This window comes from Camelus ferus, chromosome 8 (genome assembly GCF_009834535.1).
Source record: "Camelus ferus isolate YT-003-E chromosome 8, BCGSAC_Cfer_1.0, whole genome shotgun sequence".
Lineage (NCBI taxonomy): Eukaryota > Metazoa > Chordata > Mammalia > Artiodactyla > Camelidae > Camelus > Camelus ferus.
In genome coordinates this window covers 24,100,865-24,172,953 of record NC_045703.1, presented here as the reverse complement: position 1 = coordinate 24,172,953, position 72,089 = coordinate 24,100,865, and the positions used below count along the sequence as shown (strand labels likewise).

At 39.8% G+C, this 72,089-nt stretch overlaps 1 protein-coding gene across 2 annotated transcripts; it reads left to right on the top strand.

The window, feature by feature from the left end:
• The first annotated feature begins 20,086 nt into the window (after positions 1 to 20,086).
• CNR1 (cannabinoid receptor 1) lies at positions 20,087 to 47,199 on the top strand. 2 transcript variants are annotated; one of them, XM_032484574.1, is made up of 2 exons: positions 20,087 to 20,827; positions 41,673 to 47,199. In XM_032484574.1, the coding sequence occupies exon 2, from the start codon at positions 41,736 to 41,738 to the stop codon at positions 43,152 to 43,154; it is 1,419 nt and encodes a 472-aa protein (XP_032340465.1). In that variant the 5' UTR covers positions 20,087 to 20,827; positions 41,673 to 41,735; the 3' UTR covers positions 43,155 to 47,199. The 2 variants fall into 2 exon arrangements, with proteins under 2 accessions (XP_032340465.1, XP_014409549.1); XM_014554063.2 differs by having other exon boundaries at positions 20,089 to 20,803.
• The last annotated feature ends 24,890 nt before the right edge of the window (positions 47,200 to 72,089 follow it).

Below are 72,089 nucleotides of genomic sequence, written 5' to 3'. Positions count from 1 at the left end.
CAAAACCTGTGTTTATCCTTGACTATTTTTTCACTTCATTAAAACATGAACAACAAATTAATTGGAATTAGAATCTGTGTACTACAGTCTTTCTTCCCCCACAAAGCTAACTGGACATTTCTTGATTGCACTAGTATTTAATCCTTGTTAGATATACCAACATTCTCCTTCTCTGCATCCTCAGCTTATTCTCTTCATCTACTCTATTTTTCTACCCATTTCTGATCACTGTTTTCTGACAATTGTTTTCTGCCTCTGTTGGTATTCTTGTTGGCTGTTTCCCTGATGGAGTTTAGCCAATGAGAGGTAGCAGCAGGAGGTCAGAGGGTCAGAGGGGAGAGGTCAAAGTCAGCTTTTTCCCATTCCCCACTGCTCAGTGCAGCATCTCTGGTAGTAGCTGTATCCGATTGCAATTTTAGAACCCACATAGGGTCCCTCCTCCAGGGTTCCAGCTAACTGGATTCTGCTAACTTCACTTTCTCCCCTCACTCCTTCAGCCCAAGGTACTGACAACTTCCCATTGTTGTTAATCTCTGGGTGCTTCAACTTCCTTTTTCATACCATGAATCCTCCCTGTAAGTGGTGCCTTTATTAAACGTTCTTCACTGAACCATCAGAACTTGTTCCTGTTTCCTACAGGGATCACAACTGACACTGGATAACTTGACTTGTTGTTGTTGGTTTTAATTTCTGTATGTGTGTAGTGGGAGGACTGAAAATGTGTAGGATTTTTACATACCCTTATCGGGAATGAAAATTGTCAAATATTATTGAATATTGTTCCTATGGCATTTGACTGGGATTATTATTCATACTTTGATCTTTAGATGTCTAGACTGAATTCCTTTGAGTCAGCAAAGTTTTCTCCCATTAGCTCTTTGATCTTGGTTTCTGGTCCATCTATTTCATTCTCTCCTTTGGGAATTCTATATTCCTTGGTTGGATCTCCATGATATTTTCCCCATGTTTTTAAAATTATTTCCATCATCACTTTAATCTTTTATCCATTTCTTTTTGTGTTGTGGGAGAGTTTTGCAAATTCTTTCTCCTTCATTAATTGATTTTCTGCAATATTCTCCTCCCATTGGCCATTTCTGTCTCTTTTAGACTTGGCAGTCGTGTTTTTCAAATTCAAGCAATCCTTCATTACTTCAGATTTTCATAATTGTTTATTCAAGTTATATAAATGCATTCTCTCTAGAATCTTAATGAGAAGATAAATCAGATATTTTTCAAAGCAGTCTACTGAAAATGACAGTTCTCTGAATTATATTATCCTTACCTTTCTTTGATTTAAAAATAATATTTACAGTCAATATCATATTTCTCTATTACTCATCATTCAGAGGGTGCTGTATGCTTCCCAGTTATGGCTTACAATGAAGTAAAACTTGAGTTAAGTGCTATTAGAGATGCATGTGAATTTCTGTCCAAATCCTTCATTCAGAGGACCACCAGTGTCTGGACTGAAAAAATAAAGGGAAAAAGACATCAGAAGATACCAGCAGAATCCAGCAGGGAGCAAGTCAAAAGCGACCTGGAGCCTGAGTTGCTGCCAGAAACCATGTTTCATTCCTCTTTGTATTCCTAGCACAACATCTGGTTTAAAAAGTTTTGATGGATGGATGAATGAATGAATGAGTTCAAAGTTCAAGAATTTTTAAAGTAGTCTGTGAAAAAAATTTCCATATTTAAAAAAATAAAACTTTAAAATATTCATTATTTTAACACACTGTCAACACTACAAAGTTGTGGGTTTAAAGAAAAGATTAATGTTTTAAGTCCTAAAGTGTCATTTTTATTAAAATGCCATTGTTTTCTAAGTCCTGACTCAATATTCTTTCTCTCTGTACTTGGAGAGAACAAATGTGCAGATGAGTCATCTGACTTGCAAATAGGCCAAGGGCAGCACAATGGTGTCAAGAAAAGAGCAAATTGATTTGTGAGAGTAGACCAAAGTCCCTTTTCCACCATTCTAGCCATGTGACTTGAGTGTGTCATTTAAACAAAGTCTCAGCTTGTTTGTCTGAAAAATCTGCCTTGTTTACCCCCCCAAAAAGGAACGACAGTACATTTGAACTGTGAGTTTGCTATGCAAATTTTGGGTTGTGGTTATTATTATAATTTCATGTACTATATTGATTTTAAACAAAATGTTCTTTGAGTTAGAAGGTAAAGAACATGAAAGACTTCAAGTGAGAGAAAAAAAAAACCCAAATGATCTCTGGCTAGACTGAAGGCAGAACAAAAGGAAGTGAATTTAAACAAAAAGAAGTTGAAAAAGTAGCAAAGTCCTTGACTTTGAGTGGATAAATAAATGGAGACACACAGGAAAAGTGCTGTTATTTTCCATTTCTTTTGGAGTCAATCAATACTCTTATACGGACCTTTTTGATTTAAGTGATATTCTGTGGCATATGTTATCTACCACAGGGATAGAGAACCAGCCTTTCAAACATGTGCCTTTGATAAAGCAGAGCAAGCTGAGAACATTGTAAAGTCATCAGTCCACTGCTACTCACATTCTCCTTGCAGTACTCAAGCTACAAAAAGTACCAGTTATAGTACAGGCGGAAGGAAAGTTGCCTGACATACTTGAGGACACTCTTGAGCACAGGTGACAAAGCCGATGGACTAAACTCCACTAAACAGTGCAGCACCATCTTCTCAGTGTCAACAAACAGGAGGACTCAGTTTTTACATTGCTTTAGAAGAGAAACAAAAGTAAGACATTTGACTTGTAATAGAAAGACTGAAAAACAAAACAAAACAAATCAAAGCCAGTATCAAGAATGGAATGCCATAAGTGGGAATTTTATGATTCCTAGATTATACTCATTTAGGAAAACATGCATACCTCTTTGAAATATCCCTGTGTAACAGTCATTCAGCACCACACTGATTCTTCATGACCATTAGAATAGATGAGTAGGGTTAAACACAAGGTTATACAGGAAGGGTTTTGACCTTTGAAACGTAAGCATGGTTGCCTGGTGAAATGAGAGTAACACTGGTCTCATCTCCCTGTAATCCCAAAAGAAGGAAGGTGTTCTTTATAGAACCTATTAATTCAATAGGTATTATTGAGAACTTTTTAGGCACTGTTCCGAGAGCTGGGATTAAAATAATGAACAAAATGTACAGAACCCTGTGCATACGGAACTTGCATTCTGATAAATGGAGCTGACATTGTAGTGATGATTGTAGATTTCTTAATTCTTTCTTTAAAATTTTAGAGTCTGTGGCAATATTATAGGTAGTCAGCATTTTGAGGAAAGGACTTTCACATTATGTAAAAAGAAAGTCAGTTAAAAGTAATAAATCATCTTTGGAGAATAAGAGAGAGAGACAAAAATATTTCAAGTGCAATTGAATAATATTTTAGTTATGCAATTTAACACAATAATTGAGTTTATTCTGAAAATATGGGAGTCTGGGCTATGGACAGCACCTTGTATAGAAAACAATGTGTATCTGGCACTTGCATTCTTTTTTTGTAAAACTACAAAAAAGCACCAGTTACATAGCATATGTTGAAGAACAATTACCATTTCATACATATATATGTGTGTATGTGTGTGTGTGTGTGGAGAGAGAGAGAGATCTATCATATACATATGAAGATATTATATATGAGGATGTTAACTTTAAGATCTGAAGACTGAGCCTTAGACATCTCGAAGAGTGGGAAAGCAGAACTCAAAATTTTCATGCTAAGCCAGAACCTTAGAAGAGAACTATAGTAGATTTAAATCAGTCTCATCCCCTGGCTTCCTGTAAAAACAAAAGCTAAAGCAAATCTTCTCTGAAGGAAAGAATCTTCAATTTAGGGCCTCAAGATTTCGTCAGATTAAGTTCTACAGTATATGAGTTCTCAATTAAAAATAAACAAATCATAGGGAACAAAGCACAATGAGTGAAAGTGAGCAAAAACAACACATAAAAGATAACTGGCCATCCAAGACATCAGACATTAGAATTACTAGATAACAGACGTAAAATAATTATGATTAATATGGCTAAGTAATGGAGGTGGAATAAAAAAAATGAGCAAAGAAAAAGAGACCGTCCAAAAACTAGGTGTACTTGGAGAACTAAATACAATGTCTAGATAAAAATTATAAATAAAAACAAATATAAATGAGCTACACTTTTGATTAGATATAGCTAAAGAGAAAATGAGTTAACATAAATACAGATATGTGGAGATTACCCAGAATGCAGTACAGAGAAACAAGAAGCTGGAAAATATAAAAAGGAAGTTAACAGACTTGGAGGATAGAATAAGGTGGTCCAATTTGCACCTAATTAGAATCCCAGAGAGAGAGAGAGAGAACAAAGGTCATAGAAGGCAGGCAATATTTGAAGTTACAATGTTGGAGAAACTCCCAGATTTGCTGAAAGACATAAACTCACAAAAAGAGAAGCCATGATTTAAACAGAATAAATAAATAAGTCCATACATAAAAGTACTGTAGTGAAGGTGTAGAATAATGTGATGGTTAATTTTAACTTGTCTTGTCAACTTGACTGGGTTAAGGGATGCCCAGATAGGTGGTAAAACACGATGTTTGAATGTGTCTGTGAGGATGCTTCCAGAAGACATTAACATTTGAAATCATAAAATGAGAGAAGGAGATGGCCCTCCCCAGAGTGGCTGGTCATTATCCAATCCATTAAGGACCTAAATAGATCAAAAAAGTGGAGGAAGAGTGCCTCCCTCTCTCTGAACTGGGACATCCGTTTTCTCCTGGACATCGACGCTCGTGGTTCTTGGGCCTTCAAATTTGGGCCAGGACTTACATCATTGCCACCCGCACCTTCCGGTTCTCAGGTCTTTGGACTCAGACTGACTTTCCTGGTTTTCCAGCTTGCAGATGGCAGGTCATGGGACTTCTTGGCCTCCATAATCATGTGAGCTGATTCCTATAATTGTATCATTTCTGTTTATCTGGAAAATCCTGACTAATACAAATACCAAAGAAAAATGGAATCTTAAAAGTAACCTTAATCATTTAAAAGAGAATGGCAAATAGACAAAGCACATTTCTCAACAGCAATAATGGAAGCCAGTGACAGTGTAATTTACCTTTAAAGTGAATTAAGTACTCAACCAGATTATCTTTCATGAAAAGTGTCTTTCAAAAATGAAAGTGAAACAAATATATTTGCAGACAAACAAAAACTGAGGAAGTTATCACAAGCAGACTTTCAGTAAAGGAACATTTAATTTCTAAACTACACCTAACACTTATATAAAGCTCACTATGTACCAAGTTCCTTATATTTATTAACCAATTGATCCTCCAAATAATCCTATGTGGTAGCGACTATCATTATCCACATTTTACATAGATATTAAGGACCAAGATCACACAGCTAGGAAATAACAATTCTGGGGCTTGAAGCTGGGAAAAGTACAAGTCTAAATGAAGGTGTATTTCAAGACAAAGGAAAATATTATTTTATTAAAAGTAATAAATAAAGGACAAAGAAATAAGTAAACATTAGTAAATATAAACTAATATTGCCTATATAAAATGATAATGCCAGTATTGATGCTGCCTAATCTGAGGTTAAAAATCTGTAAAAATTGATTTTAAAAAAATTGCATGTAGATTCAGAGGGAGTAAAGTTAAACTGTTCTATAGTCTACATACTTGTCAAGATGATAGAAGGAATTAACTTTAGGTTTTGTTGATTTAAGAATAAATGTGAAAGAGCTATGTGTGATTTCTGAAAACAGCTGCTGCTTATGGCTGTGCAGTTTGTCTCCTACACACAAGTGACATCAAGGTGGCAACTGAGAGCTGATATCTGATGTTATATGCTGCCTTGTTGCAGGGCTATGCCAATTGGGAGGAGGGTAAGCATTTTTATTCACAAATCTCCTTACTTATCAAGCAATGGGGCAAAACACACAATAGGAGCCTTTTTTTTTCTTATTTGCCTGCCTACAGGGAGTGCCTTATGCCAAATGGCACAGGTATTATGTGGACAACTTTCTTTAGCTCTTCTACTGAAAGAAGAGATACAGAATATTTCTTTGAAACAGAAATAATAAATGCCCTTTGAAACAGAAGTAAATAGGGAAAGTAAAATTTTAAAAAACAATGAAAATTAAAGAGGGATCATAGAAAGAGACAAATAGATAACTCAAAATAATATGTTAGAAACAAGTCTAAATACATCAATTATTGTAATTACTGTAAATGGACAAAACTTACCAGTTAAAAGACAGAAATTTTCAGACTGGATGTAAAAAAAAAAAGTATGCTATTTATAAGAAACACAAGGTCATGTAAGAACAGAAACAGATAGCCCAGTTCTACCAAACACCAATCCTTCTCAAACTCTTCCAAAAAAGTGAAAAGGAAGGAATACTTTCAAACTAATTTTATGAAGCCAGCATTACCCTGATACCAGCCAAATATACCACAAGAAAAAAAAAAAAAAACTATAGGCCAATATACCTGAGGAATATAAATGCAAAAAACCTCAAAAAAAAAAAAAAAAACTAGCAAACCTAATTCAACAACACATTAAAAGTATCATACACCATGATCAAGCAGGATTTATCCCTGGAATGCAAGGGATCAATTAATGTGATACACCACATTAACAGATAAAGGCTAAAAATCACATGGCCATGTCAACAGACACAGAAAACCTGTTTGACAAAATTCAATACTCTTTCATGATACAACTCTCAACAAACTAGAAATAAAGGGAATTACCTCAACATAATAAACTCCATATATGAAAAGACCACAAGTTAAGACCCCAGTGGTGGAAAATCAAAAGCTTTCCTCTAATTTCAGGAACAAAGCAAGAATTCCCACTCTTGCAACTTCTATTCAATATAGTACTGAAAGTCTTAGCCACAGCAATTAGGCAAGAAAAAGAAATAAAACATATCCAAATCAGAAAAAAAGAGGTAAACTTGTCCATGTTTGTATATGACATAATTTTATATAAAGAAAACCCTACAGACTCCACATGCACACACACAGACTGTTAGAACTGATAAATGAATTCAGTAAAGTTTCAGGATACAAAGTCAACATACAAAAATCAGATGTGGTTCTATACATTAACAACAAATAATCTGAAAAGGAAATTAGAAGAACAATCCCACTTACAATAGCATCAAAAAGAGTAAAATACTTACAAATAAACTTAACCAAGGAGGTGAAGGACTCATACACTGAGAACAACAAACACTGATGAAAGGAATTAAAGACACAAACAAATGGAAGACATCCCATGTACATTGATTGGAAGACTTAGTATTTATAAAATATCCATACTACCCAAATGACCTATAGAGTCAATGTAATCGCTATCAAAATCCCAATGGCATTTTTACAGAAATAGAGAAAACAATTTCTAAAATTCAGGAACCACAAAAACCCCCAACAGCCAAAACAATTATGAGAAAGAAGAAAGAAGCTGAAGGCAACACGCTTCCTTATTTCAAAACTACAGTAATTAAAACAGTATTGTACTGGCATAAAGACAGATATAAAGATCAATAGAACTGAATAGAGAGCCCAGAATAAATCCAGACATATACTGTCAACCGATCTTCAACAAAAGTGTAAAAAACTACACAACGTGGAAAGGATAGTCTCTTCAACAAATGATGTTGGGAAAACTGGATAATCACATGCAAACAAAATAAAATTGGACCCTTATCTTATACCACACACAAAAATCAACTCGAAATGAATTATAAACTTAAATGCCAAACCTGAAACTGTAAAACTCTAGAAGAAAACATAGGGAAATGCTTCATGACATTGGTCTTGGCAATGTTTCATGAATATAACATCAAAAACATATGCAACAAAAGCAAAAATAGAGAAGTGGGACTACATTAAATGAAAAGCCTCTGCACAGCAAAGGAATCAATCCACAGGGTGAAAAGGCAACTTATGTAATGGGGGAAAATATTTATAAGAAAATATTTGTATCTGATAAGGGATTAATTTCCAAAATAGACAAAGGACTCCTACAGCTCAATAGCAACAAAAGACAACCTGATTATAAAATGAGTTAAGGACTTGACAAAACATTTTTCCAAAAGAGAACGTACAAACAGCCAACATGTACATGAAAAGGTGCTCAGTGTCACTAATTATCAAGCGAATGCAAATCAAAGCCACAATATCACCTCACACCTGTTAGTGGCTATTATTTGTTTTAAAAGACAAGTGTTAGTGATGATGGGAAACTCTTATACACAGTTGGGTGGGAATGCAAAATGGTGCAGCCACTATGAAAAACTGTGTTGGGGGGGGGGTGTCCTTCAAAATTATCCATCTATTTCTGGGTGTTTATCCAAAAGAATTGAAACTAGGATCTCAAAGAGGTGATAGGACTCCTACGTTCATTGTAGTATTATTTCCAGTAGCCAAGAAGTGAAAGCAACCTAAATGTCCATTGATAGATGAATAGATAGAGAAATGTGATATACACATAAAATGCAACAGTATTCAGCCTTAAAAAGGAAGAAAATCCTGCCATATGTGATGACATAGATGAAACTTGAGGACATTATGTTAACTGAAATAATCTAGTCCTAGAGGGACAAAAAGTACATGATTCCACTTACACGAGGTGTCTAAAATAGTCAAACTCATGGAAGCAGAGAGTAGAATGGTGGTTGCCAAGACCTAAGGGGAAGGGGAAATAGGGAATTCCTAATCAAGAGGTATAAAGTTTCAGCTATGTAAGATGATTTAGTTCCAGAGATCTGCTGTACGACATCGTGCCTAAGTTAATAATACCATATTGTGCACTGAAAACATCTGTTGAGAGGGTTGATCTTATGTTAAGTATTCTTAGCACAATAAAATAATTTTTTTTAATTGAGTAAACTTTTGGGAGAAATTGATGTATCTATTATCACAGTGGAAAATTTCAACACATTTCTCTCAATTATTAACAAAACAAGCTAACAGAAATGAGTAAAGCAATGGAAATCTTGGACACCAAAATTAACAAGCTTTGCCTTTTGGACTTGTATAGTAAAACGTACCCACCATTTACTACATTTACAAATGATGACTATGTTCTCAGCCGTTCAACAAGTCTCAATAAATTTCAAAAGATTTGTATCATATAATCATGGACTCTGACCACAAACAGTGCAACTAAGTTAGACATTCATAACAAAAACAATTTTTAAAAGTCTGCATACATGTATTTGGTGAGTAAACAATGTTCTAAAAACTTATAGTTCAAAAAAGCAATAAAAATGTAAATTTATTTTAAAATACATAGAAATAATAGAAAATGAAAAAAAAATATCAATACCTAATGGATACATTGAACAGATATTTTTAAAGGAACTATATGGCTTTAAATTATTTATTAGGAAAAAAAAGACTGAAAATTAAGAAGTTAAGTATCCACTATAGAAGTTAAAAAATGTAAATTCAACGAAAGTAGATAGGAATAGCTAATACAGATAAGAGTAGAAATTATTAAAATTGTATAAGTAGACATAAAAATAAAATAAAGCTACAATTACTAATAAGGAAAATCTCTATATTCTATTATTAAATAAAAACCATGGTGAAGAATCATGTAAATAATATGATCAAGATAGTGTAGGAAGTAGATTATATTTATACATCTATATGTATAAAATGTCTTTGAAGATAGACTCGGAGACAGTAAATGATGATTGTTTCTGGAGACTGGAACTGGGTATGGGGCAAGAAGGAAGACTTCATTTCCATTGAACAGTGAACTGGAAATCCTAGATGGCATGGCAACCGGAAAAAGAAATAAAAGTAGAACTACTGAAAATGAAAGAAAACAAAAATCCACCCTTATTTGCTCATTAGCAAATGATTTCTATGATTGCCTACGTAGAAAATCCAACAGGAACTACAGACAAATTACTAGATTAAAAAAGAAAATTTAGCCAAGTGACTGGCTATACAGTCAATATGTAAAATTCACTGCATTTCTACAAATACACAGAAAAAGTAATTTTTGGAAAAAAGAGACATTTATAGGAGCAACAAACTGTGTAAAACACCCAGGAAGAATTTTGCCAAAAAATGTACAAGAGCTTTTTGGTGACCTTTATAAAATACTGACATACATTAAAGACTTAAGTGAATAGAACTATACACCATGTTTTATAGAGAGGAAGCCTCAATATAATAAAGATGTTAATTCTCTCTGAACTAATGGTTCTACATAATTCCTTCAAGATCTCAACAAGGTTTATAGAGAAAATTGACTAGCTAATTTTAAAATTTATATTGAAAAGCGAAGAATGAAGTCTAGCCAAGACATTCCTGTAGAAGGATGAAATTAGAATTTCTGTTTATAGACTATATAGCAAGTGAAGACCCAAGGCACAAAATGGGAGAAGATAGTGGCAACACATGTACATTATTATCCAGAATCAATTTCTCTTTCTTGCTCATTATCTCTCTCCCACAGATCAATAAGAAGAAAACAAACTATAATGCTATATATACAATAAAAATGAGCAAAAGATGCGGGCAGGAATTTCACAAAAGTGGGAACAGAAATATGAATAAACATATGAAAGATGTTCAACCTCAATGGTAATCAAGAAAAGTTGCATTAATATCAAAATGAGATACAACTTTATACCCAGTAAATTAGAAAAAAATGAAAAATCTAACACCACCAAGTTTTGATGGTGATGTGAAGCAAGCAGAAGTATTCTACACTGAATATAGGAGAGTGAAATGTACAGGCATTTGGGGAAGCTAATTTGGCATTACAAACATGAGTCAAATATGCCCATACACTATAATCCAGCATTTCCATTCTTAGGTATATCTATCCACGAGAAACTCTTATCTGGAGACATGCACAAGAATATTTATGGCAACAAGCATCCTTCAAAGGAGAACCTACCTAGCCAGCTCTATTCTGGGCTTTGAGGTTATAAGGTCCCTACTCTCGTATGAGAGTTTATGTTCTAATGTAGTCTAACAAATAGAAAGAAATTTTCTCTGCACTAAAAATGAGCTTTTAGGGAAATTAGAAGAAAAACATGTAAAAAATATGTTTAGAAGTATGATAAGCGTGAGATGGACTTAAAGCAACCACAAAGGAAAAAGGTAACACAGCCACACAGTAGGTTTGTAGCATTAACATATATAATTACATGAATTTCTAGGATGTATTTTTTTCGGTGATATATGCCCTTTAAAGTGAAATCAGATTGTAAGATACTATCCATACTTATAAAATACATATAATTATGTACGGGGTAGAGTAACCAGTTTAGACAAATATGCTCCAAATATTAATGATCATTTCTGTGTAATGGAATTATAAATTACTTTAAATTTTTAAAATTCATACTTTTCTATACTCTACATTTTTACAATAAGCATTTATATCTTTTATAATGAGAAAAAAATCTAGGGTGGTATTCCCTATTGAAAATAACAATAGTAGCAACAACAATTCTCTGCTTGTCTCTGAAGACTTTACTACCCATCTACGTCTAGTAGTGATGAGAATTTTCACTCATCTGCAGCTTCTTGTCCCCTGGGTGACCAGCGACACAAGTTCTCTAGATGCCCAGCAGACCTCGAGCAGTGAGTGAGTCTCTTCATGTTTTACTCCTCATCAGTATGTTCATGGTCACTAGGTTAACTGATTTGCTTTCTCCTAGAAACAGAGAGATGCTCTTGCACTCACAAATTGCCTGTCCTTCTGCAAAGCACTGGGCAGAGCTGTCCTGGCTGGGCTGGTTCTCTGGAGCTGCTGTGTTGGACTGGAGTAACTCTCTACCTGTGGGTTCTGGGGCCTGGAGGGTGAAAAAAGCATCCCAGAGCCTGAGCAAGTCTGGAAACCAAATGGGCCATCATGTCGCACCCAAACCGGGGAACATGACTGCTCCGTGACACAGCGGGTTTCATCCCTGCAAGACGCAGTGCTTCTTTTTCTAATATCTTATAGTATAACGTTAGGTAAAGTGAAATAAAATTCACAGATGATATAATTTACTACATACATACTTTTAAAAAAATGAACATCACACCCTAAATAAAATATAAAAAAACAAAAAGAAAGCAATTTATATAATAAACATACATATCATTATGTATAAGCTTGGGCATAGTGGAGGCATAGTCAGATTACACATAGAATCACTGTGAACACACTAGTTTATAAATAGACACCAATAAAAAGATGTTGGTTTAGGACTTAAAATGCCACAGTGACGCAATTTTCCAAAATGTTTAACTCCCTATTTACATTGTGGTTGTATTCTTGGAAAATTCAATGTATTTTAAATACATGACAAATTAAAAAAAATAAAAAAAGGAGACTCTGGAAGAATTTGTATGTAAAATGTAGTTAGGCTCTGGGCCAGGATAATAAAGATTCTTCACTAACATGAATGCCCACCAAAACATTTATATATTGTATAGGACCCAGGACAATTGTTCATTGGGTGAGACCGTATTATGCATTGCAGCATGTCTAATGTTCCAGCCCCTTATTCCACCCACCCAAGCACGGTGACAACAGAATGTCTTTTTTCCTACAAATTCCCAAAGCCCTTGGTAGGGAGCACTGGTCTACCATCTTTGAGCTAGCCCAGAGAGAGACAGAGCCAGACTGGGTTCTCACTTCCCTCCAGCTGTGTATTTATATGGGTTGATTGTGGCCATTTAAAAGGCTCGGTATGCAGTTGGCATTTTCTTTCAACATCTGAAACACACAAAGCTTTCATTCCTAACTTTCATTTCTAGTACTCTGTCCTTTAATTCACTCAACCAATTACATATACAAACAATGTATAAAAGGATATATGTCACCTTTAACAGCAAATGTTGGGAGACTGGGGTATGGGGTGGGGACTTTGACTTTTTACACTTCATCTCAGTTTTTTCATTATAATGAGCATGTTTCACTTTTATTAAAACAGTAGTTTTTTTTAAATGTCATTTTTACTCAAAAATAGTAATAAAGGCTGAGAATGAAATGATCAACTTAAGTAGTGATCCAATCAATCGAGCACATTAGCTCCAGCATATTATTGTGATGTCACTGAAAGATGTTGTCTTGACCTTGAATTATCCTTGGATCATTTTCTTAATGAAATTTCCACACTTTCTCTCAGTGTCCACTCACTTTCAGGGTTATTCCTCAACCATTTCATTTCTCTGAGATCTCAGAGCAGAAACAAAGCAGTCAAGAGCTGCCCTCACAAAAATATACCAGGAATTCTCAAAAGGCAGACCCTTGGGGCCTCATGTGAACAATGAGTACTGTTACCACTTCATGTTGGGCAAAGCATCAGATCACAAATTTCACATATCATCTCCAATTTCTCACTTTCAGCATTTAAGAGACTCTAAGAGACACTAATATTCTTGAGAAATCTTTCTTATTGTCAACTTTCTTCCTGATTCTTTTTTCCTTCTGTTTCTTTTTCCTTTTCTATATCTCCCACCTGCCCCCTCCCCAAACAGGCTCCTTATTAACAAAAGCATCAATTAAAGGAAGAAAGAACTAGAGATAGAGGGGAAAAGCCTCCTTCTAGAAAGAGACAGAAGAGCGAATCTTTCAGAGTACCGTAGGTGTGGTCTTGACATTGGGAATCTCCTCATAACAGATCATGATAGAAAACTTCAGAACTGAAGGCTTTTAAAAAAGATATTTACTGATGATTCATTTTATCCTTTTATATTCTTTAATAACCTTGACACTATAAAATTGTCACAATTTCTTTTTCTAGACTATTGTGCTGAGTTGATACATGAGCTCATATCTGGCAAACTATTAACAGCTTCTAAATTCCCTTCTCATATGAGATTTCTACCCTTACGGTTGTTCTTCTGATGCCTGAAAACCACACACTACACACAGGTGAAGCACCCCTTATTTTACTCAATCCCTACTAGAAGGGGAATGTGAGTTATGCAGCCCTAACACTCAGTAACCAGTTTTGAGGAAAATTATATTTTTAAAGGAGTAAGAAATCACACATTTTCCAGATCTTCATGTATAAGGAAACTATAGTCCCTTGAGTGGAAGAAATAACTCTCAGTGGGCAACAATTTGCAGCATGCATTAGCAATACTCCAGGTGGATCAGTCAATTTACCAGCTTAGAGAGATACCAGCACAGCATGGACTGAAATGCCTTTCAATGTACATAAGCATCCATTACACATGCCCAGGATTCTTGCCTAAGAGTCTTCAACTTGGTTATTATCACACCACGTCCTCTTCTCTGAGCCTTAGATACAAAATCAATGCCTTCAAAGCTCTAAGATTCACAATGTATTTATTATTTTCTCTTGAAATGAGCAAAATAATTAAAATATTCCATGTCATTTTATACACCTGACAAACCAGGGGACCATTACATCATATACATTATTAATGATAATAAAATCTTGCATTGAAATTTTCTTGAAGCTTTTCCCAATGTGTTTCTACCTTTGTCATCTTACTAGCCACTTTCAAAGGCTGTGTAAAAGAATTTAGATAGATTAGTGGTGCTCCCATCTCACAGAACGAAAAGTGAGGTCTAGGAATGGCAAGTGATAGCTTGGGTCATCAGCGCCACAGCTGTGGGTTCAATTCTATATCCCTAGATGTTCAGCTCCCAAAGCTCACCTACATCCTGTCTAAATCAATAGTTCTTTAAACAAAAATTAGAAAGCAATACAATGCTTTGAATTCTTCAGTGCCGTTGAAAGAATAAACTGAGCTGTACTTGTTTCTTTAACATGTTTTAGATACAACAGACAGGGCAATGAACCCACAGACTAATCACACACCCCATTGGCTTTTGCCAATTCTCATTTTTACCAGCAGCTGCATTTCAAGGAAAAGCTAGTGAGCTGCAGGGAATGGCTATTGGGGACTCGCCTAGGTATTGGTACATCCAGACCACCGTGTAAAGCCAATAATCTGCAGCATCTGTTTAGAATGGGAGGGCCAGCAAAGAAGTCACAGCTGAGCCCCAAGAAACCCTCAAAACGTGAGCACTTTGTTTATGAGTCAGCTGCCTGCCCTCTGGTTTGAGAAGTAAAATGCCTCCGGCCATCCTGCGGTCCTCTCCAGATATTTAACATAGATGCAGTTACAATGTAACAGCAGTGGTGGGAGAAATAAAAACAACCATCATTTATTGACAGCCTAAGATCCAGGCACCAGGCTGAGAATTTTATGTCTATTATTTCTTTTAATCTTTCTAACTTTAGAAAGAAGTTTCTTTCTTTTTCTTAAGTTCCCACCTGAAGTTGGAAGAAACAGGAACACTGGGAAGAGTTTACTCAGAAGGCAGGTCAAGTGACTATTTAAGGTGTACAAGTCTCTGAGCACTATTTTTCCACTATTCATCATATATTGACATGATGATAATACTGTTGCTTGCCCTATTTTTTAATGAAATATTTAGACATATAATATTTGCAGCCTTTTTAATTATAGAGTCTAGATGTCTGTTTTGTAAGAGTTTAATCAAGGGGGAACAAAAGCTTTACTAACCTGTTTTCTCACTCCCCTGATTGGTACTGTGTGCGTGTTTATTATCTGTTAGAACGGACTCCTCATATGGTTTGAAATGAAAGGATGATCCATCTCCTCATTACTGATCCTTTGCTTGGTGATGAAAAACAGCACAAAACATATGAACAAAGGAAAAATGCCTTCCTGTCATTTCTCAGCCTTTCTTGCTGCTGCTCAGCTGGGATGTTAAAGAGTGGAGTTTAATAAAAGAAGGTGAGAAGGTGGGAAAAAAAGCCCTAATGAGCATGTGGTTAGTTATTTGGAAAGATCACGGAGAAGCGGCAGTGATTTTCTTTGTGCCTCACAGAACGCTATGTCCCCCAAGGTCAAAGAAGCCCAATGCCCTTCTTTTCTCACCCCTTCATTCCCTACCCTAACAACCAGCTTCTCCACCTACAACAGATTTCAAGAAGTTTAATTTCTGGTGATGGAGCAAAAAAGAATGTCATTCCTCATCACCAGCTTGTAGCTCTTGAGAAACATGCAGAAGTGGTGCGGGAGTGTTTTTCGGTTGCTTGCATCATTGGTCGAGCATCTTGTGAGCAAACATTTCAGATCTCAAGCTCAGGATGACAGAGCCCCAGCCCAGCCTGAAGGCTTTCTGACACTTACCCTTTAGATTGGGAATGAAGAACAAATTCCTATTTAACAAGGTGGAACCACTGAAAAACAAAATCCTTTAATGCTTCAAAGGAGAGCCAATAATAGCTGTCGAACTCTAAAGCAATGCTCCGAATTAGAATGAAGTCATGTCGTCATAACATCATTCTGAAAATGTTTTTAATCAGCGAGCGTTCCAGTCCTGTGGAGTGAGCATCACACAGAAATATTAAAAAAAAAAAAAAACCCAAAAATAATACTGGAGGGCCAAACTCAGAACTCCCAAAACTCTAAGAAAGAGTGATGTTTTTGCTTCCAGTTCCCAAACCAGGAAACCATTACTCATCATTCCCAAGATCACTCCTTTGGGAAGTGGGAGAGAGATATGACCAACCACAACAAGTTAAAAGAAAAAAAAAAAAAGAAACCATAAAGTACAGTTACTTTCGGATCAACATCTATCTCAGGGAGGCAGGACATGCTTCTCTAATGGTCTAACTCCAGTATGACTATTAACACTTTGGCAGAAAAAAAAATTGAGATCTTTCTTTGAAGTTGAAATATGCAGCCTTAACTGTGCTCTCATCCTCTACATTTCACTGAGTGAATAACCTAAATTACACAGAACGGCAGTAAATTGGCTCATCATAGCCCTGTTCTAATTTTAAAAAGATAAAGAACTAAAAAACCCAGACAGCCTTGCATGGAGCAATGCCGGGACTAGTGAAGTCCACTAAGAGGCTCTCAGCATCTTTCCCCAGAAGGTCATGGGTTCAAATTCAACCCAGGTTTGTGGTGACCAAGGACTATTCAACATCTTAGGTTAAATGTATGTGTGCCTTCAATATAATATTTCTAATAGGGATGCTGACAGCCTGCATTTGTCATTCTTGCACTCTCTCTCATGCATACAGTGGCTGGCCAGCCACATGCGGAAACTAAATCATATCCTCCCCTTAGAAAGGTGATCCTCACAAAATGTGAACTCTGAGGCACTAAGGAGCATCTTGCTTTCACGCTGTCTGCTGTCTGCCCATCTTCCAGCTCCGATGGGAAAGTACAGCAGCTCTTTGATTGGCAGTCTAACACCCTGATGAGCCTAGGAAAGACTTTAAATTTTAAAGACGTACAAGCATGCCCACAAGAACAGCATTTTCCAAACATAATAACTCTCAGTTTCAACAAAGCATTTACTTGTGGTGATAAAATGCCAGGTCACAAGTCAAATTTTGACTCCATTACTGAGCATTATCCTTGAGCTCTAAATAGAAAGTCAGTACAATTCACCAGCTGTCAGGTTCCAGCTTTCCCCCACCCCAAACAACAACAGAATAACAGGCTAAACTGTTATAGCTGCTGGACTCACTGCTTGATTAGATTCTTAATGAGTGGCTCTGTCCACAGGTCACTTCGGCCAGTCACTCAACAAATAAGCTTCAAGCTATTTTAGAGCCTGGGTTTCTGCTTGAAATTTCATAGAATTCAGTGAAGAGATCCACCATCGATCAAAAAAGATCTGGGCTGACTTAGAGACACTGAAGGTAATTCAATTACTCCTCTTCATGAAAACACAAAAGTCAGTGCAACTGAGTTGAGATATGAGATTTCCATGGAGTTCCTTCCATAGGTCCTAGTAAATAGTTCCCTTAGATTTGATGTTGACCATCAAGGAGTAAATGGGTAAGTGGGAGAATGCTCTATAAGGGGCACCCCGAGGATGTGTCAGTGTTGTATATCTAAGGGATGCTGAACGCCTCGGCCACCCCAAGAGCACAAATCACCTGGCTACAGGGCAAGGTGGCAGCGGCCATGTGAAATCCTGTTGTCTAAAAGCTCTCCAGGGGTTTAGCTACCCAGCTTTTCCCATCGCCTGAAAGATGACCCCATCACAGCCAGAAGAAGAGCTGCCTCCATCCTTTCTTTTAATTTTCTTTTAATTACTAGCAATCATCAGAACCTATGTTACCAGGAAGTGGCAGTATTTTGAAGCATTTCTTGTTAAGTCACCGGGTCACTTGGGAAATTAGGGTCTGTAAGGTCACAAGGATGGCACAACTTGGCGAATGTTTCCTCCTGCCAAGGATGTGAGGTGAAGGTAAAATGAACAACCATGACCCTTAAAAAAAAAAAAAAAAAAAAGAGCAACAGATGCAGAAGCGTCCCCCACCCCCTCTTAAATCTCTAGGTGGAGCTGTCTCTGCAGTGCAAGTGGGTTGAAGACAGCTTCTTCTGACGGGTGCAGAGTCCGCCCAAGGCATCAGGCTTAACGCCCAACGCTAATCCCACATCTACCCGCCCTTTATCTATACATGGGTCCATCAGATTTTTATTTGTAACTTATTCCGGCTACCTACCTAATAGAAATTGATCATTTCAGCTGTGGACTCTATCGTAAATGGCCATTTCTCTACTGGGAAATGGGAAATACTTTCTCTAATCTAAAGCGGTTGGGGGTGGGGGGAGGTAGGTTCAAAGGCATTAATGGCGCTCTGCGCCTTTCTTTGATTTGGCCAGATGTTTCCAAATCGCGCTTAACAGCCTTCGCTCCTCCAGGGCCCTGGACCCACCAACCTCGGGCTTCCTCCGCACCAATTTTCCTCCCTTCCTTGAGAGGCTCTTTTCCGGATTTTCACCACGTAGTCCAAATATGGGACCCAGATCTGTTACGACTGATGTTGGGCTCTGAGCTTGAGCAAAAGAAGAGTGGAGGTCGATAACAGAGCGGGTGCAGGATGAGGACTGGGGCAGAATTTGCCAGATCCCCAGCGGGGTGTCGTTAATATGAGAGCCGAGGCGGCCACGAAGAGGAGAGCTGGGGGACGGAACCGACTGTCTTCGGCGGGGCTCTTGGGGCCGGGGTGACATGGCTCCATCAGGTGGAAACCATGCAATCTTCCCTCGACCCAACTCAAAAGAGATAAAGATGTCTAAATAACGACGATCGCAGCCGCCACAACCCTGCCGGGGCCCCAGGGGGAGAGGGAGCGCCTTTTCTGCTGAAGCAGCGGCTGGGGCTTGTTTGTAGGTTCGCCATTCACCATGATAAATGTAAAGACCAATTAAGGTTTGATCCGTGCACACGGGAGGCAGACGGCGGCAGATAGTGGAACCAATTAACGAGCATGTCCCCTAATTCCTGCCGCGGCCGCCGGGCGCACCGCGGTTCCCCAGGCGCCTGCGGCGGCTGCCCCCGAGCCCCTCGCGCCACCCGCCCGGCCCTGGAGGGGGACTTCCTCCTCCAGCGAGTAGGTGCGAGGAGCAGGGCCCCCCAGGCGGCTGGGGAGGGGGCGCGCCCGGCAGGGAGGCGCAGAGCCAGCCGCCCACGGAGCCCAACTGTTTGCAGCCGGGGCCGGGCGGGTGGGGCGCGCCCAAGTGGTCTGCGCCGGGCGGGGCGGCGGGGGCCGGAGGAGGCGCCCGGTGCGAAGCCAGGCGGGCCCGAGGCAGAGGACAGGTGGCCGCGGGGCCGCCGCCAGGTAGCAAACGGCCTGGGGACTGCGCGGCACGGTCCCCAGACTTCGTCTGCCGCGGGCTCGGCTCCTGGCTGCCGGCTGCGGGGGCGGCCCGAGGTGGGGTGGGGCTCAAGGACGCACCCCCGGGCCTGGCGCGCCAACCTCGCCCCTCCCGCTCCCCCTTCCCTTCCGGCTCAGCCTGCTGGCCCAGACGTGACCCCCGCGCAAGGTGTTGGGCTGAGCGCAGCCAGGGCGCGCGTGATTAATGGCCCCGAGGTCCGGGGCAGCTCAGGAACGAGCCCCTTCTTGGCTCGGCCAGTGTGTAAAGGTATCCGGGAGGAGAGCCAGGCCATGGCAGTGGGGGCCCCGGGGACCGCGGCGGCGGCGGCGGAGGAGGTGAAGGAGGAAGAGAAGTAGGTGACGCGGACCGGACCGGACCGGAGAGGCTTATCTCCTCTGGCCCCGGGGTTGGCACCTCCGCCGGTCCCCCGCGCCAGCAAAGTTTGAAGCCACAGGCGCCGCGCTGCGCCGCGCGCCGGTCCCTCCCCGTGCAGTTCCCTCGGCGGGGTCTGTGCTGCCGCCGCTGCCAGGGCAGGACAAAGGCTCATTAACACGTGATGGGACCGCGCTTCATAAATGGGACCGGAGCGAGAGGGAGCCAGAGACAGAGCGCGAGCGGAGGGAGAGGCAGGGACCGCGCGAGCTGGGCTAGGCGACCGGCGCCCGGGCTGGCGGAAACGGGCGGCCCCACGCCGGGCCAGGCGGGGCGAGCGGGAGGACCCAGTGAGGAGCCCCGGGAAGGGGCGAGGCTCGCGGGCAGAGGGGGCGCCAGTCCGGATCGCTGTCGAGGGCGGGCGCTGGAGGCAGGGGACGCCGGCGCGCGCGCTGCGCGGACCGACTGACTTACTGACCGACAGACGGAGGCACACCCCGCTCCACCCCACCCTGCCTCGCCCGCATCCCCGCGCCGGCGCCGCCTCCCTCTCGCTACTCTCTCGGCCACCCCTTCCTTCTCCACTTCTTTTCCGCCTCCGCCTCTTCTGGGCTCCCGCGGCGCCAGTGCCTTTCCCTGGCCCGGGCGGGGCGCCTCGGCTCCCTGCAGAGCTCTCCGTACAGTCAGGGGGCACGTTTCGTTCTAGCAGAGAAGCAGCCCCTGCGCCGGGTGAGAGGTGCCAAGGGAGCTTCTCCCCCGAGGACCGGGGAATGCGAAGGGTAAGATCCTGCAGAGTTGCGTTTGTAAGTACCTCTTCCGCCTCCCGCCCCCTCGGATGCTGACCAGTGTGGTCCCTAAGTGTCCTTCGTGGAGTTCTTATTCCGTGTGAGCGAATTGTGCATCGGTGTTTACTAAGCTGTATAGCTCCAGCCTGTTAACTGTGGTCTGTGCTACTTCTGGAGGTTTCTGCCATTTACTAGTTATTGACTATGTGTGCACCTGGCTCTCTGGATGCGATGATGTCTGTTTGTGGAAAATGTGTAATTGTGCATGTTTGAAAAACGAGAGCTTGAGTTGATGCTTAATGCCTATAAACCATATCAGCAACTAAGTCTTCCCGGAGAAATACCTCGATCTCTGCATTAAACCTAGAAACTGTCTAAAGTCTAATATTAAATGCCAGATAAAGAAAGGTATGTCAAATAGTAAACTTTTGGATATAGAAAAATATAGCTACAAGATGCACTCCTCATTGAGGAAAATTAAATGAGCATTTAACTAACATCTAAATTTGAATGATGATGGAACCATTTTAACTAAGAACTAGCCATTAGATTAAAAAAAAGTTAGGGTTGTGTTTTTAAAAGATCTTTCTTGCTAAGGCTCACAATCACAAATGGATCAGCTCCTGAATGAAAATGTGTTTGCTGTGACAAACGTGAGAAACTGTCATTTGGTCATTTGAAAGTTTAAAAGCCACATGCCTGTTTCTAACATTAGTTTTCAGTTGAACAGATTTAATTAACAGAAAAAATTTAGTCACCTATTAATCATGTTGTCTCTCATCTTTTTAATTTTCCTTCAAATAAGTGCTATTCTTGCTTTTGTTGTTGCTTTCTTGGTGTGTTAAGCATCCTCCAGTAAGAGATTAGAACAGTAAGATTCTAAAGGTGTTGAAATATATCTCAGTGGGTCCCGTAACTTCTCATTTTTATTACCAAGTTAATATGTTTTGAACAATGGGAGTAATACAGTTTCTTAGGGGAAACTCAGTGGACATTGAGTATCAGTGGGTGACCACTGCCATCAATCTGTTTTGCAGAATATTGAGAAGCCCAGAGCAGCCAACCTTTAAGATTCCCACAGGACTTTATCTGATTTAAAGTGTTGCTTTTCTAATCCCACCCTACTGACAGTTTGCAAGGGAAGATATACTGATTGATTTTTCTCTGTCCCCCCTTTTTTTTCCTTCCTGGTACTCCTCCCCCCTCCCCCGCTCTCTAACTCAGTTAAGAGCAATTTTATCCAAATAAAAGGCTACGTATAGCTTCTTAAGTGAGACAGATTATTTTCTGATTATCCATACATGAGCAGAATCCCCACACCTCCAGAATTTTAAACATTGCCTACAGCAGGCAGTTATTGTAGACACAAGAGCAGTTACCACAGTTGGGCAGGAAGCTTGGACATGGTTTTTAAAAACTAATCCATTTTAGGATATCAAGAGAACTTATTGTAAACAGACTCTTTTTGTTCCAAAGATGTCTCCCACTCCAGGCAAGGAGCAGTCATGGCTGAGGTATGTATCAGGTATCTGATGGGGAGAGGTCTCATTGTGTTCCTAAGTCTCCACGGGGGTACAGTGCTGCCACAGGGGGGTATGCTCAGTTCTGACCTTTCAAAAATAAAATTACTATGCTCGCATACTCACTGTCAGGAAGGCAAATTATATTCATGACCCTCCCCCACTTTCAATAGGTAGCATCAGTATATGTGCATATAAAAGGAATGTTATACCCTGTCCCTTAAATAAGCCATAAGCCATAGGTGATATTATTTAATTTGACACATGAAGTTTCACATTCTGGTGAAAATCCGATCTCACGTTGGAGTAGTGCTTGGCTTTGTTTGTTATCCACTGTTTTCTGTCTTTTTCTGTTACCCTTTTCCCAGTGGACTGCATGCCTCCCTGTCTCGCCTGTGAGATTGTTCTCTAATAAGCCTAGCTGCAGGATCAGTGTGTTCTTTCTGGCATTTCAAAATGTTAAAATAGTGAAATTGTTAAATGTTACCAAGACGAAATTGCTGGGAATGAGATCCTCCAGAAGAATCACTATATTTGTGGCATATTACAGTCTCTTCCAAAAGAAAACTCCTCGGGTCGGTTTACCTATTTTCTCAAGGCAGAAGCAGCCCCGTTGATTGTGTTGATAAGTGTTTAGTATGCAGTGTCAGCTTATTAATTACTAACGCAAAGCCGGAAAAACTCTTTCAAAACAATGGCACGACATTTTTCTTTGCTTTGACTCCAAGTTAAGATTAACCGCCAGGAAATTTACACAGACTCCTTGATTGCCTTGCATATTAGTCTGTGGAATTAGAATCGGAATACTTGGCTGTATAAGAATAAACTATTATGAAATGGAACTTACAATAGCAGTTTATAGTGCACCACGCTTACCAAATGTTTCTCCCCAGAAAAAAACAGTTGGCCTAATAAGAAGAGGGATTATTTCCCATAATTAGCTCTCCAGGAATGCTGCGAAAAAGAGTAATACATTGAATTTGGAAATACCTAACAACACGGTGAATAAAACGAGATTTGGTTATAGCGTCTTGAATTTGGTTAGAAGATGGAGCCTGTCTGTTACTTTGCTGCCTGGCCTTCTTGGGGTAATTACGTTAGCTCAGTTGCATAAAGCACAAAGATGAGAGCTTTCAGTCCTGCAAAAAGGGGATGCCGTGTCTCCACCAGTGTGAGTCTCTCTCTTAATTTTGTAGTCATCATTTTCTAATTGAACTAACAAATTAGAGTGAAACCAGCCTTTGGGTTTAAATTATTTATAATTCTGCCTTTGACTCTTGAAATGACCTGGGCCCAACATTGTTTGAAAAACTATGCCAGGGCCAGATCTGTATATTGCATATCTATATTTTGAGGGGCTGAAAGCTCTGCTGATTTTTCATATTTTGACTGAAGTTTGGTCGAGAAGTTCAATAAGAGGAAATCAAAACCAATGGATGTATTTCGTGTTGGCAAAATTTTAACTTCATATTTCTCCCCGCTGAATCTCCATCTCTTTCCTCATCCTGTTCTCATGATACTGTTAACTTTATATTATAACTGCCCAATTGCTGTTTTTGAGGGATTGGAGGATTCAACACTTTGTAACTGAACTGCTATTTAATGTTTTGATAAACATTTAATTCACTGAATTCACAGTAGATTGGGTTCACTTCATTACATATTACAGATCAAATCAGATTTCTCCCAAACATTTTCTGGACTAAAAGAAACAATAAATGTCACCCAGAATATATATATAACATTAAGTTATCTACTGCATGATCTGAGATGACTAGAATGTATAAATACGCTTTTATACAGATATATGAACAAACTTTTCCATAAATTATATCAAGACTGAAATAAAAATTGAGACATGTTGCCTTTATATGTTTGAACATATGATTGAGATTTTAAATAAATACTACAGTTGAGGGGAAGTGTCCAAATTCATGGCCACTATGCAGACACACATGGAATACTCAAGGCAAAAGGAAGTATCCACCTGGAATCAGAACAAGACTATGCTTATTTTCCAGGATAGTGGAAATCTGTTCTAGTCTCGTGTGTTCTAAGAATCTTGCAAAGAGGCCAGGTTGGGCATAACCACCTTCGATGACAGTTTTTCTCATAAACACTGATTGATATGTTTAACGCAGTTTTTGCTGGTCTTGATAATTGTTTATTAACTCAGGAAAGAAACTTGAAAGTTGGGAGAAGATACGCAAGGCTATTACTGTATCACAAGATGCATATGAACATAGTTTCCTTTGTTGGATATACCACATTATAATACTGTCAGAAGTAAGTTAAAACTATAGGAAATTTGTGAGGAGGAAAAGGGAAGACTGTTTCAGTGGTTTTTCCAGTGCTTCTCTTGGTACTCTTCAAATGGTTTGAGGCTAGATGAACTTCTGTCTCCAACAGGTCTGCATGGATAATAGGTATGTTAATGACATATCAGTAATCGGAGGTCAAAGCCATTACAGAAAGTAATCAGTGTGATTACCTCTCATTCTTACCATAAAATATTTACTAAAAATCTTTCCTGGGTCATATTTCTTCACTGAACAGGATGCCTCTTGGAAAGTAAAGTCCATTTCGTTACAACCGTTGTCCTAGGGCAGCTGCAGTGACAAACATGTTCTTGGTCTAGTTTTCATTGATATTTTCGCGATTTTTGAAATACTTTCCATATAGGTATATAACTTTGGGCTAGCCTCTAATTTAAAAGTTTCATTTGGACAGGTTAATTTATAACTTAGTACGGAATTCTGAGATCCAGAGTTGTGTTCATACGGGTTTTTGAGGAACGAGTTGATTACTAACCAAATCTGAGCAAATGGGCCTGGCACAGTTATAGCAGTCGTTCCAAAATACCGTGAATTCTGTTTTAGCCCCAGCTGGAGAAGTGTTCACACCTGCACTGCAGGAAAGCTTTCAAGGTTTGGCTTTACTTGTTTGTTTGTTTGTATTTTTCTTCTCTTATTGAACGTGTGAGTTGAGATTGGTCAGATGGGAATCGATGTCTTTTAGCCAACTCTTTTTTTTAACCCCTTGTGCTATTGTTGCACTATAGTTTGTATTTTTGAATAAGCTTCTTAAAGTAAATTTGGCATTTGTGACTGCAATGAGGGTTTTAAGTTCCCTTTCTCCTCACACAGATGGCAAATCATTTTTCCCTAGAGTACAATATTTTATTATCTAATGTCTTGTTTTTCCACTTTGATTTGGATTCTTGATTGTTTAGAGTTTGGATTTGTTGAATAGAAATTCGTTATCTTTGACTTGATACCTTACCACCATGATCAACTCTGAATAGCATTTAAAAAATGTTTTTTTAACTTCAGGAGATAAAGTGCAGGAGAGTTTCCAAAATTCGACAGTGTAACATCTATTTTTTTAATCCCCACTGGCAAATTCCATGCTTTTGCTTTTTAAAGAAAAGCAGAAGCATTTTTCAAAGATGTGCCAGGCAATCTGTTGTGGTAGTTGAATATACTGGCAAGTGCTTTCACAAACTGTGTATGTCAGTAGTATATTTAAATATAATTAAAATAAAATATAATTAGGGAATAATGTTCAAAGTTTATGTTGAAATGAAAGGGTTCCCCTCATTCCTTTATCATTTCTTTACCTGTTTCTTAGACCATATATTTAAAGAAGAAAATTGGAGTCAATATGAGTTCTATAAATTAAGTTCTAAGGAGTTATACACTTAAATTGGTGATAAATTCCAGTATGCTGTCTTTAAAAACAAATTTCTACTTTCACACATGGACATTTGTACTAGGAAATTTTATAACATTGATTTCTGTTGGCCAAGCAGTTAAAAAAGATGTTTTTAATATAGCAAAGTGAACCAATATCATGGGGAGTATGCCTTTGTTATTCTTGTTTGCTTTTAATTCAGCTCTATTTAAAAATAAATCAACCTGACTTATTCTTTATAAGAGAGGCTTATTTTAATGCCACTGTGATCTGTGTGTTTTGGTTTATTCCAGCGTTGCTTCTTAAATGAACTGTATTTTCAACTCATTTTTAATGCATTATTACCAGAATTTGTAAATGTTTTCTCTAGCTTTTGTACAAGTTATGGTGAACAAGCAATATGCCTGTGGAGAAAAAGGGAAAAAACGTTAAAAGAAAAAGACTAAACGACTTAACACATAACCAAAGTAAGCAAAAGATTGTCCAAAGAAATCTGTATCTTTGCATCTGTGGAAATTTGACTTTTGAAAATGTACACCTGCCTTTGGAAATCGTATCTAAGTTCATACAAATAAAAAAGGGAAATCTTTGAATGATTTTAGTCCTCAGCTAAGGAAACTAATTATGAGTAATCTATGATCCATTTTTATTGATGAAATAATTAGAGAGGGAACAGTCTGCCCAGAGTCGTGTATTTAAGTGCTTTGGGATACATTTCAATATATTTATAACTTGTAGGTATTTTTGAAAGATACTTGCCAGCTATACGCAGTGTAAATTGCATAATTGCCAGGGTAACTCTGTAAGATAATTTGCAGTAGATTTGCATTACTTGGGCCTACTGCAACATTTCCAGTTTAGTTTGCCATTTCCTGGGTTCATCTCCTGTGATACATTATTTTATGGTTTTGAGAAAAGAAGAACAGAAACAGAAACATTTCCAGCTTAAAAAAATAATAGTCTGGGATGTTACTTTTACTTTTTTCTGTTCCTTTACACTCAGTAATCATGAGTTCCTTCACAATGGTATTGAAAGACTTGGTTAGCAATGCTGTAAAACTTTGCATAGACTTTGTACATAGAATTAAGAGAAAAGGGTGTGCAGTTTTAAATTTATGTCTGCATACTGGGTAAGTACATATTATGTCTTGAAGCCACTTTTCTTTGCTGATATAGACCAAAGGGAGAGCAAGTAAGTTTCCGGAAAAAGTGCAGAGAAGCCCGGGATTGTAGACTGGAAATCCTCGAGAGCTTCTCCACTCCTTATGCTCACTTTCAGGGCTAGACTACACTGTTCTATTCCAGCCAAATAAAAATTGCTTGATTTTAAAGATCTCCTGTGAGGGACCACTTCATCATGAGCAGTCTCCCTGGGCAATCCATTTCAGTGATCTAAAAACCTATACTCACGGAATAGTCTTTCTTCCTGTTTCATCTCATTTCTTCTTAAAGGTTAGTTCTCTTTTCCTCTCTCATCTAGTCTTTCTCACAGGTCTCTCTCATCTTTACCAGTGGTTCTAAAATTTTAGAGTATCTTAGAATCTCCTGGAGACCTTGTGAAAACACAGTTGTGCCCCAACCCGGAACAGAGTTTCTGATTCTGGAGGTCTGAGGTCAGGCCTGAGACTGCCTTTCTCCTAAGTTCCCGGGGTATGCTGATGCTGCCGGTTGGAGAGCACCTTTTGAGAGCCACCAACCTAGAAAATGACCAACTCTGTGTGCACTTCCAAACCACCACGGACTTTTCAGACTGTTCTTTAAGAGGTGCACTGGAACATCTAGCCTGTGCTCAGCTATCTTATTTCCTAATTCTTTATCTTCACGCCACGTTTTCTGAATAGTTTCGGTTCCTCCATCCTGTTCAGGATATCATAATTGTATCACACAAACCCTGATTCAAGATCCAACTCTTGAACGGCTACAATAGAACTACCTCGTGCCTTCAATGGCATAAAAATTCTGTACTTGCATCCAATTTGTCACTGCATTTCCAAAGCATATTTTAAATCTTTACCAAATCCAAGTTCCTCTAGTTTGGTTTTTTACATTACTATTTGCATATTGAAAGCATATTTTTCTGTTTATATCTTGCATTGTTAGTACACACTGAAAATTTTTCAGTAAGGGAGGTGACCTTCAACTATAGTAGGTGATAGGTAAGTACCTAGTTTTTAAAATCATGTATAAAGGGAACCCTGAACTTACACAACAATAAAAACACTGAAAATTGTTCCAGGGAGTAAATGGTAGGAAGGAAGTGGAATTACCTAGAAACCTGTATCCTTACCTTGTATGAGTATTTGAACAAATATTAACTTCTTTTGTGAAATATTCCATTTTAGCCTCTGTAATAATAGAAAATAATTTTCCATTCTTTCTCGTCACAGAGTTATGACCTGTGTTGGTGATTTTGTATTTGAAAATTGGAAAGCCAAATGTTTCATAAAACAGAAATGAGTTGAGTTTGTTATTAGAATTGATTTTGGGCTCCTGAGACATTCCCTTCTTACTTTTGGCATCTCTTAGCATAAACATGTAATTTGTTTTCAGTATAACTACTTTTCTTTACTCACTCTTAATGACTTTCTTGAGGCAGAATTCCAAATACTCACAATTAATTTTTACCAATATATTAAATTTTCTCAACACCCTTTTGCCTCAGAAAAGCAATTAGAAATTTCGTTTTTGTAGGCAATCGTAATAACCCATTTTAACCCTCCGTAGCATCTTTTCTTATTTATGTTTAAATTAATTCAGTTGTAAAATGCATAAAATGTTGCAGCAGGAGAAGAAGTCGCTCAACCAAAGCAAGAACTATGTCCATTAAATAGAGTAACAAATTGATTCCTGAGGGCTTATAAAAGCCACTCCATCTAGTGGTTGAACTTTCACGTAACTTCTCATGACAAGTTGTTTTGAAAACACTTGCCCACGGAGAAACCCATTTGGGAAAGGTCAGTGCGTAAGAGCGTGCATTTGAGGGAAGGAAAAAGTCCAATATAGTCATAATTTCATATATTGTCTTTAAAGATCTATCAGGATTCAGATTCATTCATGGTTTTGCATCTCAAAAAGATCTCTTTGTATACCGTTGTTATGTGGCAAAACATTGAGGTTCACAATACCCACCCAGGCTGCACAAGGATAGGAATAAAAAGTAAATACCTGTTCTTTGTCCGTAACTTCCACTTGCCATCAGTATAACTTCTGTGGGATACTGAGCTTGAAGATGCTGAGAGAAATAGTTGTTGATGCCTTTCATGTAAGTTTTATGTCTGGGCAGTTTTTTTCAGATGGATATTTGTATGAGACCAAGACTCAGGTTTACTTCCCTAATGATCAGCTGGCTTTATCCACAGTTAAAAGTCATTCTGTTAGGATAGCTCTGCCCTATTGCTGATGGACACCAGTGTTCATTTAGTAAACAAGTATTAAGTACCTACCCTGTGTGAGGCGCTGTGCCAGGCAGAGGACATACAAGACCATGTAAGATAGGTCCCTACTCTCTAGGTGTTCATGATCTGAAGGGTTTAGACACAAGAATGACAGCATTGCCCATCATCTCTCCAGGGAGAAAACCTGAAAGCCCACGTAGGAAGGGGATTTACCCAAGCCAATACAATTTGATGATGAATATCATGTGCCTATTACATGTATTCATTTCCTACTGGATTCTTCCTTCCACAGAAGGGGAAGGGCTGATGAGTGGGCTTTGTTTGATGGGTTGGTTGGGATGGAGAATCATTTCCTTTGCTTCCTTGACCCATATCCCTCACCCAGGTAGGAAACAAGGATATATAATGTCTGCAGCACTCAACGCAGAGCACGCGCCCAATAAAAACGTGTTACCCAAAGCACGTAAGGGGCCTGTGACTTAATCGCCATCTGCCATGTTGCTATAGTCACACAGCTCTGTGCTCTTCAGGCACCAAGAGCTGGTCATCAACACTCCCTTGTTGGAGCCCTACTAAGGTTTACTTGGTTTATTCTGCCTTGATCCCAGGCAGGATCTTGGGAACTAGCCACAGAGAAGTACCCTACCTCCAGGCCTAAGAAGACCACACTGCTCGTGGTGGGGAGTTGGGTGATTTCAGCTGAGTTCGAATTTCTCCGTATGGGGAATGGGTGTTTCAAGCTTTTGTCTAGTAATCACCATTATGCCTCATTCAGACCTAAAGAAAGCACCCCCTCCATTCCTCACTGGTGTGGCGACTGTCATGACCATCTGCAATCCTTACAATTGATGCTGGAAGAAAAAAAAAAAATCTGTGTAATTTTTTTAAATAGTGGCAAAGACAAGTTAGACTTTATTTATCATTTGCCGACAGACACTGCAAATAAGGTGCTAATCCAGGGCTAGGATTTATAGCTTACAGTTAATTGTCATACTTTGTCCCTGAAGACTATGGGACAAGGATGATTTGCAAGTACTCTAGGCAATCTTTTTACTGTCAACAGATTATTCCTTCAGATTTTAGTTGTTCATTGTGTAAAATTATTACATACTATTGATTACCTCCTCTTTCAAAATCAATTCTTTCCCCTTCCTTAGAAACGGTAAAAAGAGTGTCATTAAATGGTTCTTGGGCCTTGAAGTTAAGAGCAGGGAAGCTGAGTTATGCAGACCTGGGTTGAAGTTCCAACTCCATCCTCTTTTGGTGGAAACCTTGGGCAAAGCATTTTACCTCTCTAAGCCTCAGTTTTCTTGAATGTAGGATGGGGTTTGTAATGGCACCTAATTCATGTAAAGATGAAATAAAAATAATACATATCCTTAGCATGATGCCCAGCACAAAACATACAGATCTTTTTTATTGAAATTATTTGGGTGTTGGAATGTTCTCTGTTGCGCATTTAACCACCCAGATCACCCAGTCACTCTGAGATTTGAACCTGGGGAAACAAGACTTGGTTTTCAGTTGGGCTTCATTTGTCTGTTCATGGATTCAAAAAGAATATACTTTTTTGTTGCAAGATGAATGAAGAAACGTAGAAGTATGCTGCACCAGAGGCCAACATGCAGCACACTTTAAACCATCGCTGTCCTTGGCGATGAGCTGTAAAAATAAGCTACCTTCTGGGTTCCACGTATTGCTTTTGGCCTTTATTGATCACACCTCACATGCAAGATAAAGACAGCCTTAGGGAGTATTTTTACGTGGACCAGGGCTTCTGTGGAACTGAAAACTTTGCAAATTCAATTTTAAGGGAAAGCCGCTCCATTTATGCTCTTTACAGATTCTACAGAAACAGTATCTCCTCCACCCCATCCCACCCCCCAAAAAGCAAGGGCACCTGGTAGGAGGAAACATCAAAACAGCAGAGCAAAATTAAGTGGGTAATGAAATTGGTTATAAAAGTCAACAAGTCTAACAAATCACTTTATTTATCTCATTAATTTGCCTTTGTGATAGGCTTTCCTTGTAGTAGCATCACCTAATAGTGCTTAATCTGATGTAGTTCAAAGGCATCATTTCTTGAGCCTTAAAATTCTTTATGTTTTAACAAGCCTTTAAATGTTAAATAATTAGGCATACTTCAGGTTAAATTAGACCAGAAATATAGCCTTCTAAGTGTCCTAATGTCTGTTTAGTTCACATTAATTGGTATATTTTTATGAAAAATCTAACACTTTGTTAGTAAGAATAGACCAGAGAAAAGGGTGCATTTCATAACTTAAGCTGTACATTACAAAATAGAAGAATAATAGCAAAGGCTTTCAAAATCAACCAAGCATGACCAGCATAATGGAATTTTCTTTTATGTATGGGAAAGAGAGCAAGCATTATCAACAAGAAAGAAGGATTATGTGTGTTTGCCTGAATTATCAGGATTATTAAGTCAGTCTTTGATTTCATTATGGAAGATGATGCAGTAAGTGACCAGACTACTTGAATAATTCCAAACCTCGACTGGTTAGGTAAGAGTTCGAAAAGACTCGGTTGCCTGCTCAACTTTAGCAGAAGCATCCTTCATCGATGTTGGCAATGTTGGCCCGTGAGATCTGGCTTGTATATTAAGGACATGCCTTAGACATAATGCAGTTATGAGTCAACTACAGTTTTCCCTACTAACGTTAGAGAAATACATTAGCAAGTTATTTTTCTTGATCAATTTAACAGAAACCAGACTTGTTCCCAGAAATGAATGGAAAATAACAAACAAATATATCCACTGGCACCTTCTTTCTCTTGAACCATTCACAAGGCTCTTTTATAAGGTTAGCCAAGCAGAGCAATGCAGAACCAGCAAACGAAAACAACACGATTAATAAAAGGCCTGGGACTCCTGCATTTGATATCCTGGACGCCTATCAATCTAGACAAAATTAGCTCGGCACTGTCTCCTTAAAGCATTTGTAAATTTAGAACACTAGAGAAGGAGCCTGGTGGGCTGACACAGTCTGTGATTATATGGGGAACACCAGTGCTTCTGGCGCTTCTGGAAGGTTTTCTGCCTTCCGGGCCATGACATCCTGCAGGAAGCAAGTACTATCCCCTGCCTGTTCCCTGGGAGATGCTGCAAAGATTTTGATTCCAGAATCAAAAATGACAAATATCTAAATTATTGAAATGTCTCTCTCAAACAAAGAATGTCTTTGGTGGGGTAAGGAAGACTAAAATACCCTGCTATTGAAGTCACAAAGAGAAAGATAAATATATGATATCACCTATATGTGGAATCTAAAATATACAAAAGAACTTATTTACAAAACAGAAACAGACTCACAGGAGCAGAAAACAAACTTATGGTTACCAGAGGGATAGGGGGTGTGGGAGGGATAAGTCAGGAGTTTGGGATTAGCAGATACAAACTACTATTATATAAAATAAACAACAAAGTCCTACTGTATAGCGCAGGGAACTATATTCAATATTCTGTAATAAGCCATAATGGAAACGAATAAGAAAAAATTATATATATATATATATATATATATATATATATATATATATGAATCGCTTTGTGGTACACCAGAAACTAACACAACTAGACTTGAACAACAACAACAAAAGAATCCTGCTATTAAATTACACTGGTATAGCAATGACTCTATTTGAAGTCCTGTCTGAGAACGTACTCCATACTCACCCTAATCAGAACATGGACACTTTATACCCTTAATGGGTATAGAAACAAATATATGGACTCTGGGTGGACTTTAAAAGCAAAAACAAAAACAAAACTCCATGCTGCTACCAAACCATAAAAATTTCTTGATGATACTAAAACCTGGTAGTTGACATATATGTTTGGAGGGGTGTGTGCAGAAGCAGGTGTGCACAGAGAGAGATGGGTAAAAAGAACAAGTGATGTTAATCTAAAAAAACTGAAGTTTTAAAAAAATAATAGGTTCAACGTATTACAATATTTTTATTGTTATTACTATGAAGGTGCGATTTAGAGCCCAAATTGTTAGAGTTGTTTATATTTTTAAAAGCAGAATTCTAGGAAGATCCCCTTAAATGTCATTCAATCATTCTTTTACTATAATGCTAATAAAAAACCAACTGCTTCTTTAATAGGTGCATCTACGCTTCTCGCTGGAAGTTTCCAATTATGATTTTCCCAGTAGCAGACAAAAACAAAATTAAAGACAGCTGCATCCCCCAAAGCCTCAACTATATTACTAATGAACTCTCCAAGAAAACTCTCAATGCAAAAAAAATTATCAGGTGGAAATTGCTGTAATAATCCAAATGTAGAAATAAAGGAAAGAATTATTGAAATGCAGAGAACAGTCTTCCTGCCATGATCCCATTAATTGTTAAAGTAGCCTGTGCACAGTGGTATTTTGACATTACTAAGATCCTTGAACTGCACAAAATCTATGTACATTTTTTAACTGTATTTTTTAATTAAAGTTGGCTTGTATTGGGCAGAAATTACTGTGTATTTCATAACCACACCATGCCCTGGCTCAGGTTTTAACAAGTAGTTTGTTTTAATGAAACTGCTTGGTCACATTAAAATGGGAAATTGTGATCACATATGTGGTGATCTTAATATAGAGTCAATCACAGGCACACGTTTTGCATTACTGAAATAAGATCTGTGATCCTTTGTCTTTACTGAAGAAGCTTTATAGCTCTTCCAAATACTAAAATTTTCGCTCTTGAGGACATGCCAGTAGGCAGATTTACCTAGATGGGCTGGGATAGGAAAGAGGGATTTATTTGGTGGGAGGTAGTCTTAATTACTATTGGCAAAATGCCTTAATTCGCGCTGGTAAGAAGCTGGAAGACTTGAATAAACTATAAGATGCAAGATGGCTTTATACTACTGTTAATCCTTAAAACATGGCATAAAGTCCAAATGCAGAAACTCTGGAGTCTGAGAGACAAGGGTTCAGCTACATATTCTGGACGATTTATTTAAAATCTAATGGTCTCCATTTCCTTATCTGTGAAATGGGGATTATAAATAAGCACCTGATAGAGTTGTCATGGCAATTTAATGATAGAATGCATGCAAAGTCTCTCAAATACCTAGAATGTAATAGACATTCAATAAAGTTTCCTTCTCCCTCACCCATGTGTAATATCTTCTATTTCCTTCATGTTTTAAGTGCTGAGACAAAAATTAAAATTTAATTAGCATCCTATGATCTAATTAAGGCAATGAGTTATCTTGAAGTGTAATTAATAATATATGGCAAAGAGCCTTTATACTAAGTAATGATAATAATTAATATTTATTGAAGACTTAAATTTTGTGCCAGGTACCAAGTTAAGTACTTTACATGCACTTTTTTTTCATTTAATTTTCAGAACAGTTCTATGGTTGAGGCATCCGCCTTCTCCTCCTCCTCCTTCTCCTCCCCATTTTACAGGTGAAATACTGAGTCTTAGAAAGATTAACTACTTACCTAAATACAGATCTGACACTAATCTGGGTTTGCTAACTCCTGATTCAGCATTCTCTCCATTACTAGTGCTTTGACTTTTTGGAATCAGTAGGGGGGAAGAAGGTAGTAGCATCCCTGCCTTAGGTTAGGGAGAAGATGTATCATAAAGGTTAAAAGCAGCTCCAGGCCTACAGTGTCCAATATGGTAGCCACTAGCCACATGTGGCTATTATGCACTTGAAGTGTGGCTGTTTCCACATGTTGAAGCAATAATATTTCGGATGCATTGGGTTAAATGAAATATATTATTAAAATTAATTTCAACTTTTACCTTTTCCTTTTTACCTAGATACTGGAAACTTTAAAGTTGCATATATGGCTTGCATTTCATTTTTATTGGGCAGCGCTGCTCTAGAACCAAACATCTGAGTTCATTCTGGCTCTGCCACCTATAGCCCTGTGAATGGCAAATTACTTATCCTCTAAGTGCCTTTCATCTGTAGGGTGGGTTTAATGATGGCATCTACCACACAGGGTTCCTGTGAAAATCAACAATTTGATATACATCAGAGGCTTAGAGCACCACCCACACATAATAGGCTCTGCATAAGTGCTTCAGAAGGGAAAATCAGCAAGGTTTACCTGATCGTAGAGGCCAAGAAGGAGGGGAATCCAGGGTAAGTCCGGGGTGTGAGCGTGGACAACTTGAAAGATCATTCACAATACTGTAAGAAATGTGAAAAACGACATGGCCACATTATTTGTAATAGCAAGAGATGATAAATAACCCAAACCTGCATCTGTAGGAGGCTGGTCACATTCATCTAAGAGATACCTAAGGCAGCTACTAAATGAGAAGGGAGGTTTTGTGTACTGATGTGGAACTGCCTTCATGTATGCTTTTAGGTGGAAAAGCAAGGTGCAGAACAGTGTGTATATTAGTGTTAAAAAGAAAATGGAGAGTGACTAAATGCACACATATTTGCTTGAATATACATTGGAATATCTCTGGAAGGAGTAATAAGAAATTTCTTGCCTCTGAGGAAGAAAACTGATCAGAATGGGAGAGATCTGCTGTATATCCTTCTGTACATGTTGAATTGCACGAATGGTATATATGCATATAAATAATCAAAATGTCAAATAAATTAGTATTTAATTGGCAGTGTGAAGGGTGAATTAGTAACTCGAGAGAAGGTGACTTATGGGATGCAGGTCATGGACTGGCTCCCAGTAGCTACTTGAAAATATTGGGCTCAAGCTTTGGTCTTCAGGCCAAATGTCCATTGAATTAATTACCCTTCTCTCTTTTAATTTTAAGAAAAGGCAAATATGTATTATTAAAGGACTACTTTAACCCATCAGTTAATAAAATTCAACTGCCACTTTATTAGGTTCATGGGGACGTTTCTAAGGGATCCCAGCCTTCCCTGCCACCCTCTTTTGCTATCATGTTATCAGGCCAATGAGTCACATGAGAAAAAAAAAAGACACCGTTCCTGTGCTTGGAAACCACATTCTAGCTATGGGAATAAACATGTAAACTCATGATTAAATGCTAGGGTGAGGCTCATCATAGAGGAGAAAAATTGGTGGGAAGGGCACGTCAAGGAGGTCTCAGAAATGGCTTTAGGCCTTGGAAGCTAAATTCAATAGAGAGCTTGGAAATGAATGTTTCAGACGGGGGGAGTTGGGTAAAGGGAGAGGAAGAAGGGATGCAAAGATGATTCAAGGAGCAGAGAGTCATCTCCTGGGCCGATAAGCTCTGTGTTTAAGCATGGGTGGGCATTGAGAATCAAAGTAAGATTTGAGGAGATGCTGGGACCATTAGCAGCTCTCACAGATTGTGGCTGTCTTCTGTTTCCCTTCTATTACATGAAAACTTTTGTATGTAAATGGTGGTGTTTCACGAATGTAAGTTTGCACAAAGAGCAAGGCTGACCCAGGAGAGTCGAAGCCAATGGTGGGGTGCGTGTAGGACATCTCCTGGAAGAGCCGAGGATGTGAGAAAGGATGTAACAGACACTGGGGAGAGATGTTTATAACCAGGGAAGCATCCTGGCTGTCGGACTTTGGTCTTTCATTTCTGCATCCTTTATTTCTGCATCCTCGGCAACTGGCCTGGGACACTTCGCTGGGCTTGCCAGGCTCTCGGGGCTCACTGGGTGTCTGTATGTTTGGTGCCCTCGTATTCCTGCCTCTGGTTAAGCAGTTCCCAGCCCCTATGAGAACGCAGGAGGGTGTGCAGAAGTGGCTCAAGAACCCTGACTAAGGGAAGAAGCTGTGATTTCCTGAGTGATGACAGAAGTTACCCATGCAGGTTTCAGGGCCTTTGGTCTGGTGTCAGTAGAGGCCACACCGATCTTGCAAAAGGGCTACGGGGCCATGAAGGGGCGCAGGGGGCCCTCCTGGCTTACTTGTACTTGCTTTGTTCACCATCTGGTAAAACGTTGCCGATATTCTTTTTCATCTCTGTCCAGCCAAAGTTGCCTGTGCCATGTGGCTTGTTCCACAAGTCTTTAGGCTAGGTAACCAATAACTCCATCTAAGTAGAGCATTTTTTTTTTTCTAGCACGAATGGATTGGGCAACTAGGCTAGATACTTTGATTCAAGCTACGTGCTTCTTTATTCCCATTATGATTGGGAGAATCCCTTCTCCACCTTGGATAGAAAAGGAATTTTTTTCCAATGTTGAAATACATATATTCAATCAACCATCTTCTTTAGGGCCCCCTTCTCTATGCCAGGCAATCCACTAAATGCTCTGAATACACATGAAGATAAACAATGCTCCTTCCTTCAGTGAGCTACCATCCAGTGGGTGAGAGGAAGGGGCAAAACCGACACAAACATAGAGAAATACCAATATGTTTAGTAAGTGCTGTGAGAGAACTCCATTTGGATATTCTAGGAGCCCCAAAGAGGGTACTTCGTCTGACCATGGGAGCAGGGGAACTAGAGGAGGTGATGACTTCAGGCTGAGGGGACGGAATTGACCAGGTCGAGGAAGGGAAAGGGTGTTCGATCAGAGCAGTCGGAGCAAAGGTACCAAGATGAAAAGCAATGGGTTTGGTGTGTTCGGGGAACTCTATCTGGTACAGCCCAAGTGGTAAGTCCAGGGGTGGTGAGAGGAGGGTTGGAGAGACAGGCAGGGGCTAGCTCCCCGCAGGAAGCCCTTTACTGGACTTCATCCCGTGGGGGTGGGGGTGGAGTTGGAGAGCTTCCTGCTGGGGGAGAAGAGAATGTGGAGCACAGAGAATGTGACAAGGGTCGGATCTGAAAGGCGTTCCGCTGGGCTGACCCGGGAAGCAAAGAAAAGGGCTGCCTGTGACAGTCTGGAGAGCATGGGTCCGAAAGGGAAACCTCGTGGACGAATTTGAACTCGGTCTCTCGGGCCAAGAGGTTGAAACATGGGAGTCACCTCCTCAGCCACATACTTTATGAGGACCACTGCAGCAGCTGTTTGGCAAGTGATCAAAAGGAGATACAGGTCCAGGGAAGCAGGAAAACCGGCCATGAGGCGGGTGCTCTGGCTCCAGGGAGCTGTGATGATGGCCTGGACTTAGAGGTGGCAGAATGTGGGAAGTTGGTCACATTTTGCACATTGTACCTATTCCAAGTTACTAAACAAACAGAACAAAAACCACATCATGACACTTAAGGTATTCATTACATTTTTTTCTATGCCTCCGTGTCCTGTCTCCACCCACACTAATTCTACATACTCCTGGCATAAACATTCTTTTCGGAGGGAAGCCTCCTTCAACGCCTCAGACTGGCAGCTCCCACAGCATCCTGTGTGTCCCTGATTATAGCTGTGACCACATTTTCTCGCACTTAAAGGGTCAGCTGCCTGTCTTCTCTGTTACACTGCACTTCTTGTGGTCAGGGACTCTTCCCTGCAACTGTTGTGTTCCTAGTGCGGAGTACAGTGCCTGACACATAATGGATACCCTATAATGTATTGAATTGATGAGTAAATGAATTATTAATTCAGGTAGATAGGACCTCTGTATTTTAGCAAGAGGATTCAGAACATTTTAATTGGGTCCAAGGTAATGACTATCCTTTCTCTGCTCCCTCCCCCCAGTCCTGTGTGATATGTTTAGGAATATCAAAAGGACAATTAGTAAATAAAATATTGGGTTTTGTGCTTTTAAAAATTATTGTAGCTATCACTCAGTACTTCTAATATGATTTATTTATGTATGTATTTATATTGAGGTAATTGACATCTGACACATGTTAGTTTTAGGTGTAAAATCATGATCTAGTATTTGTGTGCACTGTGGAATGACCACCACTGTAGGCCAACTTAGCATCCATCCCCACACAGAGTTACAAACCTTTTTTTCTTGTGATGAGAATTATTAAGACGTACTCTCTTAGCAATTTTCAAGTATGCAAAACAATATGATTGACTATAGTCACCATGCTGTACCTTACATTTCCATGACTTATTTTATTTTATTTTATGACTGGAAGTTGGTACCTCTTGACCCCTTTAACCCATTTCACCCACTCCACAACTCCCCTACCTGGATATCTGTTTCCTTCCCTGGGTTTGGGAAGTTTTCTTATTTCTTCAAATACATTTTCTTCTCTTTTCTTTCTCTCCGTTCCTCTGGGACCCCCATAGTGCAAATGGGATTCCACTCGATGTTGTCCCATAGGTTTCTTAAGCTAGCTTTCCTTTTTAAAGTTGGTTTGTTGGTTTGTTTGTTTGCTGTTCTGTTTAGGTGAGTTCCACGGTCCTGTGTTTTAGATCACTGACTCTCCTGCTCCATCCAATCTGCTATTGAATCCCTTTAGTGGATTTTTCAGTTCCATATTATTGCATTCTTAAGCTCTGTAACTTCTGTTTGATACTTTCCTCTATTTTTTATCTCTTTGTTGAATTTCTCACTGTGTTCATCCATTCTTCTTGGCAAGCATCTTTATGACCATTACTTTGAACTCTTTATCAGGTAAATTACTTATCTCCATTTCAAAGATGGCACTTGCCAGTGCCTCTGTTCCCTGAGATAGAGTCCCAAGGGCACCTATTCCTCCAGCAGATCAGCAAATGAATCTCCTTCACATTTACTCCAGGTGCTTTTCAAATTACTGCTTTTGGCTGAGCCTCGGAGCAAGTGAATCTGCACGTGAGCCCTTTAAGGGCAGTATCTCAGTTCCCTACAGCCCTTTGGGTCTTTTGGATTTAAGCTCCGTTGGTTTTCAAAGCAGACATTTTGGGGGCTTGTCTCTCAGGTGCAGGTCCCAGGGGTTGGAGTGCCTAATGTGGGGGGCACACCCCTTGCTCCTCAGAGAGAAGCTCCAGATTCTGTGACATCCCTGCTGATTGCGGGTCACCAGGCCAGGTGTGGGGTCTTGGTGAGACCATGTCTCTGCCTCTCCCACCCGTCTTGATGTGACCCTTTTATCCTTTGTTGTGAAGTGCTGTTCAGCTAGTTTTTAGGTCTTTTTCAGAGGGAATTGTTCCATTTGTAACTGTAGACTAGGTATGCCTGCGGGAGGAGGTGAGTTCGGGGCTTCCTACACTGCCATCTTGGACTGCCCTTGGTATTTCTAATATTTTTTTTATAAGCTAAAGACCCTAATAGCCACATTTTGAACATACATTTCTAAATAGTAAATCCAGTTCTATGGCTGTTTATTTTCAAACAGAACCAAATTACTTAGCTTAGAATTGAAGAGCCCTTAAAATTTTGCCCCCTTCTCAGTCCTTATTTCCAGTGCCGTCCACTTGGAAAGCCTTGAATGCTCAAGCCTGTCTCCTGTCTTCCAGAGTGCCTGTGTCCCTTCACCAGTCGTGGGGGATGCTATCAAGATGCACTGTCCATCATGTCACCCGTTTCCAGTGGTAAAGTTCTTGGTCTTCCCATGATCCTCAGGGCAAGTAAAACATTTTTCTTGGCTGGTGTAGACTTTCCAGAAGTTCATCTCAGCCATGGCTGAGTTCAAACATCTCCTGTGGGTGAGGAAACTTGGCTGACAGAGTCAGGTCTAGCACCTAGATCTTCTCACCAAGGCCAAGGGCTTCTTATAATTCTCAGCAGCCTCTTCCCCCTGCTTCGTGCTCAACACATAGGCCACCCAACTCAACCTACTCAACCTCTGATTCCACACTGTCTCATTCTTTAGTTGTCATATGCTTGGCCTTACCTGTGTGACAAGGTGGGAAAGAGCAGAGATTGGGTGACATGGGGTTGCTTAGGACTTGGGAAGGGGATGGTGTGTGGTGGTGCATACAGCTCAGTGGTAGAGCGCCTGCTTAGCATGCATGAGGTAGGTCCTGGGTTCAATCCCCAGTACCGCCATTCAAATTTTTTAAAAAAAGGATCCGGTGTGTGTGTATGTGTGTGTGTTTGTGCGCACGCATGCACGTGCTAGTAGTAGAAGCCAGGTGGCAAACACTCCCTAACACAACTATGAAATGCATGCCCTGCCCAAGATACACTGCCTTCACTTGACCAGCAGACCATGGACATCCATGCAGGACACACACAATGACTTACGTCCAGAGGGCAAAAAAAAAAAAAAAAAAAAAAAAGAAGAAGAAAGAAACACATGTTTTTCATATGTGCCACTACATCACCAACTTTGGGAAGCTCTTCTTTAAGAGACTCATTTTGTGGACTGAATCAGACAAGGATTTTACCTATATTCAGAGACAGGAATGAAATAACATAAGGGTACATATTTGGGATGTTTACAATAGTTCTTCAGGGTTTTTTGTTTGTGTGTTTTAATTCTCCTGGTTTTCTCACCGTCCAGCTTATTTGTGTTCCCTCCTGTCAGGATTCCCTGCTGCGGGGCTCCTTCTCAGTCACTTTGAGTGCGGCCTAACCCAAGACAGAGGGTATGAAGTCGATCCTCGATGGCCTTGCAGATACCACCTTCCGCACCATCACCACGGACCTCCTCTATGTGGGCACCAATGATATTCAGTACGAAGACATCAAAGGCGACATGGCCTCCAAATTAGGGTACTTCCCGCAGAAATTTCCTTTAACTTCCTTTAGGGGAAGCCCCTTCCAAGAAAAGATGACTGCCGGCGACAACACCCAGTTAGTCCCCGCAGACCAGGTGAACATCACCGAATTCTACAACAAGTCTCTCTCGTCCTACAAAGAGAATGAGGAGAACATTCAGTGTGGGGAGAACTTCATGGACATGGAGTGCTTCATGATTCTCAACCCCAGCCAGCAGCTGGCCATCGCCGTGCTGTCCCTCACGCTGGGCACCTTCACGGTCCTGGAGAATCTGCTGGTGCTGTGCGTCATCCTGCACTCACGCAGCCTCCGCTGCCGGCCTTCCTACCACTTCATCGGTAGCCTGGCCGTCGCTGACCTCCTGGGCAGCGTCATCTTCGTCTACAGCTTCGTGGACTTCCATGTGTTCCACCGCAAAGACAGCCCCAACGTGTTTCTGTTCAAACTGGGCGGGGTCACGGCCTCCTTCACCGCCTCGGTAGGCAGCCTGTTCCTCACGGCCATAGACAGGTACATATCTATTCACAGGCCCCTGGCCTATAAGAGGATCGTCACCAGGCCCAAGGCCGTGGTGGCCTTTTGCCTGATGTGGACCATTGCAATCGTGATAGCTGTGCTGCCTCTCCTGGGCTGGAACTGCAAGAAACTGCAGTCCGTGTGCTCAGACATTTTCCCTCTCATCGATGAAACCTACCTGATGTTCTGGATTGGGGTGACCAGTGTGCTGCTGCTGTTCATCGTCTACGCCTACATGTACATTCTCTGGAAGGCTCACAGCCATGCCGTCCGCATGATCCAGCGCGGGACCCAGAAGAGCATCATCATCCACACATCAGAGGACGGCAAGGTGCAGGTGACCCGGCCGGACCAAGCCCGCATGGACATCAGGTTGGCCAAGACCCTGGTCCTGATCCTGGTGGTTCTGATCATCTGCTGGGGCCCTCTGCTCGCCATCATGGTGTACGATGTCTTTGGGAAGATGAACAAGCTCATTAAGACGGTGTTTGCCTTCTGTAGCATGCTCTGCCTGCTAAATTCTACCGTGAACCCCATCATCTACGCTCTGCGGAGCAAGGACCTGAGACATGCTTTCCGGAGCATGTTCCCCTCATGTGAAGGCACCGCGCAGCCTCTCGACAACAGCATGGGGGACTCAGACTGCCTGCACAAACACGCCAACAATGCAGCCAGCGTCCACAGGGCGGCAGAGAGCTGCATCAAGAGCACGGTCAAGATCGCCAAGGTGACCATGTCTGTCTCCACGGACACGTCCGCTGAGGCGCTGTGAGCCTGCCGCCTTCCTGGCAGCGCAGGAAAACAAATTCTTCTTCTCCTTCTTCTTCTTTTTCTTTTTAAAGCTCAAAATCTGGATGAGTCTGTCGTCTCATTGGTTATACTTTTTTAAGTTTACCATGCTCAGTGCAAAGGTGATTGTCACTGTCATCAGCTCTCAGTTCTCTAACGGTTCAATAGTGTAGTCCTAAAACTCAGTTCTCCAGGGATTTACAGTGAAGAAAGCCTGTTGTTTAAAGGACTGGAAGGAAGGTCCTTCAAAGTCTCAATGAAATAGGAGAGAAAGCTTTGGGTACACAGTTTGAAGCCTAAGTACCCATAGAAAAAGGCCATCAAATTTGTAATGCCTTTGTAACCACAACTTTTCTTATCATGTGAAATGTATTTGTCTGGAAGTATCAGAGATGTCCACTTTTACAGCAGTTCTAGTACTATAGTAGAGAGATTTTGTAAAATGTATTGTGTCCTGTGAGATGTGTATCAGTGTTCTACTCTGTGTTATTTATATCTGTCTAGTTCAGCAGAACTGAAAGGTGGACTCCGATGAGAACAATGGAACATAAGTAGTGGATATATGCCAATGGGACCACTTTTTAAAACAATTATTGCCCACGATGTAACTTTAGAAACCTCAATATTTTTTCAAATATCTCTCTTTAAATTTGACATCGAAGTAACCATAAAGGTTTATTTTTCTGTTAATGCAACAAGAAGAATTTGAAAGTCTTGAGCAGAATTCATTGACACAAATTTATTAGTCCTGCATTTTCATATGAGGACAATGTATTATCTTCTGGACTATAGCTGTTCTGTTGAGTGATGGATTACAATCAGAACAGAAGAGAGACGGCATATTGACTTTTGGCTGGCACCTCTGACTTTCTTTAGTCTTTAGCTATTACTGGACCTCTTAAGACAGCATGTGTCAATCTTAATGTATGTTGTTATCACTGTGCAGTCGCTGTTTACTTGAAGAGTATTGCATTCCTTTAGTCCAGGTTTAAGTAAATTTCATGCCTGGGTGGCCAAACAACAGTCTTCATTTTTTTTCTTAATTGAGAAGAAGTATTGTCTGGATCAGTAAAATTATATTGTGTGTGAGTGTGAATATAAATATGTGTATGTTTGTGTTTCTATCCTGTGACTGTTCTAAAGTGATGTCATAAAGTGAGCAAACTGTGACCACGTGTAAACTGTACCATTGCTGCACTCTGGCCCATGGATTCAGTTTCTAAAATTGAGTTCTTCCGGAAATCTTGTTGATAAAAATACTGACCATAAACCTTCAGAACCCTCCCCTTTTGAGACTGCCTCCAGTGATTACTAAACTGACCTTTAGGTATTTCATAAGAGCAGTGTTTAGCAAGGAATCATCAATCATGAACATTCAAGTTCAGGTCTGTGTTTACAGTGTTCATGTCAGAAAATGGGAGTGTTTTGGTTTCTGAGCACCTAATATCGATCAAGTCCATGGAGATGTAAGTCATTATAAGGGAAGTGGTTCTAAAAAACCCCCAGTGGTAACATTTTAGTTGCAGGTGTAGGCAGTGTGATTCCAGTGTAAGTAGCACTAGACACAGTTCGCTGCAGTAGGACTACCAGATCCGGCTCATGTGGTGAGAAGGCTGAGCAGACAGTAGGTGAGACAGAAAAGGGCAGTGAGGAGCCGACACGCTCGTGATTGAGACCTGGATGTCATATGGCTGCTTCTGGGCTTCGCCCAGATCCCCTTGGTGATACCTTGGCACCAACTTTGTCTGGATAAGTTTGGGCCAAGGAAGAGGCCTCTCCTTTGCTTCTGGGTAGCAAGATGTGCTAAAGCATAATGATGAGCTTGGCCTGCTTTCTTCTTCTGCCCCATTTCATACTCCTGAGTGGTGCCGTGGGTGCTCTGAATGAGGCCCTCTCCCAGGAAGCATCGACAATGCTAAAGAAGACACTTGACTCTGAAAAGTTTACTTACAAACTATCTTCTCCCTAAAAACAGATAAAGCCTGGCTTTTGCAGGACCCGGAGGCCTGTGTACCAGAATGTAAAGTGGAGAGCTAGCATTTAGCTGGTGATTTCTAGCTAACTGGTACCCCAGCAGCCTGATGGGGCAGTGCCCTTTCTAACAGCGTGAGGCTGAATGTGGCCTGTGGTCCAAGCTGGGATACTTTTAATTGTCTGTCTATGCAGCTTGAATCTGCCTGCTGGTTCCCTCACTTTACCTCTCTGTGAAATGCAGATGCAGATGAAGGCTCAGTGTGCTCGGGGATGAAGAAGGAGAAAAGACTATTTATGAACAAAACTCACCAGGGTCTAGTTTTCATTTAAGAGTTGCCACTCTTTTGTTCCCAATTACCCCGAATGTTAATCCACACATCTCAGAGCTCACCAGGCAGTACCTCTGAAGACCTGGTGAAGATATAATTCTTGTTAGTGGTAGGTAAATTCTAGGATTCATTTTTGAAACTGTATTTGTGTATATGCAATGTAGATTTTATAGTGTGTTGTGCTTTCAAGAGCTAACTCATATATAATAAATTAAGGGACAATGGGGCTGATAGCACTAAACTTGGTGCTTATTGATATTCTACGAAATATCTGTGAAATATCATCATGGATGTGTTACACCACCTTCATTCCAAAATGTTTAAATGAGTTTGATCCACTCTGACACTTATAATATCATTTCCTAACCCAAGTGACTCAAATGTTCTCCCCAGTGAATATACTCATTAGAATCATTATTTATTAGTATCATTCATTAATTAGTCCCTTAATTAGACTCATTGGTTTAAATATAATTTAGATTTCAGTAAGTTCTGTGGGGTCTGAATTCAGAATCATCCACTTTCCTCTGAGGCTGACGTATGTGTCTGGACCATGCATTTCACCATCACATATGTCTTCAGCAAGGGCCAGATTGCCAACCTGTTCAATTTCTTCAGAGTGATGATGAATCGTTCAATCCCAGACCAACAGTTTCATTTAGATAAGGAAGGCTGCCTCCAAGAACCTCTGATTTTCTATTACATATGAAAGATCTGTAAAAGAGAGATGGAGCTGGAAGAAGCTACAGACCATACCCACACTTGAGATGATAACCAAGCATCCCCATCACCTTGAGTCAGGTCTGTCTGGCATTAAGTGTCATGGCCATCTAAACCCACACTGCAGGAAATAAGCCCAACCACCAGATGAGAATTAGGCCCTTGGTGAGCGGCATTCTAATTCCTGTCCTGTTGATTAATTTCTGCCATTCCATGTTTGTAAAAGAGACCACCGATATCATGCGCAAAATTAGATTTCTCATAATCTAACTGTATATTTGTATATTTGAAAATCTCCTAAATGCTGGGCAATGGCTATTAACAATTGTCTTGCCCTGGCCTTCTGATGAAATGTTAACAATGCCTACTATAATATAGACAAAACATTTTATCTACTGATTTGGGCTGAATGTATGTAAATAGGTTTTAAAAAAAGGTCAGATGTTTAAGCAGTGGCCTACAAATCAGTAATTTTCAGATAGGAGAGTTTCTCTACACTGCTGTGGCATCCTAAAAGCTAGCTTCACGTAAATTTAGTACACTAGGCCTGCTGGGGATCTGGGTCCCCAAGAAAGGAAAGCTTTTGTGTAACAATATGAATCAAGAGACCAGATTATCTGGATTCTTATTTCCAATGTTTCAAGTGGAAAACATAACTCTTTATTGTCTGTAAATCTAACATGATTACTTTTCCTCTTAGAAGACTATCGTATTGTTAGATGTTTGTTGAGCTGGTAACATCCTTGCAACTGCTGCAATATCTTTGTTAGTAATAAAATTTTGTACACAAGTACTAGTAAGGTTGTTATTCAATGTAGCTTCAGTCATTAAATTGCTATAGCAAAGTAGTACTTCTGTAATATTTACAATGTATTAAGCCCACACTATATTTTATTTTAATGATGTAATTAAATTGTTATTTATTCAAAGAGAAAACATCCCATCATGTCTATTGTCCAAAGTTACCTGGAATCAAATAAAAATTCTAGATTACCATCAAGAAAATATGTCTTTGAATTCTGCCTTATTTCACAGTCTGATGTTAAAACACTTGGGGTTTCAGTTCTAAGTTTGATTTGTTCCCCAAAAGCACTTCAGACTTTATTTAAGAAATGGGGACAGATTGGATTAATATATTTATTTTTAACATAGGAAAAACATGAAAAATGTCAAAAAAAAGCCTGCCATACCTTTTTAAAGCATTGTTTCCATGAAGAGCTTAATGATTTTGCAGTAAATTAAAACAAAGGTACTATTCACAATGTATAAATTAAATTGGAACTTAGCAGTTTTAGTAAAAGTATATAAATCTAAAGAATTTATAACATCTTATATTCTGAACCATGTGAAAGAGATAATCACTTTTCAACATAACTCATAAAAATACATAATTTTCATTTGAACAATAAGAGAAAATAGTTTGCAAATTTTATAATGAAGTAAAAAAGCATTACAATTAAGTTTACGCATCATTACTATCTGAAATAAAAGTTGTGTTTGCAGTCAATTTTGAAAGAAGGCTTTAAATTTTCCAAATGATGAATTGGCAAATATTTGAAAATAGATTATTTTTGAGTAACGATAATTAAAACTCTTCATCTTCTTTTTAGTAAACACTGTATTTAACCACATAAGCTGAATGTGTCTAACAAAGAGCAAATGACATGTTCTTAGTTTTTAAATTTTATATTAGGAAATGAAAGGGAATAAAATATTTATTTCAATATCTTCATGTAGTTTCTTGAAACTCAAAACTGATCCCCAAGCAATAATATATGTTCCCATCTATAGTTAAACATACATTAAGAATGATGTAGAAACAGAAAATCAGCTGAGGTATGCAAGAAGCTCCAAGTATCTCCTGTTGATGGTTCCAACTGGAAGAATTTTACCCTCCCCTCTAGAATATTCTAGGATAAAAGTTTCTCCTGGATTGAAGGTGGTAATGTGTGAAGATCTTGGCTCCACCGTGGAATATAGAAAGTGAACAATATGTGTCATCATTGTTCCTCAACTCCCTGTCTGTGGAATGCTGTTAAGGGAAATTTGGAGTGTACATATCTGATTAGTTTAGGAGGTGATGAAATGTGCAGAGTGGGCGGGTCTCTGAACATCTCAGAAGCACAGGTCGTTGGGCTACTTCTAAACCAGTTCACACGTTTCTGGGTAAGGCTGAGTAATGAACATAGAGGATTCTAGGATACAGGGTTCTCTGTGACATATCCAAAGGGAAAGAGAGTGACAGGAAGGAATGACAAATGGGATGAGTAATTAAAACAATACAGTTTCTGTCTAGGATTAAGAGACAAATGAAATGCTGGGACTCCTCATTATTAAGTGCAGCACCTTATTAATTGCTTTGAACATGGGTGTTCAAATGTTTGTAGAGCAACTGAATAATTTTAGCCCTAAGAAATTAGATGACTAATGCAGGACTTCAGTTATTTATTTATAATAATAATAATAAAAATAGAATTCCTAACATTGTCGAGTAAGCCTGATCCATTTGAAAATGTTCAAATGTTTCTTGTCCAGTACACAATCTTTTTGGCTAACAACAGAACCATGACAAATGTCAAAAATACCCAGCTCTGACTGACAGCGGCAGCTATTGTGCTGGAAAGAACTCTGGAGAAGCAACTATTAGACTCAGGATATAGTTCTGAACCAGTCCCTTTCTAGCTGTTTGGCCCTGGACAAGCTACAACCTCTGATTTGGTTTTCTCATCAGCAAAAATGCCAGCTCTGAAAAAATCAGTAGCATCAGATGATGTAAAGTGTTTTGAAGAGCTTTGAAAACTCTGAAGGGCTATACCAATGTAACATATTAGAATTAATCCACATTTAAATAATTTATTTTATCTTACTCAGTCAATGTCTATATCAGTCCTTTAGCTAATAATTAGAAATAAAGAAGCTGCATTTTTTTGTGTCTACTGAGTGTCGGGCATTGTACCAGTCCTCTACATTGGCACTTTATATATACATTAATTTATTGTATATAATGTATTATAGATATATTATATTATTTATTATATATTTATCCATGATTTAATATATGTTGACACTTTATATATTAATTTATTATATGATATAATAAATAATAATAATAAATTAATAATAAATAGTAAATTAATAATTTATCATATAATATAATTTATATATTTATATAATTTATAAATATAATATAAACATATTATGATAATTATAATAATATTATATACTTATATTATTATAAATTATAATATTGTATAAAATATATAAATAAATAATTATATTTATAAATTACATATATAATGTATTATATCCAAAGAATATATATTATATAATTTGCTATATATTTATATAAGTTAATATACATTGTCACTTATATATATTTAATTCATCATATATATATATAATTTAACCCTCAACAACCCTATTATGTGTATATTATTAACTTCATGTTATAGGTGAGATGAAAGCTCAGTGGGGTAAAGACTACATAGCTAAGGCTAGAACCTAGGCCTTCTTGATTCCAAAACCCATATTACTTTTATTTAACCACAGCACCTCCATTAGCTCATCCATTATTCATTTAAAGTCATACATTCCAGAAGTATTTATCAAAAACTTTCCCTGTGCTAGGAAATGCAATGATGAACGTACTTGACTTACCAGAATGCCCAGTACAAGTAATGTCCAAAGTTCTTGTGTTTTACAGCACATTTCCTGATACGTAGGCCTAAGAACCTTGCTCGAGTTTACATGGATCGTTAATTCACTCTCGAGCTCAAACCCAGGTCCTTCGGCTCTGAACTCAGGATATTTCATCACACCACTTTGCCAGGTTGCACGGGGTGTGCTGAGGTGCAGGGCTGTAGCCAGATACCTGTGTTTCCCTTCCTTCCTTCTCCAGGCAGCAGTGATTTGCAACTTTATCAAACTCATTCTGAATGTCAAAATAAATTAAATTTGTGTTCTTTATTGCTTGCCTAGTCTGAATCATCACTCACCTTGGGTAGCTGAAACAGTGGCTGAGAAGTTTCATTTATTTTTATCTCCAGAGCTGGGTGCTACAAATATATTCCTGATCCCACTTATAGTATCTGTTTCTCCTCAGCTCTATGACTATTGCTACCACAAACTTTTCATTTTAATTCTTTTAATTAAAAAAAAAGCTTGCTTTATTTTTAACTTGTATATAGAACAAGGCATCTAGGAAATAATACTCTACTAGTCAATGAAATATAGCTATTAAAATTGTAAAATACATTTTAGCAAATTTTTACTGAGAACCTATGTCATACTTAGCATTGATAGTGATGGTTAGCATTATTTAATTTATTTTGAGGTGCATCATCTCATTCAAACCTCTCAACCAGCCTGTAAAGTATTATCATACCCATTTGACAGACAGTAAGCTTACCCAACAGCCATTAAGTGGTAGAGTTCAGATTTGCTCTGAGTGAACTAATGTTACTGAGTTGATAACCTCAAGCCAATCTCCTTTTAGCAAACTGTACTGTGTGTTTATTCTGTTCAATTCAACCAACATTTGTTAAGTATCTACCATGATGAGACTTTGAGATCTAATGAAAGGAGATGAATACTTAAGCAGATCATCTCAGTGCAACACAATCAATGCTAAAATAGACAAGACTATGGGAAACCAGAAAGGGCACAAGTAGGTGACTATGGAAAAAGAAGTGACATCTAAAATGAATATTGAAGACCACATGGGAGCTAGCCAAGAAAAAAGGAAAGGGGAAAACTAGAGATAAGGCATGTTACAAGGAGAGAAATACGAGTGGAGACAGGTGAGAGATTTAAGAGAGTGTGATATATCCAGAGAATGATACACAGTCTGATGCAGCTGGGATGTGGTATCCGTAGGAGAGTCAGGAGGATGAGGGCCAGGGACCAGATTCCCCAAGGGCCGCAGATGCTAAGGAGATTCATTGTTCTTGGTGTATCTCACACATGATTCACAGAGACCTGAGCAGATTCATAGTATTAGTCCAAAAAAGTCAAACTTTACATAGCCTTTTCCCCAGTTCTGCTGGTTCAAAGGGATTTTTCACAAAGCATGGTATAAATATATATATATAAACACACACACACACATTAAAGTATCATTTCTTGCTTGGCCCAGTAGAGTACCCAAGGGTGGGGGTTGGGGCTCTGTATCCTGGTTCCTCATTAGCTGGCCACATATCTTCCCTCCTGATGACATTACTGTCAGTACTAGAAAGAGCATTATTCACCAGGAACTGAAGGACATCAATTAGCTCTGAAGCAGAGCAGTCATCAGTCACAAAGTGTTCCTGGTCATTAGTCACCTGGGCTGGGGCAAGCCCTCTGATCTCAGGATGACAGGGACGATATTGAACGCCAGCCCTTAGGGCCTCCAACCTTGTGCCCTCTTGCCCCCTTTGTAAATAAGATGATTGCTGCTGCTACTGCCTGGTTTGCCCGAACAGATACAGAAATCCTTCAGGGAGCAGATAGTTAAGGACTAAGGGGGAGAATCTTTCACAACTGTCCAGAGCAACCCAGCCCTACACCTGACCCAAGTGTAATGACTTCATTCATATTGAATAACGTAGACTTTTTTAAAGAAGGGTTTGAGTTTACACAGGGAAGGAAAAAAATGAAAACATCTTTGAATTATGCAGTGGCAAGGGAAATAAAGCTCATTCTGGCATTAATTCTTTTCCAAATTAATTGCATATTTCACAGTTTTTGTAAAGATTTCACTATACCTACATTCACAAAATCTACACAAAGAAATTTTGTGTCTTTTTAAGGGAGGGGGAGCTTTGCCCTAAATTTTTTGATAGATTTTATTACTTGCACTTATAAACCTAACAACAATTTTTCTGGTTTGTGCCTCATTTAAGTCTCTGATTTTTCTAGAAAGGGACAGAGGCCCTTTAGCAGTTCAGTTCAGCCTCTGATTGCTTGTCTTGTCAAATCCCAATCTTTCTCGCATGGGTGGCTATGAACAGTTTGTCTTACTTAGTCATCCAATGCAAATATTTTCAAGTATTAATCCCTTCCCACTGGTTGAGGAATTAGAGATACAAAACCTTCATAAATGCCCCCTGTTTCCTACCAGAGGGAAAGCCCCTGTGTATTTCAGTGTTATTTACTGACATCAGATAAATCCAAATATCCCTTTGAATGACCCAGAATAGGTCACACTTACTACAGAATGCCACAAGTTCCCAGGGACAGCCTTCAAGGAGAGAGGATCAAGACTGGACATGTGGCTGTTACAGCAAATATGAGTCAATGAAGGTCTCGGCACTGGTTGCCCCTTTGAGAGGCCCCTCCAAGAAGGAGTTGGGGGCACATTTGCTCCCCCTAGAAGCCTAGTTCCAAGGCTTCCGGGTTGAGCTCCCCTACTCCCATGGCCATTGGCACGTTCATGTGGAAAGGGGAAAACCAGAGTTCACACATGCAAGAAGGACAGCTGGACAGTGTTTCTTTAGCAACAATTCTGTTAAGTCCCAAAGCATGAGCGCTCTTTGGTCTAATCACATTATGTCCAAGCAGAGGGAAATAGGAAAAGGAATACTGATTCTGAGAAACTGATTATGAAAGTAAATTCTTTAACTAGGTGGCCCCAGGAGACGCCTGCAGTAGAACAGGAAGCTTCTTGAGGCTTTGCGTGCTTGTGAGCAAACCACCCTGGACAGTTTGAAGCTAAAAGCAAACAATAACAGTGGTTCAAATGCAGTGTCCACCAATGGAATCAGCTTCCCTTACAAGAACTTGGACTTCTTAAGGTTAAAGGACAACCAAAAGCACTTCTGGGTCTGCTTCTAAGGATGATTCAGCATGTAACCAACACAGGACTTTTCATCTTAGACACAAAGATGAGAATGAATACCAAAGCCAGGGAACAGTCACGAACCAAGGGACTTGGCAACCAAACTTAATTCTCAGTGCTATCATCTCTGAGAGTAAATAGATAACAAACCAGCTGAAAAGTCAACCTCTTTCCTTTGTGTCTAGGGCTAGAATATGCAGATGTTAGGCATTGAGAAATGAAAACTGTGGGCAAAATCAGCTTCACTGTACTTTAAGTACACATTTGGGGGCTTGTTTTTCATGGCACTGTATGTTTGTGTTGGGATTCTGAAGCCATTTGCACAAAGGAGGCAAAGACAGCAATTATCTGGAAAATGCAAGCTAAAAACACTAGCTTTTATTTCCAACAGATAAGAGAGTAAGGAGAAAGTATAAAGAGCAGAAAAGAGTATGAAATTTATAAACAAAAATGAGCTTATTCCAGCTCTTCGGGTCTAATGGAAATTCTGTAAGTGATTAAAGTGTTTGCAAAGATAATAGATTTAGAAACTTAAAAACAAGTAAGTCTTTCCTACCCAAATATATGTAAACACGATAACCAATAGATTTAACATTACATAAAGCACAGGGTTCTAAACCTGGCTATATAAATAGGTCCATTTGTTTTTCTCCCATAGGTGGAGTGAGTGTTCAGAAGGTGTAGGAACTTAACCAGGTGTGGCCCATTAGAAATCTTATGTCCAATTTACAATAAGCGCTTCCCACCTTTGAAAGTGGAAACAGCAAAACAGCTTCTCAAATACCCAGGAGAGAATGAGTTCGTTCATCTACCAGGCAGTCAATGGAAAGCATCTTGGCAGATTTAGCTATACAGGTGTTTTAAGACAACTTGATAGATTCAAATGTAAGTTCATAAAAAGACAAATGGGAAGGGAATTATTTCCTCACAGAAACAGTTTCCACCTGCAAAATTGTTTGTACCAGGGTGTGCCTTGAGTTGTCAACTCCTCTGGTGGATTTAGCATGTAACTAAATGTTCATAAATTCAATTTTTAATAACTTTTCAGAAATAGCTCTATGGTGCAAAGTGAGATGTTCCTGTAGTTTAAAACTTTCTCAACCCTCCTACCCTCTAATCCTACACAAGTGTTTCTTGCATCCTGTATTCTTGTAACCCGGAAGTGTTTGCCGTGGATGGATGTGATGAAATGAACGTGTTCCGTTCCTCAGGGCATTGGGCCTCTCTGCAAACTCGAAATTGTGTTGGGGATATAGGCAAACCTCAGCTCTTCCCAATAATGGTGAATGGACTAAAGTGAGTAATGAAATCCATAAATAATCCCTGGATGTCCGAATCCTCCAGGGCCAAATATGAAACATTCTGCAAAGATTTTTCAACTGATGCTAACAAGTGGGAGAAGAGGCTGATTAAAGTCTGATGCCTTCTCTCACTGACCTCTGTCTGCTGACAGAAATAATAGGCAGGGGCAAATGTCTGGAGAACGGGCAGTGCGAGGCCCAGGAGCAGACACTCAGCAGACTGCATAATCAGCTCCTAAGGAACGGGGCGACGACCATCAACAAGGCAGCAGCAAGCCAGAGGGGATTCTGCTTCCACATAGCAGTGATTTTGTCTGTGTTCCCTGGGTGCTGAGAGTAAGCACTCAGCCTGGGACCTCTCCAAGGCTCCAGAATGGCCATCAGCGGCAGCTGTCCCCTCACTCAGGGGCTCCCTAAGGCTGCAGAGTCTCCCTTAGCTACTGTGCCATTGCAGAAAGGACACCATGCCCAGGTTCAAGGCCTGACTGAATAGCCGAGTTTGATCCTGGCTGTACTTCTTTCCTGCCCCATATATGATGTCCCAATAATTAATCCCCTGGCTGCTTGGCAGAACCAATGGGCTAGAATTGGGATTAAAAAGGATCACTTTCATGACTACCTGTTAAGTCTGTAACATGCTGTATTAGTGTCAGGTTTTATTCAGGAGGACTTAAAAAATGAGACAGCAGTGTAGGTAATGTCAGATGGACTGGGTGTCCTCACTAAGATCCAATCCCTTTCTTCTGTCCCACCTTCCCTACCTCCAAGAAATCTGACAGCCTGAAGGGGAGTGTGGGGTTTGCTGCCAACACTGTAAAGAAATGTGGCAAATCCATGCTGTATTGCTGAATTGCTGGGAGAATTCTTTTAAAAATATGATTCTGTCTTCAGTGATCAAATTCTGTGCCACCTGGCTCTCCCCAGAGCCTTGTGGGTGACTCAGTAGCAGTCAATCTCTGTGCACAGAATTCATATATAAAGTCAAACCCTTTGCAATATAAATTTTTCCCCAAAAATCATATATATGCAAAAATTTGAAGGTGCTGAAAATAAATAAAATAGATGATTCCCAGTGGGCTAAGAGTTATACTTGAAACTTCTCTGTGTAATTGATAACACTATTTTAGTATCAGTTTTAGATCTAATTTGGGAAATGAATTTTAGGAATACAGATTGAAAAACTTAGCTTGTCCATTTGACTTTCAAAAACAGGATTGGATCATGATTCCCAGCTCTGATATGTCCCATTATGATGTTTTAGAGTAACTGTTTATGGCTACATTGTTCTTGACTTTTTAACCAGGCTGAAGCACTGTGTAAAGACCAAATTATTTTACTCTGTTCCTTAACGAGTGTTGACATGAATCAACCGAATCTGACCATTTGTTGATTTATATGTTATTCATTCAACAAACACTTGTTGTGCAAATTTGTTGCGGATGATGGGAAAACAACTCAAAGCCCCTTAGAGGTTATATGATTCTATGATGACTTGTATATAAATGATCCTCTGATTCCTTAAAAAACTGAAAATTGACTTACCATGTGATCCAGCAATCCCACTCCTGGGCAAATATCCAGAGGAAACTCTATAAAGATACATGCACCCCAATGTTCATAGCAGCACTATTCACAATAGTCAAGACATAGAAGCAATCTAAATGTCCAACAACAGATGACCGGATAAAGAAGTTGCAGTATATATATATATTCTGCACAATGGAATACTACTCATCCATATAAAAAGAATAAAATAATACCATTTATAGCAACATGGATGGACCTGGAGATTGTCACACCAAGTGACATAAGCCAGAAAAAGAAAGAAAAAAAACCTTATGATATCATCTATATGTGAAATCTAAAAAAATGACACCAATCAACTTATTTCTAAAATAGAAACAGACTCACAGATATAAAAAAACAAACTTTTGGTTACCAGGCAGGGAGAGGGGTGGAGGAATAAATCTAGAGTTCAGGACTTGCAGATACACACTACTATATATAAAATAGATAAACAGCAAGGTCCTACTGTATAGTTCAGGGGACTGTATTCAATATCTTACAATAGCCATAATGAAAAAGAATATGAAAAGGAATAGATATGTATGTGTATGACTGAATCACTATGCTGTACGCCAGAAATTAAAACAACATTGTAAACCGATTATACTTCAATTTTTAAAAAAGGGATCCTCAGCAGTTATGGATTTACAATTTCTTGGATTGTGAATATCTATTAGGTTCATGCCAACATTCACTTCTCCCTCCAAGATGACTATTTGTGCCAAGTCTCATGAGCTATGAAGTCACCTGTAAGGATGTTAGGATAGAGAGGATGTAGAGGTGACACGAGATTTCCTGCTAAGAAACAGTATTGATTCTCTGCATTTGACAGCAGTTGGGACTAGTTTGCAAGGCAGGGAAAGGTGGAGGATGTTGACCCCACGGATGAGATGAGGGAAATGAGTGGTTGCTAGGGGAAGACAAACTGATTTCTCCAATTAGAAATGAATTCAGATTAACAAGATCCTTTATTGGACTGCAAATGTCCTCATGACATATTGAGCTGATTAGTGGTGTATACCTTAGTGTAAATGTTCTAAAATAATAGCTTCAATTATATGTGCTTTTTAATAAGCCCGCTTACCTCACTTACTCTGTGGTGGGCACTATTCTAATGATAATAGTAAATGATGACCTGTGATATTACAAAGCTTATGTTTTAAATAATATATATCTACTCTTTGGCTTCTGATCTATAGTCAATTTCTCCTTTAGATAAGACGTTGGCTTTTCTGGTAATTCTCCTGGGCACATCTTGATGTCATTTGTAAGAAGGCCAGTAGGCTGCTGTCACCACCTCAGTCTAATAATGCCTTTTAAGTTTCCAGAGTTCCATCAATGAAATAAGTGCTTATTCTGCACTGGGAATTTCAGTTTCTAAATAAACATTGTAGTAGGTCATTAATCCTGAATATAAATGCTTGAGAGATGATTTTGATAGGCTGCAATGTGAGATGTTTTGTATCCTCTTAAAATTAGTAAATAATGCTGCTACTCATATATATGACATTTTCTTCTTTTTGAAAAGTGTTTTCCAATAATTTATTAGTTTCCTTCAATGGAAAGCATTTACCCTTTGAGCTCCATGGTTCTTACTGTAGGCATGTTCTTTTGTTTCCCAGTAATAACTGGTGTTATGTCAGAGTCCTTCTGATATAATTCTTTGACCCAAAGAAGCCAGAAGTCATTTACAAACACATTGCTTTTTAAAAACCTATCAGGCAATAGCCGTTACCTGCTATTTGCAGATGTAGATACTTCTATTTACAAATGTTTATAGGAGACTCACTTGAGAATTCCTTCCCTTTAAAGTCATGTACAAATATGTGGTAGATCTGCAAATTAAAGTATTCTAGCCCCTGTAATGTCTTTTTTAAATGATACAGACATGGAGAGGTAGGAAGAGTGAGTGGAGATCAGTGGTGGGAGAAATAGTCTAACAGAATTCTTCCAAATTAGACCAATACATTGAAAATTCCCTCAATCTTACTGCATGCATATCTGATCTCGTAGAATAATTGAGCTTAAGTATAAATTTCAGAGTACAAAGTCCTCCACCTGTGACAGGTTAGACTGCAAACGACTGGTCCATCCTTTTGTCCATAAATCCAGAGACTCAGAGGCAGTTAAGTTTATGGAAGTTTAACTGATTAAGAATAGAGGTTCTGGAATCAGAGTGCCGGGTTCAAAACCCAGCTCTACCATTTGTGAGCTGGGGCAAGTGACTTAACCTCTCTCTACCTCCAGCTCTCTCCATTTGTACCATTTTCAGAGTTCATCAGAAACTATACGTCAAGGGCAATGGGTCAACCACTTGAAGCTTAAAGACGAATCATTTTCATCTTTGCTTATTATCTTCAGCATCTGTTTTCAAAATAACCAGTTTTCTGTACTGAAAAATCTGCCTTCCACCTTGATGACTTCCACCTGTGTGGTGGGGTGCTTCTTGGTTCTGTGGCAACCGACCTCTATCCTTGTTGCCTCCAACGTGGTCTAACCTTGGGCCTGTGGAATCCTCCACTTTTGTGGACACTTTGCCATGTTATCACGAATGCTTTTATCACAGTTTGGTACTAAAACAAACTCCAGGAGTACTACTGAATTTACATTCAAATATGAGTGATCCTATGTGGGTTCCAATATTCTGGCCACACCCACAAAACGTTTCCCATCTGTCAATCACTTTCTTGTTCTTCATCTAAAGAAAAGGTTAATGTCTCCATTTGGGAATGTACTTTAGGGCCACATATAAATGTTGCCAAACAGGCAGCCCCACCCCTGCCCGTTGGCTTTAAAATGACCCAGAGTCCAATCTACCCCTCCACCTCTGTCTACCCATCAAAATGCCAGCAGTCCCCAGTGCAGAACATTAAGAGAGGCCTTCTTATATTTGATACAGGGCATTTTCTTCCTCTCTAGAGATGTAGAAGTGTATAAAAGCACTGTACCCTTTTTTTTTTAATTTATTGAAGTATAGTTAGGTACAATGTATCAATTTCTGATGTACAGCATAATATTTCAGTCATACATACACATACCTATATTTGTTTTCATATTCTTTTTCATTGGAGGTTACTACAAGATATTGAATATAGTTCTCTGTGTTATACAGAAGAAATCTATTTTTTATCTATTTGATATATAATAGTTACTATTTGCAAATCTCGAACTCCCAATTTAGTCCTTCCTACCCTCTTTACCCCCGGTAACCGTAAGTTTGTTTACTATGTCTGTGAATCTGTTTCTCCTTTGTAGATAAATTCATTAGTGTCTTCTTTTATCTCTCTCTTTTTTTTTTTAGATTCCACATATAAGTGATAACATACGGTATTCTTCTTTCTCTTTCTGTCTTACTTCACTTAGAATGATGATCTTCAGATCCATCCATGTTGATGCAAATGGCATTATTTTATTTTTTATGGCAGAGTAGTATTCCATTATATATATACTGTGATATATATATATATAATATATATATATATATCACAGCTTCTTTATCCAGTCATCTGTTGATGGACATTTAGGTTGCTTCCTTCCATGTCTTATCTATTGTATATAATGCTGCTATGAACATTGGGGTGTACTACATCCTTAATGAAGGTACACATCTTCCTTTCTCTTTTCCCACCTTTCCCCCAACCCGGTACTGATGACGAAATGTTGCTTTCAGTGACCCTACCATTATGAGAGAGAGATGTATCCTTGGCATCAAAAAGCATTCCTCCTTGTCCTTTATAGCTAGGAATTAGTACTAGTTAAAAGCAGCACTATTAACACTATTCTAGGGGCACAACGTGGGTTGATTTGGCTACATAAGGACCATAGATAACAAGGTGTCTGTAGAAAAATTTCCTCCAAATACTAAACAGTCATGCTACAACTTGAGGGATGAAAATTACGTCTAGGCTAAAAAGATGCTGTGTTTAACCTCAGAGATGCTCTGTTTATCTGGAAGAGTTGCTTTTCCAGTGAGATCAGCAGGCTGATGCCTCTGAGGCAGACAGTCCCTGCTGTGGACCAAGAACACACCACCATTCTGTTTCTCAACACCTGTGACATAGAACATCTGCTCCCACCTGACCTGGACCCAGGCTAGCCCTAGGCCGGCTAATCATTTGGCATCCTTTGAAACAAATTTTTACTGAATATTTCTTCAACATATATTCAAAATGAAGGTTGAGCATTACTTGGGAGGAGGGTCAAGAAGGAAGGAAGCATTGTCCCAACTTGTATGCCCAGTCACAAATTAAAAGCCCTACAGCTAACTGAATCTACTTTCTTTATAAAGTACTTTAGGACCGATCGTTACTGCTCCAAGTAGCTTCCCAGAGGCCGGACAGTGTGCACGATCCACAGAACGTATTCTTGTCAATCAGCCAGTGTGTATGGCTGGCCGTCACTCTCCCTCTTGAGTAGGGATCCTCATCTTGCTCCTTTGCATGATCGTAGAGCCCCCTGCTGGAGACAACAGGCCCATGTGCTATTTCCCTGACCATAGTCGAGAGGGAAAATCCAACAGACTATAATTAGCTATTGATTTCTTTCTTCCGATTTCACCAAGATTCAATTTAAAACACAGGGTCTCTTAAACCTAAATTAATCCTCAGAAAAACCCATGAAAAACTGAAGGCACGATAAGGGTACCTAAGGAATTTTCAATGGCTCCATTCCAGGGGCTGTTAGACTGTTTCCAACGACAATAAAGAGCTCCTTGCATTAAACTTAAGGAAATAAAATTCTAGCCCAGTGGTTCTCAAACTCTAGCTTGCAGCAGAATCAGCTGGAGTATTTGTTAAAACATAGATTTCTGGGCCCTCTTCACAGTTTTCAGTTCAGTAAGTCCGGGATAGAATCTGAGAAATGACATTTATAACAGGTCCCGAGGTGAGACTCCTGAATACAATGCATTTTCTCTTCCTCTTTTTAATGTTTTAATCTTCTCTGCCTCTTTTCATATTTGTCTTCCCCTTTAGAATGCAAGTTTCTTGAGGGAAGGAACTGAGTTTGTCATGTTCGTTACAATAACCATAGTTCCTTACAGAGCATCTCAATTATTTGTCAACTGAAAACATTCCGTGATATTTAACTTTGCTGTTTGTGTCCATCTCTCTCAAAATCCTCTCTATTTGACTTTAATAAGAATAGTAGTTACAATAACAAGGGCTAGTGTTCATTAAGTGCTTAAAACACAGTAGAAACTGTGCCAGGTGTTGACATACATAACCTCATTTAATGATCGCAACAATCTTCTAAAGATTTTGTATTAGCCTTCTCTATTTCATAGTTGAAGAAACTGTTACAGAAAGAGATGAAATAACGTGAGACAGGTTACACTACTAGTGAATTGCAGACCCACAAGATTTAGACAAGGAAGTCTGACTCCAGATTCCTCACTATAATATTACTGTGCTTTCCTTTTCTCTCTCTGTAAAAAAAAATCATGATCCTCCCCTGACAGCTTCTCTACCATTTCCTTCATCTTCACACCCAGTAGTCCAGACGTACCATGTTATTTTTACCAGGCACCTTCTACTTTCAGTGGCTTTCCCTCTTTATGGGTCTGGAAAACACTCACCCATCTTTCAAGCCTCAACTCAAGGATCTGCAACTCTACAAACTTTCTAATAGACCTCCCTTCAACCCCCAGGAGATAGTCTTGATCACTCCCTCCTTTAAACTCTTGTTGTACCTGATTATTCACCTATAATAGTTTATTGCCTTTTTTGCACTGCTGTGGTCTATCCTAGACTATGAGTCCCCAAAGTCATGCATCTGAACTGGTTTTGATATCTTCAGGACTTAATATAGATCCTCATAGTGGACATTAATACATATTACATAAAATGTCCTTATTCTTATAGTATTTTCCATGATTGTATAAATTGAAAAAAAATCTATTTCTGATATATTATCTCTCATCATACTAACACTTATCCTTTTTTGCATTTAAAAATTTTAATCTTTAATGTTTTCATCTCTTGAAGTTCTATTTGATTCTTTCAAAATCGACATAGTCTCAGATTTGTTATGTTCAAACTTGGGTGGCTGGTTTTCATTCGTTTTTATGACTTGACTCTCCTTCATGGTGATTCATTTCCTCGTGTGGTTTGTAATTTTTAATTTGTGAGCTCATCTTCTGCAGAGCCTATTTTTCCCTAGAGGTCCTGATTGCTCTGAATGCAGGAGGAAAAAATAAAACACTTCTGAGTCCTTTCAGATGTGTTGTCACTGGGGATTTCAAGTCATTCGATAGTCCAAAATCAGCTTCTAATGCTAATTTCATGGTTTAAGTTTTCTGTACCATCCTAGCAGAATACATTCAGGCAACATCTGCATTTGGCACAACCCATACATGGCTTTAGAGTTCTCATAAGCAACTCTTTCCTCTTTCCCCAAAGCCTTGGACAAATAATAAGCTTTATTTCCGTTTTTCCAAACTGATAGAAAAGGTTTTTCTAGATCTTCTTTGAACAAACAGGGCAGCATTGTAAGACTCCAGGCTCTATGCACAGAGCTCTTTTTGAGTCCTCCAACTTCACACAAACCCAGAGCTGTCTCTGGTCCCCAATGTTTGGACTCTAGATACATATCTGATCTGAAATCCGCTTGGGCAAGTGATATCAGCTCCTACCTACTGCTCTGATTTTGGTTTCTCTCTTAATTTCTGCCACAACCTTTCCTTTTCATTTTTTGAGCTTAGCTATCTTCTAAATATTTGGTGGAGAAATATTTTTTCCAGTGCTTGAATTTGCATCTTTGCTTTCTCACTCTTCCATGTTGTTGGAAGTACCCATTTGAATTTTTAGAATACATTCATATGTTCGCTTATGTGCTCCACTAGTAACTCTTGAGAAAGATTAGCCGGGTAGTAGGCCCTCTTACACTAGGTAACTTTGTAGATTGAAATAGTTTAAGAGACTTACCTAAGTGCTCATGGATAATAAGTCACCTTTTCAGTTTGAAAAATTCAGTTCTTCTAGCTTTAGCCTGATGCTCTGCAAACTGAGGTCCAAAGATTGAATCAATACCCAGTGAAGGCAAAGGTGGCCTTTTGACAGGTAGCCCAAAAAATACCACCAGCTTGCTCATTTGTAGGCTCTAGATCTAATTTTCTTGGATCTTACCTTGCCCCACACCTCTCTTCCATACCTCCATCCTTCCTCTTGAGTATTTTGATAAATATCTACCATTCTCAAATACACTAAGTGATCTTGTCCACCCACCTATCTTCTGAGCTGTCTCTCAAACCTCATAAATTTCCCCAAAGCCTTCTTTGACCACAGGACTCATTCTCCCTTGCCCAATACAGTGATGATGTTCACTTCCTCCCTATAGCTTTCCACCTCAACTCATACATCATCTCCCCACCCAGTGAAAAGGGTAATTAGGAAGATAGGTTAAATTTAAATTATGAGAGAGTGATTTAAAGACCTGTGAGTCTACTGAAGAATTGCACACCCATCACAGAAATTATGTACCTTTTCGGTCTTTGTTGATCATATTATTAGCCTCTGGGCTTTCCATGGGGTGAAAACTGTCTCCAAATGCAGTGTGCCAGATCTGAGATGTCTGGGTCCCACTTAAAAGAAACAAGACACTGATGAGCTTATCTACAAAACAGGAACAGACTCATAAACATAGTAAACAAACTTATGGTTACCAGGGGGTAAGGGAATGGGAAGGGATAAATTGGGAGTTGGAGATTTGCAAATATTAACTCCCTATAAAATAGGTAAATAACACATTTCTTCTGTATAGCACAGAAAACTACATTCAGTATCTTATAGTAACCTCTAATGAAAAAATATGAAAACAAATGTGTGTATGTGTATGTTGAGTGAAACATTATGCTGTACACCAGAAATTGATACATTGTAAACTGACTATACTTCAACTTTTTAAAAAGTCTAAATAAATAAATAATAATGAAGCCCACGTACGTAAGACAGTCATGTTGTCCACTTGGAATTGGCCCTTTCCAGGCCGGGGGCCAGCAGGACCCTAAAAGAGCAGGAGTGAGGATCAGAATCCTAAATCAGAGGACCTTCCTCTTCTTCAGATCTTTTCTCTCACTGAACCCTGTCGGTTCCTGAAATGTCTGGCTTTGCATCTTGACTTTTTTTGTTTGTTTTTATTTTTTGTTTTTTGTTTTCATTTAGACTTGTTTAGATTAGTTAGTAGCCTCCAACAGTTTCACTTGGTCCTGACTACCATCCCTTGGGGACCACATTCTGGAAATTTCTTGTCATCTTGAAGACGTCAAGTGAAAATTAGAAACACTTTGTTTGTTGGACCTCAAAAGGCCTCATCCCCATCTTCCACATGAGAAAGGAGATCAAAACCTTTTGATCCTTGATCATCAGTGAAATACTGATAGACTAGGTAGGACAAGTGTATAATAAATCCCACACCAAACATTTTACTGCATATTCTACATAAACTAATGTCAGATCCGCACACTAGATTGAGAGAAATTCTATCCCCTCAAAAACCTCCTAAAGCCAATAAAAAGTCTTACTAGCTTCAAATTTCATTACAAGCAGAGAAAGAAGAAAATATTTACAAGTGGAAATTGGAAGGATAGGCACTCCTGAGTATTGGCTTCAAAACGTCTTGTTAATTAGTCAGCCTTCACTGTCTCCTGACCTTAGGTCAGGGGATGTAAGGGAAATCTATGTAGAAGCACTTGCTTTTCTGAAATTGCTCATTGCTAGTAAAAGATATTTGTGCCAAAACTGAATGTTTAAGGTTATCTTCTTGTTGAAGATGACACTTGTCACAGCATGATTGCCAGCAACAAGGGAGCGTTAATGCACGTAGTTTAATATTGCCATGGCTGCGATGTATCCCATTAATGTCACAGAGTGTTGGGTTAAATACATTCTCCTAGCATGTTATATCTCTACTGCCCCTTCATGCTGGTGCACTGCTGCACCAAGAAGAAGGAAAAGGTCACCCACCTGGAATCGGAAGAAACATTAGGATAGGAAGCTATTCTTTTACCCTGTGATCATCATTCTGACTTTTCCCAGTGAAAAGCACTCAAAAAGCTCAGATGAAGCAACTGACAGTTCAACTGTTGACAATATACAGTGCTCAGGGAGCAAAGGTGTCTTAGATGACTCCCTCCTGTTGTCATCATCTTCCCAATGCTCTACATTATGTGGTTCCTTCAGATGGAAGTTGTTAAGGAAACTAGTTTGGGACACAAGGTTGTTTTCTTCTTCTTTGGCTCCTACACAGAGTGATTTCCTTCTGACAAATTGACGTCTTTGGGGGCTCGCTGGCTGTGGTCAGGAAGTGCTGTCTGAGAACCCAACACTTGTGTGGAGAGGAAACTAGAGGTCGCAGAACATGACAATCTCATCCAGCAGGAGTCCACTAACAAGCACCTACCGGGGCAGTGAAGGGTGTTGCTGATGAATGTTAGCACGGCTGCTCCTGAAATCAAATGCTTTCATTGGGCTGTAACATCACTTTACTCTGAGACTCCACAGGGTTTCTGTGGCACTGGGCTTTGTTTGAAAATTCAAAGAATTCTCCAATGGCAAGCTTGGCTGTTCTCAAAATAATCAATTAAAACCCCAAGTGCTTTAGACACTCTGAAAGCAAGTCACAAATGTCCCTGTTTTGTATCTTAAAAAAAATGAAGAGAGATTGAATGTTACTTGAGTATCAAGGACAGCTGTCACCTAATGGGGTGAATTCTTTCCACAAAGAAGCTATAAGCAATGGAAAATGCCAAGGTCTAGTATTGTGTTAGCAGGTTAAACTAAATAATATGGTTTAAATATTTTATTGTGTAATTGGTTTGGTTTTATTGCTTTATCAGTGCTGCAGGGATGTGGAGAGAAATAAACTGCCTTTCTTTGGGGGCTGTAGTCCTATCAATTATGTTAGTATTTCTACCACTTGGTCACACTGATTTCCCAGAGAGATTTTCCCCAAGTGTGATATGTTTTGCTCTTACTTATGCATTGGATACATCATCCTCCTCTGGCTGTCTCATTCACCATGTCACCCGCTTTATCAATATCTGAAAATAACATTACCCACACAGCACAGTCATGTTTCTGGAGTCTGCTCTGGATGTCAATGGTCAGAAATAGTCTTCCTGGCAAATCTCCTCAGGAAATAAGTACGGGATATAGCATCTCTGCCCAGAAGTTGAAAGAGAGGGAAGAGGATCCTGGCCGGACCTTTGAATCAAGCCTTGATGCTGCCATAAGAGGTGAGGATGCCCCGACGCCCTGGGAGGATGACAGCCCTTGCCCGGAGCAGGGAATGTGGTCCAGGAGCTCCAGGATTCAGAGCCTCCCTACACACTTTGCACAGCCCAGCTCTGTTTCCTCACCAGGCAGAGAGAAGAGTCAACAACAATAATAATAGCTGACAGTTATCAAGTGCTAAGGCATTCTAAGTATCCGTGAAGTTGATGAACCCATCTGATCCTCACAACAACCTGTCTATAGATGAAGCAACTGAGGCAAAGAGAAATATAGACACGTGTCCGAGGCTACCGAGCTGGCAACAGCACAAAAGGAATTTGAGTCCAAGCAGTGTGTCTCATGCTCAGTACTCCTTGAATCGGATTGAATCTGCATTGAACGTCATCGTTGCCGATGCAGAACACACAGCTACTAAAAAGAAGAAGGGTTGTAAATTGAGCTGGTGTTTGGAAACACACAAAGATACTGCGACAGACAGCAGCGCCTAAGAAAAAAAGATAATGATCCCGATGCCTAAGAGCAGCTGTTTAGCAGAACAAGTCAGGTGGGAGCAAATAATATTGCCATGATTGGTGATGGTGGTGGTGTTGGTGGTGTGTATGTGTGTGTGTGTGTGTGTGTTTAAAAGAGAAGGACATAGTTCAGTTCTTGTCAGATTTGTTTTCCCGTAGAGCCCCAGCTTTTGCCCCACATTGGGCCCTTAAGTAACAGATGACAATTGACATTTCAATCAGTTTCATACTCGTGGGAGACCTTCCCCATCTCCACTCACCTCGTTTTGCATACTTGTTTGCATGTATCTTCTTAAGTGATGAACATGGGCCTCTTCCTTAGACCCAGTTAGTTTTTGATTCCTGTTAATACTCTTACCATCCTCTAACTCTTCCCTTCAAGGCCCTCATGTCCTTCTTCCGTCCATAGCCTACCTCTTGGTGGTTGTTCCTTCCAGACATCATCTCAGTCACCATCAGGAAAGCTGTTTTCTGGCTGTGCTGAATATTTGAGCCCAGACTTCAGGTCTAGAGATTCTTAGGCACCAGATTCAGTGTCCTTGCCACTGAAGCACTGAGTTGTGTCAGCCCCAGTCTCCCAATGGGGACAAGTCACCTGAAGGTGGAAGAGGATGAGACCAAGTTCAGATGGGGAGTCCTAGGAGGAGAAAAACTGAGGATGAAGCCTGGGGAGAAGAATGTGTTGGTATAAAAGTCTCCAGATGATCTAGGAGACTCAGAAGAGACACTCTCAGAGGAGGTGAACGGGATGGTAGAAAGTGGTGAGGGAAAAATACTTCATCTTTGTCCTTGATAGTAACACACATGGAGGGGCCAGTCTGACCTCTTCAACTTTACACGGGGTCTCAGGATCTGTAAAAAAAAGGAAGAAGCAAATACTACCAAGGAAGCAGGACTGACTGCGTAATTGTGGTGCTTGGTGCAAAATGAAATACAGGTCCCTTGTTAAAAAGTTACTAAGAATTCCAACAAAGCGTTAAACCAAGCAAGGGGCCTTTCTAAGAGCAGGACCCTGTGCAACCTCACAAGTCACATGCCCATGAAGGCAACCCTGCTGGGGAGTTCCTATGAAAGCAGAGAGGGTCTCTCTCTGCTGGAGAGCTTTTTTTTTTTTCAACATTTTTTATTGCATTATAATCATTTTACAATGTTGTGTCAAATTCCAGTGAAGAGCACAATTGTCAGTTATACATGAGCATATATATATTCATTGTCACATTTTTTTCTCTGTGAGCTACCATAAGATCTTGTGTATATTTCCCTGTGCTATACAGTATAATCTTGTTTATCTATTCTACATTTTGAAATCCCAATCTGCCCCTTCCCAACCCCTGCCCCCTTGGCAACCACAAGTTTGTATTCTACGTCTATGAGTCTGTTTTTGATTTATATTTATGTTTTGTTTTGTTTTGTTTTTAAGATTCCACATATGAGTGATCTCATATGGTATTTTTCTTTCTCTTTCTGGCTCACTTCACTTAGAATGACATTCTCCACGGACATCCATGTTGCTGCAAATGGCATTATGTTGTTGGTTTTTATGGCTGAGTACTATTCCATTGTATAAATATACCACATCATCTTTAACCAGTCATCTGTTGATGGACATTTAGTCTGTTTCCATGTCTTGGCTCTTGTAAATAGTGCTGCTATGAACACTGGGGTGCAGGTGTCATTCTGAAGTGGAGTTCCTTCTGGATATATACCCAGGAGCAGGATTCCTGGATCATACGGTAAGTCTATTCCTAGTCTTTTGAGGACTCTCCATACTGTTTTCCACAGTGGCTGCACCAAACTGCATTCCCACCAGCAGTGTAGGAGTGTTCCCTTTTCTCTCTTTGCTGGAGAGCTTTTTATTTCACAATTAATGATTGAGTTTTGTCAGTGGGCCTGTGAAAGCCAAAGTCATATGATGATGATGAAAATGTGGTTGGAGAACTTGAGTAAAAATATAATTTTTACCAGCAACTGTCAGACAAACTCACAAAATCTGTGATAAAGTCGTATGAGCAGTTAATAATCTCCCCGGCAGAAGAAAGCCATCATCTCTGTCTGTGTGTGTATTTGGAGATAACTTCAAATTGAAAGATCTCACCCTTGAGGCCATTGAGTTAAATTCAAAGGTAGTAAAAAAAAAAAAAAAGAAGAAGAAGAAGAAGAAAGGCGTAATTTTGAGAGACAGGATGAGAAAGGACTTGCTAGAGAGATGAAAAAGATATGGTGTGTATGCGTTTATGTCACGTGCCCATAGGTTTTGTGGGAGAGGAAGGAAGAGAACAGAGAGGTGTGAAAAATGAAGACATATAAGCAAATGGAAAATGAGTACAGGCTAAAGAATCAAAACAAACATTTAACTACAAATGACATTCTTAGGAAGAGAAATGGCTGCTTGGTTGAGTGCCTGGGAGCTGGGGGTGGTGGATGAGGCGAATGGACTAGAGGAACACTGATTAACCAGCTTGGAAATCCTTAAATTAGTAACTAATGAAAAACAAATTTGCTTTTTTCTCTCCTCATTAATTCATATTATGTGAAGGAAATTACATTGACAATAAACAGTGAAGAACTGAACATTTTGTTAAGACAGAAGATACAACTGTATTATTAAATAAATACCCCGCAGTCCCTCTCCAATTAGTTACTGTTTGTAAAGTGCAAGGAGATTCCTGGATGAAGAGTGCTATCAAATTGTATATTAGTATAGTTCTGATCACTAGTAAAACGGCCACAAATGAAAAAGGTAGATGTGTGCCACAGGAATGCACGCAAGAGAAAACTACCACGTAAAGGAAAAAAGATGATACAGATGATTGTTTCCTGCTTCATAGGGTCTGAAAATCTCCTCCAGGAGAAAGACTAATGCATAGGTTAGTTCTGCAGGATGTGTCTCTATGGACAGTGTGCTGGGATCAGTCAGGACCAATATGGGTCAGAAAGCACGAGTTAACAGCTGTGCTTCACGCAGGACTTCTTCTCCCTCTGGCCCAGCACCTGAATGAAACTGACAGATTCTCCAATAAATACACCAGGAGGACAGGAAGGCTTCAGTGTCAATGGGCTGCTGGTCACCTGGGGAGGCTCATAAAAGAAAATCCTGTAGGTTCCTGGAATCTGGGCTTTGAGAGACCTTGGAAAGACCCTGGGTCTTCCTGGAATGGGCTCTTAAGTGTGCATCTCCAGTGAAGCATCAAGAGGGGCAAAGGGAGTGGGGTGAAGAAGACAGACACAGGCAGACGCCAGGGGCTCCGGGAGCAAGCAGACATAAAGGCATTTTTGCCTTTGGAGAGAAGTATCATCTGGGAATTGGAGTGTGTGTGTGTGTGTGTGTGTAGTGGGATTTTGGCAAGAACTTGCCTTCCTTGGAAACCTGGCGTAAGGATGACGTGACAGGAGACTTGGCCTGTTTCGTTAAAAAAAAATGGAAACAGAGAAATGAAAGCACAAAGTTGAATGTACAGGGGGAGCCACCTTGGAGTACCTGGAGAGCAAAGAGTTCAGCAGCTGTCAGCAACCGAGACAAGGAATCAATAATCAGGACTTTTTACAGGCGGAATGATTCTGTACCGATGGCTTCAGGGTCAGAAGGCATCACAAAGCTATTGGCTCACACGGTGGCCCCCCTAACCCTTTCTTTTTCTATCTGGGTAAATGGCTCCCTTTTGGCTGGCTTGAGCCCATACTGGTTTTGCTTTGGGAAACCTGGTCGCTGTGATCAAGAATGGTTTCATTTTGGATTAACACTGGCAGGGCTCTAAGCACTGCAGGCGGTCACTGACACGGCTGAGCCAACAGGCAGGCCTCTGCCAGGCGCTGGGTCCCAGGGTTTGGCACCTCACGATGGGCCGGCTTTGGGGGTCCTCTGGGTATCTAGATAGAGAAATGTACCCCCGGTGCAATGTGATGCTCAAACTAAGAATGTAAAGGAGGCAGCTTTAAAAATGTGGTTGGAAGGAGGAATTCGCAAAGTGCACAGGATCTCGAAACGGCAACTAACTGTAGGGATAGGCAGTGCCACTGGGTTACCCTTAGGGGTCCTCTGCTCTGCGATTTCATACGGTATGATTTCCTGGGGAAGAATGAGATAAACAGAAGAGTGTGAGAAAAAGCAAAAAAAAAAAAAAAAGTGAAACTTAAGAATAGCTAATATTTAATTCACATGTTCTGTAAACCAGGCACTGGACTAAAAACTCAGTATGATTTTTATTCTTGGATTCTTACCACAACGTCACGGGAGCAGATCTCCAATAATAAAGTACTGTGAGATAGGTACTAATCTTCTCTCCTTTTTACAGGTTATACAAACTGGAGCTAAGAGAAAGTCAGCCACTCACCCCAGGATGTAAAGCTGGACCGAAAAAACCCTGAATCTGGCCAACTCAGGAGTCTTCACCTCTTCACCCCTACCACAACGTGGCACTATCTCCTCCAGGTAATGGACTGGAGAAGGAATGGACGACTCATGTAAGTTAGAAGGTCCAGAGCGAAGGGGATGAGGAGGTGCATGTTCTCAGGCCCTGAGTTTGAGAGAGTGGAATTTGTGCAAGTCCAACAAAAATTAGGAAAACCCAGATCCGATCTGCACTTTTCATCTCTCTAGCCCTGTTCTTCACTTTCTGTTGACTCAACTGATTGAGACCCTCATCTTCAAGGCACCCTTCCTTCCTCCATGCTCTGACTGACCAGAATGTTTGCTAGAAGAGGGGGTTGATTCATAACACATCTATTAGGCTGTCTAAGTGCACTTCTCCCTCATTCCATTCACAGATATGTGGGGACGGGTTAGAGTAGACTCTGGAAGAATCGAGTCTAGAAATCTAGACAAAGCAAACAGAGACAGCCTGTGGATATTATGATAGAGGATGTTCTGAGAGTAAGGAGCCATCTGGCAGGAAAGGCAAGGCAAGGAATGGAATGGGGCTATGGAACAGAAGATCTAGATTCAAATCCTGGCCTTTTGCCTTGGGTGTTGGGTAGCCTTGAGCCAGTAAGTTGCCTGCGTCATGCCTCAGTTCCCTCATTGGTAACAAAAGATTAATAATGCTTACACTGAAGGCGTGTCCTCAGGATTGGAAGGATTAGAAGGGCCAGCACCTGGCACATAGTAATTATCGCTGGTGCAGGGAGGGAACAGCCAAAGGTGAAAGAACTGCAAAAGGAAAGCTTCTTTCAATGGAGATCTGCTGGGGGGAAACAGGAAAGCCAAAGGAAAAAAAGAAAAGAAAGACCATGGTTTCCACAAAATTTAGGGCACATTTTATGTAGGAGACAATAGGAGAATCCAATGACATGTCTAGAAGAGTAGAAAAAGATTGTCATAAAAGCAAGTGCTAAAATACAATCGGAGGTTCTGAGAAATCTGGCTAGAGATTGCTTTTAAATAATTTGTATGCTGTTAAATTATTTGTAAATGGTTGAGACAACAAAAGTGTTTTGGCGCTTGCATTCATACGCATTTGGCAAACACGCCACG

What these genes read in the sequence shown, in the direction of transcription:
- CNR1 (XM_032484574.1), top strand. Translation starts at nt 41,736, where the DNA reads ATGAAGTCGATCCTCGATGGCCTTGCAGATACCACCTTCCGCACCATC.